This window comes from Helianthus annuus, chromosome 1 (assembly GCF_002127325.2).
Source record: "Helianthus annuus cultivar XRQ/B chromosome 1, HanXRQr2.0-SUNRISE, whole genome shotgun sequence".
NCBI lineage: Eukaryota > Viridiplantae > Streptophyta > Magnoliopsida > Asterales > Asteraceae > Helianthus > Helianthus annuus.
Window position 1 is genome coordinate 58,411,602 of NC_035433.2, and position 72,089 is coordinate 58,483,690.

The 72,089-nt window shown below is 37.1% G+C and overlaps 1 non-coding gene across 1 annotated transcript; it reads left to right on the top strand.

Annotated features, from left to right (window-relative positions):
• Positions 1–26,349: 26,349 nt before the first annotated feature.
• On the top strand, positions 26,350–26,456 carry LOC118482932. Its single transcript, XR_004869264.1, has one exon. It is a non-coding gene; the product is annotated as a small nucleolar RNA R71 (small nucleolar RNA).
• The last annotated feature ends 45,633 nt before the right edge of the window (positions 26,457–72,089 follow it).

Below are 72,089 nucleotides of genomic sequence, written 5' to 3' on the forward strand. Positions count from 1 at the left end.
ATCGATTGTTGGTACGAGGTAGGTTAGAAAAGCCTATATTCATCTAATCTATGTTTATTTTGTGAGGTAGGTGGTAGTGGTGGTGGGGTAGGGGTCTAAGGGTAATGATATCAATTTTCATGGATAGTGCCTGATGTTTTTACCTACCATCAACGTTCTTTCAAAACACATGTAAGTTGAACGATACTTTGTTTCAAGTTAGAATTATGCAATTACTTATCCTCATTATCGCAGGTATATTGACACTTTGAATCTAATAAGTGTTAAGCATAAGATTTTAGGTGTAGGTGTCAAAATTTGTGACCTTGTCAAAATTTGTGACCTTGTCACTTATTGGAACAGTGCCGATATTTGCAATGTACCCGCGCCGCAACTCAGGCGGGTCTAATTACTAGTTTCACAAAAGTCTAAGGATGTGGTTGCGCAATGAGTGTTCATAGATTGCTCAACATCCAATACCTAGCTACGTGGCTTTTTCTATAGTTCTTCACCGTGCGTTATGGGTATTCTAATCAACTTGAGCACAAAAATATTCATGGTGAAGTTTATTACTAGAAACTAATTTTTTGTGTGAACAACAATAACATACCTAAATTATTCCATTTTTTGATTAGTGGTTGATAATTTTTAAATTTTGTGTTTCTTAATTTTAAAAATAAAACAATTGTTGTGCTTACTCTAATACACCAATAATCCTAAACTATTCCTGTTTGCCCATATTTGAATCTAGGACCTACCACTAAGAGGCATATGCCTATACTAAGTACAAATGCATATGTTTATGTTCATAAAAAACAAATACATATATATGTGTACATTATAAACATTTTATTTCTGTCATTTCCTTTTATTTCAAAACTGTAAGATTGAAAAAAATGAATAATTCATTTTTTTTTGAGTTCTTGCAATATTTAGCATTCTATCTAGATATCTCCCCTACATTGATATCTCACTTGATATATATGAATGTGAGCCCTTGATCAAACACAAATCTGAATGCTTTGAGTTGTATGTCATTTACTTTTGAATAGAATAATAACTATGGGTACAAAAGGCATATTAAGTTAATTTTCACACCCCCATCCTTTTTCTGCCAAATGCACACACCATCAAAATCAATTGTTCACCTTCTCTCCTCAGTGTGAAATCTATTTTGTGTGTGTTTTGGGAGCTTGAAAATTTACCAGAGGAAAGCTTTTTGGGCACATGAATGTAAATTTTTGTACATAATGGGTAACTATTTACATAAAAGCTAACGATTTTTTTACACGGATGGGTACTTTTTTATTTGGAACTTTTATTTTATTTTTTAAAGTTGTGTGTTTTGAAACATTTACAGTGGGCTAAAAAAAAACATCACTATAAAAAAAGAGGCACTGGTGTACGCTGTACCATTTCTGTAGTTGCATAAAAACCATCAATTTAATCAAATAACCCATGAAGCAATTGCAAATGAGTCTTTAAATTAATTAACACTGCATGTAACAATGTATTTACATTGACGTAAATATTTACTCAGACAATGTAAAAGATATATACATATGTAACAAAAACAAATAACGCTAGGTCATCCTTCATTTCATGTGATAGTTTGCACCTTCAACGTCAAGTCGTCCACCGACACCTATGTTAGGTAAGTATCATTTACGGCAATGTAAAAACACCACCCAACCCCCTACAAAAAAAATCATGAACTATCATTCTACAAACAACATAACTATCATTTACACCAAACATAAACTTAGACAAACCTACAAAAATAAACAAATACCATAAGGGACATTTTTACATTGTTCATTTACACCTAATGTAAGTATCATCTACACTAAACGTAAACCTAGACAAACCCACAAAAATAAACAAATACTGTAAGGAACATGTTTACGTTGTTCATTTACACTAAATGTAAGTATCATCTACACCAAACGTAAACTTAGACAAACCCATAAAATAAACAAATACTGTAAGGAACATTTTTACATTGTTCATTTACACTAAATGTAAGTATCATCTACACCAAACGTAAACTTACACAAACCCACAAAACAAAAGAAAACAAATAATGTAAGAAACATTTTTACATTGTTCATTTACACCAAATGTAAGTATCATCTACAACAAACGTAAACTTAGACACACCCACAAAACTAAACTAATACTGTAAGGAACATTTTTACATTGTTCATTTACACCAGATGTAAGTATCATCGGCCAATTTTTTATTTTTTATTTTGTGTATTCATTTGTTTACCTTTTTTGATTCAAAATTTGTGAAAAGCATATTTTATAATCGATGAAGTAATAATGAAAGATCTAACACATGATTCGTACACTTCAACTAGAAAAACAAAATCTGCTTCTTTTACAAAGAATCCATGTACCACTTGGACGATAACCTCTATATATGCACATCTCTTTATCACGTAATTGAAATGTGAAGTTATTTTATTTTAAAAATGAAGTCTTGTAAATCAAGATATTGTATGAAACTAAAAAAAAAAAACAAGATAAAAGTGCTTGTACATGACATTCCAAAAGTATTTCAAGTTAACAACATGACTCTAAATCAAAATATAGTTTTTCTTCTTTTTTGTGAAATCAAGGTTTTGACTCCTATATTCCCACACGAGGGCGGTATATAAAAGGCAAATCCTTCAAAGGAGACATTGTATCCTTGCTTCCTTGTTTCCTTGGCTTTCCATCATGCAATTCTTACTTTCCTATAATACATGTTAAGTTTAAAAAGTCAACAATAATGTTGGTGAGTTCACGTGTTTTATTTTGTCACAAATAAATCTTTGAAACATTGGATAAACCTTGTATGTAAAACCGGTATGCATAGTGTCAATGAAATTCATGGATCAATTGATGTTTAGCTAGGACAGTATTGTAGATGCTGACATAAGTAAGCAACCAAACCTTGATAATGTATTCTGCCGACCGAATCATTAAAACCTAGTGATGCGCGACTACGCCGGACAAAACAAAAAACACATTTCAGGGTCTCAAGAATGGAGCTCGCCCACACTCAGTAGATCTATCACTTTTGTTACTCGGTCTTGTATTGTGACTAATGGTTACTCAAGTTTCTCGCCTTATGCGCACATGATCTAAGGGGATTTCATTCCATAACTATCATACCATTTTTGTGTAACATGTATCTCCTCGAAATTTTGAAAACAAAATATATTTAAAAGAGGGGACATGAACTCACAGTTCGCATTCCGTGCTTCATTAGCAATCAAACATTCCTTTGATTTATACTCGACCTACAAGGGTCCTAATCCAGGTCTCTTTGTTTGATCATATACAAGTTTCTCATCATTAACCTTGTTTTGTTTGTTTGAAACTCTTGGTTGGTTTAGACACGTTGGTAGTTTGATTATCCATATAAATGTTTATTTATATATTATCTATATATATTTGTGTCCTTGTTTGCATGTGAACGGCGCCTAGCCCCTTGTGTATCTTCGTGTCTGTAACACTCTAAATTAAAATGCCCAATATTTATACCGACTAGATAAGAAAGGTCATAGTCATTTAAAACATTTAGTACATAAGTGTTTGGAAACTACCACTAAACTTAAAGGACACATAGGTAATCCTTTCATTACAAAAATTATCACAAATGAACTTCTAAGACAAAAGTGAAGATCATCTTCTTGAGTGTGTTCGGTTCATAAGTCTTGTGTTGATCACCATCCGCTTGATTGACTTACTTGAAAGCTGGAAATTTAACAAAACAATAATGTTAGGATCCTTCAAATTTCACATAAATAAGTGTGTGTTCAAAACGAATTCGTTATACGCAGTTTTGCAAAACCAGACAATTTTGGCAGGGCTCCACCGTAAGACAGTAGAGAATTGCCGTAAGGATTTACCCTCCACCGTAAATTACGATGGTACCGTAATTTACGGTGGCTTCTGCATATTCTTCCTGTTTGCTGTTTTGACCCGTTTATACCAATTCCTGCACTTTTCGGCCATCAAAGCGCAGCACGGGGCATTCCTTTACAACAAGCACGACCCGTTTTGGATCCCTTGTTTCAATACACACGCTCCCATTACCGGTTTGCGTGATACTAATATTCTTCCCATTACCCGACACACGGGTTTATGGTCTACGGATGAGGTACTTCCGTTACCCGGTTTGTACCCATCATATTTAACTCGTTTGGGGTTGCCATTATGAAGTCCCTCATTTTAGACAACCAAACCAACACGATTCTAATTTGTTCAAACTAGCAACTCATTAATATGAAAACTAAATCATCAATATTATAGTAGCGTTAACTACGTACCTTAGAGCTTTCCCTTTTGGCGAGCGTCCGCACCGGCTTGACTTCCCGACGTCTCACTCGTGTTGCCTAAAACATACAAGCCAATTATCATTAGAACCATTCGGCTCATGATTAAGCTTGTTACTTTACCAACACCACATTTGTGTCGATCAATGTCTTTTAGGCATTTTGTCAAGCATCTTGTGTGCATAATTTCTTACAATTTGTAACTAAGTTTAACATTCATCATTTAGCCATGGCAAACATTAATTTAAGCAATTTCGCTAGATTTTTACATCAATAATTTCTGAATCTTGTTCATAAAGCTTGAATTACTCTAGGATACATCATAATCCTAATGTCTCATACTTTTCTACAAAAACCCACATATCACCTCTAATGGTGATCATGAACTTCACAAGAATTAAACCAAATTTCAACAAGAAATCTACTAGGGTTCATCCCTATACCCTATTTCAATTAAAACAAACATCATGCATGCTCGGATTTGAACCTCATGATTTTATCTAAAATCTAAGGTAGAACCAAATCATGAAATTTTGCATACCTTACGATCCCTTAGTCAAGGTGATCACAAATCTATATTCAGATTTCAATTCGGACTCGATTTGAACCTTCAATTGATGGATTTTGTGAACATTAGGGTTTGAGGGGAAATCCCCTTTGTTGCCTGCGTTCTGATCGATCAAACACACACTCAGGTGTGTGTTTGGTGTGTTATTTTTACTAATGATAAATTAAGTTCCAGAATTGACAAGTTTAGTCCCTCAATTATACATGGGCTATAGAACAAGGGTTTTTAATTATACTTTGTCATATTATGTTAAGATTTCTACTAACTAGGTTATCTTTCCTAGTCTTTTATCTTAACTTACTACTGGTATTTAGTTTAAAATGTAACATTAATATTTTCGGGGTGTTACAGTGTCCCACATGATTGCCTCATCCTTGTGCGTGTAACCTCCAGGCCTCGCCCCCTTGTATGTCATCGTGTCCCACGTGATTGTTTTTATTTATATAAACAATATATTTTATTATCTAAAATATATTCTTGTTGTCATAAAGCTTTAACTAAGTCCAAGTATATATATATATATATATATATATATATATATATATATATCCTTATATGTATATATACTTGTTTGTATACTTGTTCAATCTATGTAGTTGTTATGTATTTTGTATGTATACGTGTTCCCATGTGTATATACTTGCTTATATACTTTTAAATTAGGTACTTTTGTCTTATTTGTTTGTATACGTACATACACGTATAATACTTGCAACCTTGTATTTTCACTAAGTGTGCACATAGGCATATATTTGTACATATAAGTATATATACATTTTATATGTATATGTGTATTTAGTGATTAAATTCACCTTTAGTAAGATATATATCTTGATATTCCTTAAAAATAATTTTTTTTAAGATCGGCTTGTAAAATATATATTTCTTGGTTAATGATAATCTATCTATCTATATATATATATAGGGTCAGGATTTAGAGAAAACGGTGGAAAGTGTGAGAAAGTAAGAATGCTTATGAATCGTCCGATCAAAACAATCTATAGACTAGATTGGCGCGGTGACGTTTTCATAAATAACATCAATTTTATTACGTGGACGCGCTTCATTAAGGGTAAAAAAGTCTTTTAACTTCTCCACACAAAACGCCACCTCATGAAATAAAACGCCAAACAAATAGCACATACCATTCTAACTAAAAACGTCATTAGATATAAAACGCCAAACTTAATTATAATAAAATCCCGCCTAAAATCCTATATATACAACATCTCAGACCTTCAATTAAAAACACACACAAAATCCTAAACGCCATATTTAGTATATACCATTTGTCTTAGAAACACCAAAAAACCCAAACATCAAATATCTTCTAAACCAAAACGTTTATTTGAAATTCAGTTTGGTTGTCTGTAAGGTTTCACTCAATGTAATGGACAAAAATCCTTAAGTGAGGATATTGTCCATTTCATTGAGTAAAATCTTATTGACTATATTCTCAACTTCCATCCAATTTATAACGCCAAAACATACAAAAACATTATTGAGGTTTGTTGTCAATAAAGTTTAGCTGTATGGGGTGGACAACATTGTCAAATATCTTTCTTAACCGAGGATTAACAATGTTGTCCATCTCATACTGCAAAACATTATTGATTTTAGCATGATCAAATTTTGAGGTTTAAGGTGCTTTTATATAGTGGCGTTTCTTTTTATCGGTAAAACGCCAAAACTAAAAAATCAAACATTATTCATTGGAAAATTCAAAATTGTTGGCTGAAGAGTGTAAACTCAATAACATTTTGCTGCATGAGATGGACAAATCTTCAAGAAAAAGATGCTGATGTCAGACTTTGTGCTTCTAAACGGCGACAAGAAAAACTACTTGAGAAACAAAAAAAACAAAATGAACCATACGAAAGTCGAACCAGCCAGTTAAGTTAAGATGATTCAAAAAAGAAGAAAAAAGACTGGTGACAGTGAAGATTTGAAAGATCAATTGTTTATATATTCTTTTTCTTTTTCAGTTGATTGTTATATAATAAAAACGTCATATATAATAAATATGCCAGACAGCCAAATGCTTGTTAAAACGCTATCATGCCGTAAAACGCCCCCAAAACTCCCAAACTATAATAAAATTACTTTGGAAAAGTATTATAAAAAACCTAAAAAATAAAAAAAATAAAAACCAAACTTGAAAATGTAACTAGAAACAGTAACTACAAAACAATAAAAATGAAGAGACAGAAAATTTATTATATTAGAATCTAAAATGCCAAACTTGAAAGACGTGACGTGTTACAGACTTCAAAGATAAAAGCTTATCAAAAACAATAATTACAAACAGTAACTGAAACGACGAATAGTTTATTATAATAATGCACCGCCTAACCTACGCCGCTAAAAGAAATCCTATAAAATAATATCTCTCAGCAACTTCCATTTAATCAAACAAAAAAAAAAACAAACGCCAATACTACTAAATACCACTCACTATAAAACACCAAAAAATTAAAAAAAAATCAAAGATAGCTAATATGCTTTCTTGGATATTTAGTATTGTTCTTCGTGAAGTTTCACCGAATAGATTGTTAGGAGAGGGGAGTAACTCAGTAAGATTTTGCTACATGAGATGGACAAATCCTCAAGAAAAAGACACTGATGACAATCGAATGTCATTTTCTGTTCTTTGTTCTTGAATAAGGCTTGGATGAGCAGAATCAATGACACTGAAGAGTGAAATGATTATAAAGATGAAGATCAAGATAGAGAAAAAGCGAAAAACCCACCCAAACGTCATAGATCTATGTCCCCAAACATCCACAAAAAGTCACTTCAACATACAAGCAGGCAAAAAATTCAAACCGATGGGTTTGTTAAGTTTTACATAAAACGCCATATATTTGGTGACAGTTCTTGTACTATTAAAGAAGAGAGAGACCGATAACAGTGAAGATTGTAAAGAGAGATCCGATTAGGATTTTTAATTTATTTTCTTCGCTTCTATTTTTTTCCCTGTGGTTGTAATATAATTTTACAATTGTAAAACGCCAAGATACTACAAACGCCAAAATGTAAATAAAAAATAATAGAACAATGGGCCATCTTGTTTAAAACGCCTTGAAAAACGCAATTCAGATAGATTTCCTGACCCCCCTGGGGTTCCAATGGCATACGATTTGAAAAACGCCATAAACGCCATAATGCCAAAATGTTAATACAATTAAACCATTAAACGCCATTAGTTATTGAATTTGGTTAACGCCAAAAATCTTAAACCCCAAAAATAAAACAATATTGTGAAAAGCGGAACTGGAAAAACAGGAGATAAAATGACAAAAAAGCCCATACGCCCTAATTATATCGCGCGCCACGTGTTGTCCATGTATCCTTTTAGAGATATGTATATGTGTTTGTGTTTGTGTTTATGTTATGTATTTACTTTGTCATGTTTTTGTCCCTTAATTTTGTAGGGTATTGTTTGTACTTGGTATTTAGTTAGACAACTTTCCTATATTCTTCTCCTAAATACACATAAGACACATAATATATACAAATACTCATTCTCACATGATTGACTAAATATATATATTTTTCTCAAAAAAAAAAATTTATTAATATCCATTTTAGATTTATGAAACTCTAACTATTTTAACTTTCATTTTTCCACCAACACTTTGTATAAACATGTTTATGGGCACTAGTCCATTTTTAACTTTGTAAATCCTTGTTTAATCATGATTAATCATAATTATATTTTTTTGAAAATTTTGCCATAGTTTCCCCTAAAATATCATGTTTTCCATGTTTAACATCTTCATATAAATTTTCAAAACTCAACATAAACACATATAAACATCAACAACATAACTTTTATAAATTTTCAACCAACTACCTCATGAACTTGTTATAGAACACTAGATCTTTCAAGAAACAACTTTTCATATTCATACACTTTCTTAAACAAGTTTATACTTACATAATCTTTTATATTCTTTCAAGATCAAAATCATGAACATGGTGTTTATGAAAAGATATAAACTATATAATACTTTAAAACCCATGTAGAGTCCATTTAACAAATTCATGATTATTTTGTTGATGTATTTTAGTAGATCTACACATACAATTTGTTAGATCTATTTTTAAGCATCATTTTGCAAGTTTATCATGTTCACATCTTCATCACATCAAAGATTAAAATAGAAACAACTAGTATTGTTTAGATTATAGTGTTTTCTTTAGGGTTTTCATGTATTTTTAAGATGGGTTTCTTGATGATCAACTTGTACTTTATGGATCTACGTATGATGAGGAGCATAATGAGATGTATTATGAACTTACTACTAGTACTATGGTTAAGGATGATCTTGATAAAGAAAATACGAAGATGCAAGCTCCTGGAATTGTAAGAACAAGCCCCTTGAGGATCTTCAAGTCTTCATACCACCTGGGATCTTCATGTTCATCATCTTAGGGTTGTTAAATCAAGTGATTGATGTTTGAAAAGAAGAGAGAGAGTAGAGAGAGGGAGCCGAATTCTAGAGAGAGGGAGGAGAGGTTTTTATGTGTGTTTTTGAAAAGTGAAAGTTATGTTAAAATATGGTGTGTTGTGACCTTCCTTTCCTTATAATCATCAATACTTTTAGCCAAGATCATGATCTTCCTTGGCCATACTTCTTATCCATACAACATCATCACAACGGGAAGGCATGTGGGGCCCTCCCATGACTGTCAACATGAGGGGGAGGGGTCATGGGTGTTGTTATTTGTTTATTCATTTGGCACATGAGTGAAATTGTTAAGTATATACAATTAGGTTCTTAACAGTCATATAAGTTGTTTAGGACGTTTAGTGAGTTTATACTAGCATTAGAATGTTAAATAATGTCTAACTAGTTCATTAGACATGTCTAGTTAATGTTTACATTTTAAGCTGACACTTGATACGCTTTCGGATAAATTAACGGTCACTTACGTAACATTACTTGGTAATTAAAGTTTGTATATCCTAATGATATATATGAGGCCCTTGATATTATTTGTGATCATTAACATTGTCCAGTGATCATATAATGTTCCATTGATAATGTAATTATAACCGGGTTATTGAAAAATGTAACTTTTATGGCTCGAATTCGGATAATTTATAACTTGTACATTTTCCGAAAACTTATCTTATGCCCTCTTGTTTCCCCACTTAGGGTTTCATATATGTATTGCTTTCGACATGATTTCATGTCCTATACTTGACGTTTCAGGGAGTACTGGAACTTTCCTGGCATAAAGAGTGTGTTTGGATAATCTACCAACGGTTTTTGTATTAGTTTTTATCACATCGTGACACGGCGAATACGAATATGTAGTATGCAATATTATGCATTTCTTGAAGATTACTAGACTTATGTGACTCAATCATAACATAATTAAGTCTAATTCACGTAATTGTATATTAAAGAGTGATTAAGTTGTACAAAATTTCCAGATATTTTTGTCGTTTGTCACATACTCCCCCCCCCCCAGTTAAAAAGAATTTCATCTTGAAATTCAAGTCGAGCCCTCCTGAACAGGAGTCTTCTCAAATAGGTGGGGGTACATTTCCTTTATTTGATCTTCGCATGCCCATGTAAACTCGGGTCCACACTTTAAGTTCCAATGAACCTTGACTAGTTTGATGCGACTCCTCCTTAGTTTTTGGACCTTCAAGTCTGTAACCTCGACGGGTTCTTCAATGAAATGGAGTTTGTCGCCAATACAAATCTCGTCTGCAAGAATGATAAGTGTTTCGTCCGCTAAACACTCCTTGAGGTTTGACACATGGAATGTGCCATGAACACTACTAAGTTCTTCCGGCAATTTTAACTTGTATGCAACGGTACCAACCTTTGCCAAAATTTTGAACGGTCCAACGTATCTCAGGTATAGCTTTCCACGCTTCGCGAATCTAGCTACGCCGTTCCAAGGCGAGACTTTTAACAAGACTTTGTCTCCAACCTCGAAAGATAATGGTTTGCATCATTTATCCGTGTAGCTTTCTATCGATCCTGAGCCGCCTTGACGCGGTCTCGAATTTGGAATTTTTTATTTGTAGTCTCGTGTACTAACTCTGGACCAATTAATTGCTTGTCACCGACTTCTGCCCAACACAACGGAGATCGGCATTTTCATCCATACAAAGCCTCGAATAAAGCGGCTTTTATGCTAGTGTGATAACTATTATTGTATGAGAACTCCACTAGGGGTAAGTGGTATACCAATTTCCACCTAAATCTATCACATAGGCATGAAGCATATCCTCCAAAGTTTGGATGGTTCGCTCACTTTGGCCATCAGTTTGCGGATGAAAGGTCGTGCTTGGATCCAAACAAGATCCAAAGGCCTTTTGAAAGGATTGCTAAATTCTTGATACGAAACGACCATCACGATTAGAGATGATTGAAACAGGCACTCCATGATGTGCCACTATCTCCATAAGATGTAATTCAGCTAGTTTCTCTATGCTAATCTTTTCTCGAATTGGTATGAAATGTGCGGACTTGCTAGTCGATCGCCAATTACCCATATCATGTCATGACCTTTAAAAGTCCGGGGTAATTTTGTTGTAAAATCCATTGATATTTATTCCCATTTCCATACGGGAATTTCTGGTTGTTGTAACTAGCCAGACGGCTTTTGGTATTCGGCCTTAACCTTCACGCATGTCAAAATTTCCCAACATAAGTTGCGATATTACCCTTATGGTTTGGATACCAATAAAATTCTTTTAATACATGGTACATCTTATCCGCACCCGGATGAAATGAGTGCTTAGACTTGTGAGCTTCATCTAAAACCAAGTCTCTTAGACCGCCAAAAAGTGGAACCTAAATTCGACCCATAAAGTATAATGTTCCATCTTCTTTGACTTCATTTGGTTTTCCATGCTGCGTAGAATAAAGATAACGACGCCAAATTTTTAATGCAAATACCACCGCGCCTAGTTCAAATTCATGGGTGGTATAATTCTTTTCGTTGATTTTTAATTGGCGTGACACGTATGCGACGATCGTTTCTCATTGCATTACCACACAACTTAGCGCTTGATGCGATGCATCACAATACACCACAAAGTCATCTGTAATGTCGGGAAGTGAAAAGATCAGGGTGTCACATAATTTATCATTGAATAGTTGTAATGCCGCTTCTTGCTTTTCTCCCCAATCAAACTTTTTATCCTTTTGAGTTAGAGAGGCTAGGGGTTGAGTGATCTTTGAAAAATTCTCAGGGGCTGTTTGTTTAGCTCTTAATGAGGCTCTTAATGGTTCTCACCTCTTACTAGTTTAGCACTTAATGGTTCAAATTGTTTCTTTCACGAGCAGATGTCTGAATGGTTAAGACATTTGCCTCTGAATGGTTAAGCAATATATAGAATCTGAATGGTTAAGACCTCTAATCTGAATTGGTCAGACATCTGCCTTTGAACAATTAAACATTATACTGACTCTTAATTAGGGCTGGCAAATCGTGTCTTATCGGGTTTAATAGATCTCTAATGACGCGTATAATACACGTATTAAATATGAATACAACTCGTTTAACTACTTGATATCTCATGTCTATAACACAGTTTTGTGTTTTATGTACTAAGAAAAAGAAATGATGGATCCTAACTGTAACACCCCGTGTTACGAAAGTCAAAGTACAAGTCAAAGTCAAAGTCAAAGGAAGAAAAGATTGCTAATTGCGATTTGTCACTCCTTGCTTAACTATTGATTCTACGTCATTGACTTGTAATCGAATATTTTTATGTAATCGCTTTAGTTGTATTATGTGGAGTACCTGTTAATAAATCGAGACTGTTCGCTAATTTATCGCTTTATCGCTAATCGCATCGCAATCGCATTCGCGCCTTGAATTATAGATTCTGAATATTGTTTTACGTGTGTGTGCTATTTATGTGTTATTTGTGCATGTGTATTTTATGTTTGTGGTGATTAATCGAAACGCAATCGCAACTCTATCGCAACGCAATTCAATCGCAAACGCTAAACGCAAGTTAATTATGATGATTATATGTTAGATATAGTATTTGTGTTGTTATTGTTAACCTATCGCATCACTCAATCTACACTCGCTTAAACGCATCGCAACGCTCAACACATGAAACACCGAAAACCAACCCGCCGGAGCCACTCGATCGAATGACCACTCGATCGAATGGTCATCCGATCGAATTGCCATCCGATCGGAGTGCCATCCGATCGGTGAGCCATCCGACACTTGCACTCCTCTTTCCTTTTTTGGCAACCTATAAATACCCCCTGTCACATCACAACAGCTGTCCCTCAGTCGGCCAGTACGCTCAAGGCCTTCTTTCTCTCGATTTCTCGCGATTCTTGTAAGTTTTCAACTCAAATCTTGTACTTCTATGATATACACACACTTCTTCATCATTTTCACCTTTGAATCTTAACTTTTAACCGTGAAATCAGCGGATTTGATATGTTCTAGGGTGATGTCATCATGGAGTTCTTATGAACTTCAAACCTTGACCTCATTCCACCAAGAACAGCTCGGATCTATAGGATTTCCACATGATTTCACAACGATTTTGCATAGATCTAAACATTTTCTAAGTTAAAAGGATTGAAAGAAGCCTTTCCAACCTTCTTTGAACTCTTTTATGCTCAATGCACTCAAAACCGATAGAATCGGAGCTCGTTCAGGTCTTCTACTCATTTCTTAGTGAAGCATCGGTCTGAGATCTGGTTTCTATCAAAGAGACAACCGATTTCGGGTTAAACATGAACGACCGTTATCGAACCGGTAAACTGATCGGATTTGGGTGATTCCTGTTCGATCGGACGACTTGGGACTTGACGAGGTTTCCGTTGTTTAGTACGTTGTCATACCGTCTCGAGCAAACCGCAAAACTTTTCAAAATTTCAAAATAATCAAGTTCAAGACGATCAGATTCGTTGGGACGGATTCCCATTTGATCGGATTGCCATCCGATCGTACTGCAATCCGATCGGATTGCACTTGGTTCCACACTTTAACATTTTTCAAACTTTCAAAGATCTGAATGTCGAACGGATTGCCGTCCGATCGGATTGCCATCCGATCGAACGACAATCCGATCGGTTGACACTTGGATCTTCAACACCTAACCATTTTCGCAATTTTCAAAGATTATCGGTTCTAACGGATTGCTATCCGATCGGAAGACCATCCGATTGGATGACCATCCTGCTGTGAACTTGTTCTCACTAGAAATGTCTCGCCAATCGGATCGCTATCCGATCGAACGACTGTTCGATCGATCGACCTTAAGGGTAGAGATACTTATCTGTTTTCAAAAATGCTACAACGAAAACTTCAAAGCCATCATACACAAACACATCCTTCTCAAACGAATGCCAATCCAACCGAATGGCCATCCGATCGGATGACCATCCGAACGGATGGACATCCGATCGGATGACCATCCCATCAGATTGCCATCCGTTCGGATTACCACTCGACACTTGTTCACTTCACACCGTTTAACGCACCGTTCTTCGCTTATGCTATCGTTAACTGTTAAGGCTAATCTCTCAACGCTCCCTTCAATCCAAGACAGTGTTTATTAACTTAAACGTTATCTGTGAGTATACTCGAACCCTTTTTGCTTTATGCACTTTTGGGTGTTACATACGTTACTTATTCAAATCACAATCGACACACAACGTAAACACTATTTATACGCTGACCATTATTGCATGCTACGTGTTCTTCGATGAATGCTTGTATGTTATGTTAACACAGTGATTGTTGCCTGACACATTAGCAACGATAGTACTATAGTTTGGACTCAGCACCTGTCGTGGACAGGGGTTGTTAAGGGCTTTACTTCACATGTCCCAGTGGGGATATGTGTTGCGCATTCTACAACTCACAGTCACGTCTTTGCATATTTCTCTGTCGATAGCCTACTAGCCTTCACTTTGTTACGTGTTACATGTTACATGCTGGTTACGCGTAAATGATTTCGAACTTTATTATACTATTAAACTTGTATGCTCACCTTTACACTATGTGTATTGACCTTTATTTTAATGTATGTGACAGGTGCTTGAATGATAGGAATGTTGTGCTTTGGTGAATCAAGCTAGGGGTCTAGTTATGTCACGCCTAAATCTGAGTTGTCGGAACAGTGTTTGTTTTTGAGACAATTATTTGTAATAACTGCTTTATTTAGATATGTTATGGTATGGGACATGACGTTTAAATATCTAGTCATTAATAGTTGTTATGGATACTCATGGACAATCTGTTTCGCTCAGTGCCATGCCCCGATGTTTTCGCCATCGGTTGGGGTGTGACACTAACCTCATAATTTTATACATTTTTAAAAAAGTAAAAAATCACAGTGTATACTTTTCAGTAAACAAGTCTAATTGTGTCTTATAAACATATCTATTACCAGCCCTACTCTTAATGGTTCAGACCTCTTACTGGTTCAACACTTAATGATTCAGACCTCTTATTGGTTCAGCACTTAACCATTCAGAAGTTTCCAAACAACTCCTCAATTAATCTTCTATAATATCCCGCTAATCCTAGAAATTGTCGTACCTCGGTCGGAGTCTTTGGTGCTTCCCAGTTTTTAATCGCTTCAGTCTTTGACGCGTTAACGTGTATACCTTTCACGTTCAACACGTCTCCGAGAATTAAATGTCGCGAATCCAACACTCACAATTTGAAAATTTTGCATATAGTTTGTCCTTCTTTAACAAATCAAGAATGGTTCTCAAATGTTGCTTGTCCTCCTTCTTGGTTCGTGGATATATTAATATATCATCAATAAATACGATCATAAACTTGTCTAGATACAGTTTGCACACGCGATTCATCAAGTCCATAAATACCGCCGGTTCATTTGTTAAACACGAAGGCATAACAAGAAACTCGTAATGTCCATAACGAGTTCGGAACACCGTTTTTTTAATGCTTTCTTCTTGAATTCGTAGTTGATGATATCCAAATCTTAAATCCAATTTTGAGTAGAAACAAGTACCTTGCAATTGGTTAAACAAGTCATCAATCCTTGGTAAGGGGTACCAATTCTTTTTGGTGAGTTTGTTCAACTCTCTATAATCGATACACATCTAGAAACTTCAGTCCTTCTTCTTTACAAATAATATCGGAGCTCCCCAAGGCGAGAAGCTCCGCCTTATGAAACCATTGTGTAATAATTCTTGAAGTTGGGTGGATAATTCTCACATCTCCGATGGAGCTAAACGATCAGGAGACTTTGCCACATGTGCGGCTCCGGGAACTTATTCGATGTGAAACTTGACTTGTCATTATGTCGGTAATCTTAGCAGGTCCTCAGGAAAGACTTCGGGGAATTCCTTCACAGCGGGGATCTCCCCAAGCTTAGGCTCCTTGGCCTTCTTATCCACCACGTGTGCAAGAAAAGCTATGCAACCCTTACTAAGTATCTTTGTACCTTCATACAATTGATGATTTGCTACAGCGTTTCATGCTTCTCTCCATGGACTAAAATGGTTTCTTCGTTAGGCGGGAGAATGCGAATTATTTTATCGTGACAAACTTACTCGGCTTGGTTATCGGACAACCAATCTATGCCGACGACTACATCAAAACTACCTAACTGGATGGGTAGCAGATCGATACTAAATTTTCGTTCCCCAAATTCCAATGTGCACCCTTTAATAATTTCTCCCGTCTCAATTAACTTCACATTTGCTAACTTTATAGAATATGGAATGTCTAGCTTACTTGACTCTAAACCAAGTATACTTTTAAATTCCATGGAAATAAAGCTAAAATCGGCACTGGTATCGAAAGTATGGATGTGTAATGGTTATTGATAGGCTTAAATCGGCACCGGTATCAAAAGTATGGATACGTAATGGTTATTGATAGGAAATGTACCGGTGACCACATTAGGGTCTTGGTGTGCATCGTGGTCTCCAATTACTGCTGATCCAGGAACCGACGAGTTTGACGGAGCCTCGGTCCCGATACGACGTGTTTGGTGCGTTATTATTACTAAGAAAGGAGTAGAAGATAGATACGGCACCGAGCAGTCACCTATAATCTGGTCTCTATTGAAATCTTGACAGTTATAGCACCGTGAGACCAGTTGGACAGCATGTTCCCTTTGGGAACCAAAAGTTTGTCCAAATGGGAACCCCACATCCCTATTTATAGGCAACAACCTATTATCCGAATGACCCTATGTCCATCCGTTCGGATGGTCATCCGACCGGATGGACTATTACATTGCATAACCTTCAACTGGATGGGGTTTGGACTTTATATTGTCCATCCGTCCGGATGGACCTTTACAATATTAACACCGTGTCCAACTGATCCTATTCTATACAATATTCAACACACGCTATATCTAACTATTCACACAGTGGCAGGCGTACGAAATATGCACCAACAATGACAAAAGGTTTTCCCTAGCTTGGTTCTCCTTGGGGAAATCTTTCTTAAAGTGGCCCTTATCTCCACATCCAATACAACCTTGACCCTTTAGTTTTGTGTCCCATCTTCCCACACTTCTTGCACTTGGGACCTCCACATATGCCATGATGATGGTAACTACACTTACCACATTTCAGTAACAGTCTAGCATACCTTTTCTCGCTCGTATCATTCGTAGTCAAATACGCCTTTGCTTCCCTTGCTTTACCGGTCTCCTTGAATTTGTTATTCGCCCTCGTTCTTTTCTTGAAGTTTGAAAATTTCCTCCTTCCCTTCACTAGTCGTTTGCACATAAGACTCTTTCTTTTCTGCGCCTTTCATTGACAACTTTCCCATTCTCACCACGCCTTTGGCGAGACTAACAGCTAGGCTTACTGCTTGGGTAATCATAGTAGGGTGAGAAAACGTGACCATGCTTTGGATCTTGGGGGCTAAACCCCAAATGTAGCGTTTAGTTCGTTTGAACTCCGGTGATACCAATTAATGGACCACGTGATATAAATCATGGAAACGTCGGGTGTATCCCGTAACATCGGCTCAAATCATAGAAAATTTCCAAAACTCAGTGTCTAGCTTTTGAATCTCAGCTCTCGAACAATACTTTTCTCTCATCAACTCCTTTAACTCTTCCCATGACAAACCGTAGGACACCTCGTCACCTAGAGTTTGCACTTGTATGTTCCACCACATGAGCACTTCATCAACGAAGAGGCCGGTAGTTTACATAACCCTTTTTTGGGGGAACACTTGCTCATACGGATAATCGAGTCTGTCTTTTCAGTCCAACGGGCGAAAGCCACTGCACCTCCGATGCCATCATAATTTAGTGGCTTGTAATCGAGAAATTGCTTATAAGAGCAGCCTGAAATATTTGCTTTCACGTATTATCAAAAAAATATTATAACAAATAAATATTAATGATAATTCCCTTGTATTGCTATATGTAACCAACCATTTCTGGTGGGTCCTTGCAAGGCCTCTAGCTCTGCATGCATTGTGGGAAAAGCGTTCGGTGGGTTCTGCCATGTGTTTCTCCGCTTAGGTGCCTTGTCAACCATGCACTAAATATATACACATCGATCATAGAATCACAAACCAATAACATAACCACATAACCACAAAACCATGAGCATAAGAATAAATGAATCAATATAATAAGCATGCCAACTTATTCACATAATCAATCACCAAGCCATGACAAATAATAATAATAATAATAATAATAATAATAATAATAATAATAATAATAATAATAATAATAATAATAATAATAATAATAATAATAACAATAACAACGACTACATAATAACCACGATATCAAGAAAACCACAACGAGATATAAGAACAATGTGTCAAGAAAATACCATGATTTTTGTATATATATCATTCGCAACATGTTACATAAGTTTTTGTGAACGAAACAAAAAGGGATCGGGGCTATATCCCCCTGGCCGTACAAGTCTAGAAAATACATAAAAGGTAAAATTTTCTTCCACATTAGATCTTCTTGGGTACAAGCTGTCTTCGAGTCTTCAAAAGGGTCTTCATCAAAAGTTGTCTTTCTTCAAAAGATGGTATTTTCTTCAAAACATCCTCTAATACATAACTACTGAGCTGGCGGTATTGGCGGTGCATGTAACACCCTAACCCACGACGGATTATCGATTGGAGCACCTAGATCGTTCAAAGCTCATGACATTGTAATAATTTATTAATCCAAATTAAAGTTTCAATGTTACACATACAAGTAGTTTCAAGAAAAACATAATACAATTGACGTGCTCAAAGTGGTCTAATTAAACTAACTAAGATTAAACCTAAACTAGACACGCTAAGTTTTAAATTTATAAACTAAGACTCTTTAAAACCAAGACCACACAACTGGCAAGTGTACCGATCAATGCAGTACAACTAAAGTAAGTCCGAGTATCGAACCCACGAGACTCTCCAACTATGATTAATAGACTCGACTAATTAACTACTAGACTGACTCGACTAATTATTTTGTTGTTTGGGGGGTTTCTAACAAACTACTAAAATTAACTAAATTGACTAAAACCGACAAAGACACAAATTAACTGAAGATGTGATCAGATGATGGAAAACACACTACCTAGGTCTGAATCGTATACACATGGTTGACATGTTCTAATGGTTTTGGAACTAATGTGGAAACCGGGGTCTTAAGATGCTAAACTTACAAATTAACCTATATACCCTCGACCATTCTCGAGAAGAAACCTATGGCTATCTAATAAGGTGATGATTTTCTGGTTTATAGAACTCCCTCACAGGCTATCCTATTCTATTAATGAAATACCCTTAGGCACTCTACCTCACATTGGGAAAGTCTAGGGAAACTAATGTGTATGATCAAACTAAGCTAGCAGACAAAGACTGTGAACTAGGGAATCTATCTAAGCTAGAAACCTAATCACTTGAGACTAACCGACAACCTCTCACCTCACAACCGCTATTGAAATTTGTAGAACACTTAAACCTAGTCATATTCCACATTTAGCAAGGATCATGTGGAGTAGTTTAATATCAATGCACAAGTCTATGCATGCAAAGGCATAAGATCATGAAAAACCAAAGTTATTACTTCATAATTAAATCCACAAACATGTCCAAGAACCTGAAGAACAAAATTAAACAAGTGTAACATCTTTAACCTAAGTAGTGCATAAGAAGTTTAGCCTAGCATAGCATTAAAAAGATAAACAAGGTTCAATTCACTAGTAACAAACACGATCGAAGTCAAATAAACTTAGGAACGAAAAAACCCGAATTGAAAAACAAAGATCTTCGATCCAACCACTTAAAGTCTTCAACTTTATGTGTATTCACCTTCAAAATAACCTTCTCTACTATTCATTTTGTCTAGGATTTCTGGTCTCTTGGATGATCAAAATTCATTTTTTATATTATATTCTATCAAACCCGCAACCCTAATCTGTTTCAGTGCAAAATTTGACCCTGTCGTGCCACATGACGGGTTAACCATTACTCTCCACCTAGCACGATGTCACACCCAGATTTCCCGGTGGGCCCGGACTTGGGGTTTATGCGTGACGATTGATATAGATATTCACATTTAACACAGTGGAAGTTTTTGGAGTATAAAATAATTATTACAAAGTACAAATGTTCGATAGTTCAAAATAATATACAGACCGAAAGTGTACTAAAAGATCCACAGGCGGATTGGAATAACAATACATAAAGACTACTAGGCTTTTTTACTTGGAGTCGCAAATTCCAATGAGCAATTACCAAGAAGCTCCAGCCTAATCCGTACTTGCTAACCTGCGCTTAGTCATTTGAAAATATGTCAGTTTTCACTGGAAAATACAATTAACCGACACGTTTTGAAAATATTTTCAAAACCATTTTATATACCATTTCGTATATCATTTTCATAAATAACTTGGGACAAACTATATCTCTTGTTACTAGTATTATATGCTAGTCAGTACATATGGGGCCTGGAACTAAACTCCGATACATGATTAACCGACACACTACTTTTATCCCCATATTTGGTAAGAAAATATTTTATGATAGCATTAGCATCTGTCAGGTGTATGCGCGTACACCCCGTGCTTAAGTCATGGCCACTTGCAATTAAGTGAGCCGTGGATATCTAGGACACGGTCGCACTAAGCCCCAACATTTAAGTTATCAAGTATAATGGATTAAAACGGGTTATTGGGATTTTGAACACATTGGTCATTGATCCCATACCCGACCAAGCGGTAATTATTTACCGTATCCTAAGCCCATATGGGGAAAACAGATTAAGAGTATTTACCTGAGCTTTATCTTTACAATCCAAAGATATATTTAAGCACAGCCGGTAAATCAAAATAACTAACACGGTTACAATTTACTGGAGGCCCTTAGAATGGTAAGGTTCTGATGTGCGTGTAGTGTAATATATTTTTGATGTATATTTAAGCCCCTTTTTACACTTTTAGCCAAGTTTTAAATTTATAAAACACGATATTTACTAATACTAAACACACATATGGGCAAGTGCACCCATCGTGGACGTAGTATAGTGTTGGTAAGATACCGAGGTCGTCCAAGGACACAAGAGCTTTTAATACCGGTTTATCCTCAACGTCTAATCAAATCAAAAAGTGAAAAAAAAAATGTTTTAATCTAAGAAAATAAAAACTAACTAAATGCTGAAAAATAAAATAAAAACAGATAGACAAGATGAATCACTTGGATCCGACACGTGTATTAGTATAACCTTTGATTATTTTCGCACTTTTGCACTTGTTTAAGAGATTATCTTAGTTATTGTAGTAGGCCCCTCTTTTGAAGGCGACGTTACCCTCAACCCAGTAGTTTGAGTCAGCAAGGATACAATCCTAAAGGGTTGGATTATTGAAAGATAATGAATTAAGTTATTAATGCAAATTGTGGTAGGCCCCGCTTTCGGCGGTGACGTTACCCTCGGCTAAGTAGTCTGAGTCAGCAGGGATACAGTCCTAAATAGCCGGGTTATAGTATTAATAGTAGTTAACTTATGAGGGGGTCAAAGAGTTTGGATCCCCGCCATCCAATACCTATGGGCATTGAAGGAGATCCTACTAAATTTGACCCAGGTCCCAAGCAGGACCTCTAAACGCTGAACAAGGGCAAGACCCTTACCAAACCGTTCCCTTAACCCCCGACCAGGTAGCCAACATACCTCCATATAGACCGTGGAGATATGAATGGTGAAAATCTTTTATTTTATATAGACAGTAAAATAACGCCAAGACACCACGGCCAAACGATAAGGAAAGATCACCTTCAACATAAGTAACTAGTTATTAAAGTCATTAATACAAAACCAAATAAAAAGTGCAAAAGATTAAAAATAAAAAGTATTATACTAAACACTTGTCTTCACCAAGTGATGTAAGAGACTTAGGCAAACATGACCTTGATTGTCAAGAACTCTTACGGTCAATCTTGGATCCCGAGACGACTCACACACTCTACGATGGACAATGGATGATGGTGGTGGATGATGGTATTATGGTGGTGGTGGGTGGTGGATGAAGTGTGAGAGAGGTGGTGTGCCAAGGGATGAGATGGAATGAAACCAAGCACTCCTATTTATAGGCTGAACAGAAGGCTGGGCACGGCCCCGTGTCCGCTGGACACGCCCCGTGCCCGTCTGACACTCTCTCTCCTCATTAATTGTAATTCGCAATTACAATTAATGCGCCTGCTGTACTTATACCACGCCCCCATGCCCGCTGGACACGGCCCCGTGGTGGGCAATGGAAGCTTCTATAGGTTTGTCTTTTATGCTGCTTCTTGGGCACGGCCCCGTGTCCGCTGGACACGGGGCGTGTTCAGTCTTCTGCTTTCTCTTCTTTGCCTTGGAGGATGCCGTTGAGGGTCCGGGCAGTCTACTTTTATTCCTTTTCTTGTATTTATGCTAGAATTAGTTGTCTTTTTGCTTCTTTTGTGAATTTGAGCTCATTTCATCCTGAAAATACAAAAGAAAGACAAAAACACTCTTTTTCCAACATTAGTACTTAAAAAGGGTTAGTTTTATGCCTTAATTGATGTGATTTATATGTTGCATTTTACACACATCAAATACCCCCACACTTGAACTTTTGCTTGTCCTCAAGCAAAACTCTTTAAATGTGGCTTACACTCCCAAATGGAATGGGTAGAAGAGAAAGTTTTTGGCTTGTCCTAGAGTGTCGGGAATCCAAGATCTTTGTAAGTTTTATTTTTATTTATTTACAATCCTATTCGTTATGATTTATTTAGAACGTTTCATAAGATAAATTATTTATTCGGGCATAGCATGCCTTATTAAAATTCCATTTATATACAAGTTCACATACCTCACGGGAGATCACTCAACACTCGGCCGAAGGTGTAATTTTTTAGTGAATCACTCGAGAGCGGCATGGAACTTACGCCTTCCATAGGCTTGCCAAGCAATCAATCCTCCTCCTTTTTAACTTTTTACCTTTGTAAATATCAAGAGGACTTTTTGGGTGAAGGGTTAGGCTTGGGTTAAAGGTGGGTGGTTGGGTTAGTGGTTAGTAAAAGGGCGAAAATCGTAAAAAGCGTCGGTTTTCGTGACACACCTTGTTTTTAGTGACTTTTTATTTTGAAGTATTTCTACAAACAAGCTTTTATATGGCTTTTGTTTGTTTTTGACTTCATCAAATTTTTTTTTTTTTATAGAGTCACATAAAATAGCGAGCTTACGAAAAACCGAGCTTGTTACTAAAATAAAGGTTGAAAAATGAAAAGGTTTTTGGTGGGTGAAAAGGTTTTAGGGTAATGAAATGAAAGGTTTAGGCTCAAAGGGGCTAACTAGGGGGATTTTGGGTCGGTGGTAAAAAAAATGAAAAATAATGGTGTAGAAAGAAAAATATGGTTAGTCCTAATGCCTCCATCACTTACTTACTTGGGTTTAAGTTGGTAAGGACCGGGAATGTATCGTCGTGGCAAGTTTTAGAGTTGTAAGAACCAAGCGGCTATTCACACAAGAAACGAAAAATGAGCATTTAGTCTAAAGATGTATATTTGTATGCCCAATAAAGGCTCAAAACTCACTTTTGTGGGAATGGGTTTTTAATGTGATCAAGTATATATAATCGAATTTTTAACTAGACTTGTTATGCCGTTTCATAATTTTCTTATGTTGGTTCTTTGTTATCACGACGCTATCGGTTGTAAATTTGTAAAAATATAACCTTTTTAGAACTTGTTATTCCCAAATTAAACCAAGACAAGCAAATAAAAAAAACGAAAAGTTTTTGAAAAAAATTTGGGGTGTTTAGCGGTTCCAATAGAGTTTTGTGTAAGGCTTGTATTTAGGATTTGCAAAATTCAAGGTTTTAGCATCCCCCCCACACTTAAATTACACATTGTCCTCAATGTGTCCCAAGAATAATATTTTCGGTTGATTAGAATGTGTAAAAGTGGGTTAAAAAGCAAAGATTTATGTTACTAGCATCCTGGACACGGCCCCGTGGTGACCGGGCACGGCCCCGTGGTCAGGTGCCAGTAACAGAAATTAAAGAATTAAGACAGAAGCCTGGACACGGGGGCGTGTCCGCTGAACACGGCCCGTGTCCAGTTACCTGAACTGGGTGTTTTTCTGCAGGTGGCTCAGCACGGGGTCGTGTTGGTTGGGCACGGCCCGTGTTGAGCCTTCTGTGATGGAGATTTGTGTCGGGTTGCTCTGTTCTTCGTGCATGGGTCCATTTTTCTCGTTCCCTTTTTCATCCATTACCACCATGAGTGTCTTTTATTCTGCAAATTAAAACTAAAAGATTAAACTAACTAAGGATAGTTCCGCGGAATGCCTCCGTGGCGCGCCACGTTTATAAGGGTCCTTGGCTAGACCCAATGCGAGGTTATATGTTTTCTGAGTGGGATGTCTGGCGTCCCATGTTACACCGTCGGAGAGCAGCATCCAAGCTCGAATCAATAACCTTCATGTAATTGACCGGGTCGTCGTCCTCAATTCTCTTCCCAACCCCGAACTTCACTTCATCATCCCCGTACCTCAAGGTGAGTGTTCCGTCATTCATATCTACCACTGCTTGGGCGGTGGCAAGGAAGGGTCTCCCTAGTATAAGAGGGACCTCGGTGTCTTCCTCCATATCGAGTATGACAAAGTTAGCTGGATAAACGAATCTGCTTACCTTTACCAAGACATTCTCGATGACACCTTGTGGGAATTTGACGGATCGATCGGCGAGTTGTATGCTCATTTTTGTAGGGCTTGTGGTTCCTAAGCCGAGTCTTTTGAACATTGATGAGGGCATGAGGTTAATGCTAGCCCCAAGGTCGGCTAAGGCATTACGAACGGGTGATTCCCCTATTGAGCAAGGGATCGTGAAGCTTCCGGGATCGATTTTCTTTTGGGGAAGTTTATTGAGTACGAGGGCAGAGCATTCTTCGCCTAAATTGACTAATTGCAAACTTTCAATTTTCTTTTTATGCGTAAGGAAGTCCCTCATGAATTTAGAGTACTTGGGCATTTGGGTTAGGACTTCGATAAAAGGAATATTGACATGCAATTGTTTTAACAGACTTTCGAATTTCGCGAATTGCTCATTGGTCTTTTGACGAATTAACCTACCGGGGTATGGAACTCGAGGAGCCTTGGTAGGCTCTGGTGACGGAGGGGAGTTCTTTTCCTGCAGAGGTGTGGGTATTGTTTCCTCCGTTGGTGGCAGCACTTCTGCAGGCCCTACGGTGCGGTTCCGTAGTGTGATGAGGTGAACTTGCGCTTTTGGGTTCGTTTCGGTATTGCTAGGTAATGCGCCTTGTGGTCTCTCGGAAAAATTTTGAGCTATTTGATTTAATTGTTTTTCTATGTTTTGAATACTAGCTTGTTGATTTCTAAAATTTGATTCTAATTGTAGAAACCTTTCCGAGTTTTTCTTATCAGTGTCGGAGATGAGGCGAGATACAGTATCTTCGAGCCTTTCTCGTCCACTTTGTTGTTGAGTGAAATTTTGTGACTCATTTCTTGGTTGCTGAAAGTTTGTTCGTTGGGTTTGTTGGTTACTACTATTGCCGGGTTCCCTCCAACCTAGGTTTGGGTGGTTTCGCCATCCTTGGTTGTAAGTTCCCGTTGGGGGACCCGACGGCCTAGGTCTATTATCAATGTAGTTTACCATTTCTTGTTGATCGTCTGTTTCTTTCATGCAACTCCAATTTTCATGTGACCCACCACACCCTTCACAAGCCATAACCGAGACTGTTTTTGTCATTTCCAATTTTTTTATCTTTGAAGAAAGGGCCTCGATTTGGGCTTGTAAAGAAGTGCTTTCATCGACCTTATGGGCGCCCGGGGCGATAGACTTATTTCCCCGGGGGGTGTGCCATTGAAAATTGGTTTGAGCAATTTTCTCAATTTGATTATATATTTCGTGTGGGCGTCGATTACCTAAAAGTCCCCCGGAGCTAGAATCAAGTGTATGCCTAGTGTGTGGCAACAATCCATTATAGAAAGTGGATACTTGTTGCCATATTGCGAGGCCGTGATGGGGACACTTGCGTAATAGCTCCTTGAACCTTTCCCAAGTTTCATATAAGGATTCCCCGTCCTCTTGTGAATATGTATTAATTTCAGTCATTAATTTAGCAGTTTTAGCGGGAGGGAAATACTTATATAGAAATTTTTGGGCTAGTTCATCCCAGGTGTTTACCGATCCAGCTGGGAGGGCGTTGAGCCAAGCTTTCGCTCGGTCTTTTAGTGAGAAGGGAAACATACGGAGGCGGATGGCGTCGTTTGATGCTCCATTGATCCGAAAGGTATCACATATTTCCAAGAAATTAGTTATATGTAGATGAGGATCCTCGTCCGCAAGCCCATGGAAGGTTGCGGAGTTTTGGAGCATTTGTATCAAATGCGGCCGAAGTTCAAAGTTATTAGCTTCGACATTCGGAGCATTGATAGCGGCGCCTAGATTACCTACGGTGGGTCGTAGATAATCCATGAGGGTACGTTGGTCCGCCATTGGAGGTGGATCACCCGAAACCTTCTCTTGGTTTTTGGCTTTTAACCTTTTTCTGAGAAAGCGTTCGGGTTCTTCTAGGGGTTCTTTTATGTCTTTATTGGAACTGGAGCTCATACACTACGCAAGGTTGGCGTCGGGTTCCAAGTCCTGCAATAAAAACAGAAAATAATGTTGGTCAGAAGGTTCACCACGGCCCCGTGTTGAGCGAACACGGCCCGTGGTCGGAGTTTCAGTGATTGTTTTCCAAATCCCCAGTTACTGGAAGTTGGACACGGCCCTGTGTTGCACCGGCACGGCCCCGTGGTCAGCCTTCTGTAACTTGGAAAACAAAAACTGCCAGTAACAATGCTGGGCACGGCCCGTGTCCGACCAGGCACGGCCCCGTGCTGAGCTCTGCAGAAGCTGAAAAACTAAGAAAAATCTTAAAAATTAAAAAGAAAAACAAAAATATGATTAGGCCGTTGATTCCTAACTTCCTTAAAATCCTTGTGTCCCCGGCAGCGGCGCCAAAAACTTGATGTGCGTGTAGTGTAATATATTTTTGATGTATATTTAAGCCCCTTTTTACACTTTTAGCCAAGTTTTAAATTTATAAAACACGATATTTACTAACACTAAACACACATATGGGCAAGTGCACCCATCGTGGACGTAGTATAGTGTTGGTAAGATACCGAGGTCGTCCAAGGACACAAGAGCTTTTAATACCGGTTTATCCTCAACGTCTAATCAAATCAAAAAGTGAAAAAAAATGTTTTAATCTAAGAAAATAAAAACTAACTAAATGCTGAAAAATAAAATAAAAAAAGATAGACAAGATGAATCACTTGGATCCGACACGTGTATTAGTATAACCTTTGATTATTTTCGCACTTTTGCACTTGTTTAAGAGATTATCTTAGTTATTGTAGTAGGCCCTCTTTTGAAGGCGACGTTACCCTCAACCCAGTAGTTTGAGTCAGCAAGGATACAATCCTAAAGGGTTGGATTATTGAAAGATAATGAATTAAGTTATTAATGCAAATTGTGGCAGGTCCCGCTTTCGGCGGTGACGTTACCCTCGGCTAAGTAGTCTGAGTCTGCAGGGATACAGTCCTAAATAGCCGGGTTATAGTATTAATAGTAGTTAACTTATGAGGGGGTCAAAGAGTTTGGATCCCCGCCATCCAATACCTATGGGCATTGAAGGAGATCCTACTAAATTTGACCCAGGTCCCAAGCAGGACCTCTAAACGCTGAACAAGGGCAAGACCCTTACCAAACCGTTCCCTTAACCCCCGACCAGGTAGCCAACATACCTCCATATAGACCGTGGAGATATGAATGGTGAAAATCTTTTATTTTATATAGACAGTAAAATAACGCCAAGACACCACGGACAAACGATAAGGAAAGATCACCTTCAACATAAGTAACTAGTTATTAAAGTCATTAATACAAAACCAAATAAAAAGTGCAAAAGATTAAAAATAAAAAGTATTATACTAAACACTTGTCTTCACCAAGTGATGTAAGAGACTTAGGCAAACATGGCCTTGATTGTCAAGAACTCTTACGATCAATCTTGGATCCCGAGACGACTCACACACTCTACGATGGACAATGGATGATGGTGGTGGATGATGGTATTATGGTGGTGGTGGGTGGTGGATGAAGTGTGAGAGAGGTGGTGTGCCAAGGGATGAGATGGAATGAAACCAAGCACTCCTATTTATAGGCTGAACAGAAGGCTGGGCACGGCCCCGTGTCCGCTGGACACGCCCCCGTGCCCGTCTGACACTCTCTCTCCTCATTAATTGTAATTCGCAATTACAATTAATGCGCCTGCTCTACTTTCACCACGCCCCCGTGCCCGCTGGACACGGCCCCGTGGTGGGCAATGGAAGCTTCTATAGGTTTGTCTTTTATGCTGCTTCTTGGGCACGGCCCCGTGTCCGCTGGACACGGGGCGTGTTCAGTCTTCTGCTTTCTCTTCTTTGTCTTGGAGGATGCCGTTGAGGGTCCGGGCAGTCTACTTTTATTCCTTTTCTTGTATTTATGCTAGAATTAGTTGTCTTTTTGCTTCTTTTGTGAATTTGAGCTCATTTCATCCTGAAAATACAAAAGAAAGACAAAAACACTCTTTTTCCAACATTAGTACTTAAAAAGGGTTAGTTTTATGCCTTAATTGATGTGATTTATATGTTGCATTTTACACACATCAGGTTCCCTATATATAGGGATATATTTAAGTCATAAAATGTCAAGTCCATTTTGCCAAAACATGTTTAATATGATGTTATATCAGTTTCAAACTCAGATTATATGTTAATATGTTTCAAAACCATTCTATGCACAAAAATCACATTTTAGTAATTAATTAGGCATATTACATGGGAATAACCCTCTAAGATTATACCTTATGGTCATGTCGTTTGGTCAACCTTAGTATCTGAGTTTGACTTCTTCTTTGACTTTCGAATCAGACTCGTTTGGTCAACCTTAGGATCTGACCAAGACCATTTATATGACCATAGTAATATAGGGAATAACCCTCTAAGGTTATACCTTATGGTCATGTCATTTGGTTAGTCAAATGGCGAGTCAACTTTAAATACTTTTAAAATGTCTAAAATACCCTTTTTCATATAAAATAGTTTTAAACATACATGATCATTGTTTTTTACTTATAAATTGATCATACAACATTAGTAAACATGTTTTGACATATCGGACTCGTCATAGGACTCATTCGACCATCCGAATATGACCTGTTAAAGTGGCGTAAACCACTTTAACAAGTCATAACGGGTCAAAACACCTTTAGACGTCTTCTAATCAGAGCGTAAGGTATTATGAACCATATTAAATGAGAACCTTCACTTGTTTGGTAAATAAACCTCATTCTATATGTTCTTCCGCTTAAGTCACGTTATACACTAACAAATAACAATCGGATACATTAGGAAACACTTGAGCGTTGCATACATGACTGAACAAGACATCTACGCAATCGAAGTGAGTACATAGTTCCCCTCTTATACGTTTTCAAAATGTTTTGGGGTGATTCATATGTGCTAAACTATTTTCAAGATTTCAAAACAAGTTATATGGTTTATATATATAACAGTATACTTTTCAATAATGTGTGAAACTTGGTGGGCGTTATCCATAACACGAGTACATTCATTAACTTCGGCCAAGCCGACTAGTAGTATGTTATGGTACCATAGGACTGACAATCTCGTTACTAAATTTCCCGGGGTTTGTGGGGAAGTTTGGGGAACGACAGAAACTGTGAAACACAATTTGACAAACCCTTTGGTGGTTTGTTAGTCGAGTCAACACAGGCTTGAATGTATTCATAACACGACCACACTTGTTTACACAAAAACGAACTATACAAAGACGATTGGATTATACATAACAGGGACGATTGGTTTATACATAACATGAACGATTGGTTTATACAAAACAAAGACAAATGGTTTACACATAACAAAAACAGTTGGTTTAGACAAGTCACAAATGGTTTTTCAATTAAAGATATATAAACCATACAAAGTTTTCTTTTAAATCGATTTCTTAAACGGTTTTACAAAATAAACACTTTTGTCGAGATTCATGGCTACAAGGTTTTCTTATTCATACCAACTTTTATAGTTGGTTAATCATATTGCAATACCAAACACATTTAATACAAGTTTGGTTACAAGGTTTTCACTCATCGACTCTCGTAGTTGGACGAGGTATTGCAATAACAAAAACAAAGCCATGAATTTGACTCACAAAACCTATGTTACTCACCATCATTCATTGTTGACCATCTTTTTCACATATGTTTCAGGTGCAAATGTGACTATGAAAGCATGCTACACGTAGGATGGACTCGGGCCTTGGTTTACTTTAAAACCTAAAGACAATTATTTTTGTTTTGTTTGTTTTTTCAAAGACAATGTAATTCAAATTAATTTAATAAATCAAAACTTTAAGTACTATGTGTTATGAAACAATTTGTAACGTGACCCCCGATGTTTCTGCCGCGAGTTGTTTTATACGCTGTTGGGGTGTTACGGATTGGTATCAGAGCCATGGTTAAAGGGAATTGGGTTATTAGAAATGCTTTTGACCTAGACTATAACCTTCTCAGGACCCAACGTGAGGTAGCTCACATATAGATTCTTAATACAATATCATCACCTATCCTTAGGTGATTACCAAAACAATACAAAGCATAAATCATTCTTAAAAGTCAAAGTTTCCAAAATTTTACAAGAAACCATCATCTATCCTTAGATGATTTGATTAGGCTTTAAGCCTTACAAGTTTTCAAAATCTCGTCAAAGTTTGGGTTTTAATAATGTGAACATGTGCAATCTGGAATGGTGGATGCTTGTACCCTGAGTTTTATGTCTAAGGCTAGAGTGTTCATACAAATCCACTTAATCAGACTAGTCACTCTTACCTGGGAACTCTTGGGGTGAGTGTCCACTTATAGGCTAAAGCATATCTTCGCGATACATTGTAAAGTCCCATTTACTTTGACTGGTCACTGTGTCGTTTGTTCGTTTTCAGTAACAAATAAATGACCACAATCCTTATGTTTCGTCGATTTTTTTAACATTTCTTTTTTACTATCCTGTATCAATCTCACTCGTTTTCCCTCATGATTCCTTTCTCTTTTAGAATGCCTCCTCGTCGCAACACTACCCACGACGCCGAAATGGCAGCTATGATCGCTCAAAAATGGTAGCGATACTTCCAAACTTTGTGACCCAACTCAATCAAGCCAACAATAACAATAACAACAACAAAGTACCCCCACCGTGTAATTTCAAACAGTTCAATTCTGCTAAACCACTCAAGTTCTATGGGTCTGAGGGAGCTACTGGGCTCCTACAATGGTTTGAAAGCATCGAGAGCACTTTCCGCCATTGTCAGTGTTCTAATGAGCGCAAGGTAGAGTTTGCTTCGAGTGTTTTCCAAAAGAGATCACTCACGTGGTGGAATGGGATTATGAGAGATCGAGGTGCGGATGTAGCCATGGCACAAACTTGGGAGGAACTTAGAGCTCTTATAATGAAAGATTTATGTCCACACAATGAGATAAGGGCACTCGAGAACGAATTCCATGATCTTAAGCAGGATAGTGGGGAAAATCATGCGTATACCGATCGATACGAGAAGTTAAGCTTACTATGTCCGACCATGGTCATGCCTTTGGATAAGCCCATTTAGATATACATTGATGGTTTACCTGATTCGGCTCAAGACATAGTCACCGGTAGTAAGCCAGCTACCGTTAGGGAGGCTATCGAACTAGCAGCTACCCTAACCGACTCCCACGTAAAGAAAGGGAAACTTTTTTTCGTAAAGGTGAGAAGAAACAATATGCTAAGACTACTCAGGATAAACCAAAGGAAACAAAAGCCGAACCCTCTAGAAATTCAAGGAAGCGTAAGGCTTCAAGGAATTTTGCAGTGGTTGGTCAAACCAATCAAGCTACTCCCAACCATACAGCTCAACCTCCTACTAGGAAACCATACGCTAGTATTCCACCTTTGTGCAACCGATACAATGGTCACCTCCGGAATCAATTACCCTGTTGTCAATGTACCTCATGTGGATGACTCGGTCATTTGGCCAATGTTTTTCGATCAGTTCCAAATCAAGCTATTCCAAATCTTGTTCAACTCCAAGGAAATCCTGCTCGACCTCACTTTCCACCTAGGTCTTGTTACAATTGTGGTGAGATGGGCCACTTCAAGAATAACTGCCCAAAACTTGTTAATACTAATCCAGCACATAGACGTGCATTTAACATCAAAGATAATGAGGCGCGTGCCAATAAAGATGTGGTTAACGGTACGTTCCTTATCAATAATCACCCTGCTTCTATTCTTCTTTATTCTGGTGCCGATAGAAGTTTTGTATCCTTAGATTTTGAGCCTTATCTTTCAATACCACGAACTAAGCTAGGAAAACCTTTAACGGTAGAGATAGCCAGTGGGAAACCTCTTGTACTCGATTCTGTCATTTGTAATTGCAACTAAACCTTAATGACCATCTTTTTCCCATCAACCTCACGCCAATGCAACTGGGAAGCTTTGATTTCATAGTAGGCATGGACTGGTTAACCAACAATCATGCTGAAGTTATTTGTTTTGATAAGATTCTTTGCGTACGTTTTCCATTTGGCGAAATCTTAGAAGTTCGTGGAGAGAAACCTTCTAGTAGCCTCAAACTCATGACTTGCACCCAAGCCCAGAAATATCTACGAAAGAAATATGTAGCCTTCTTGGCACATATCGTACAGGAGAAAGGCAAGAGTAAGAGTATTCAAGACATCCCCAGTGTTCGAGATTTTCCTGAGGTGTTTCCAGAAGAACTACCTGGCTTACCCCCGGTATGCCAAGTGGAATTTTGCACAGGCCTTGTACCTGGTGCTAACCCAATTATCAAATCCCCTTACCGTCTTGCACAACTTGAGATGCAAGAATTGTCGAAACAACTCTAAGATCATTCGGACAAAGGATTTATCCTTCCAAGTTTCTCGCCCTGGGGTGCTCCCGTGCTATTTGTGAAAAAGAAGGATGGATCCTTTCATATGTGCATCAATTATCGTGAACTCAAGAAACTCACGATTAAAAATCGATATCCCCTACCTCGTATTGATGATCTTTTTGATCAACTACAAGGCGCTACCTGTTTTTCAAAGATCGATCTCTGTTCTGGGTATCATCAACTTCGGGTACTCGAAGAAGATATTCCCAAAACTGCTTTTCGCACTCGATACAGCCATTACAAGTTCACTGTCTTGCTTTTTGGCTAGACTAATGCTCCTGCCATTTTCATGGACTTAATGAATAGGGTTTGTAAACTTTATTTAGGCAAGTTCATCATTGTTTTCATCGATGATATCTTGATTTATTCAAAATCTCGAGCTGACCACGAATGTCATCTCTGTCTAACGATGAAACTTCTAAAGAAGGAACAACTTTATGCCAAATTCTCCAAGTGTGAATTTTGGCGGAAGGAAATTCAATTCTTGGGTCATATTGTCAATGAACAAGGTATACATGTGGATCCCGCTAAAATCACTGTGATTAAGGATTGGAGTACACCTACTACTCCTACCGAAGTTCGTTCTTTTCTTGGACTCGCCGGCTATTACCACCGCTTCATCGCAAACTTCTCCAAGATCGTGGTTCCCCTTATTTCTTTGACTCAAAAGAATAAACCATTTGCGTAGGGACCTAAACAAGAAGAAGCTTTCCAAACATTGAAACAAAAGCTTTGTAATGCACCTATTCTATCCTTATCGGATGCAAACGACAATTTTGTTGTGTACTACGACGCCTCAAATCTTGGCCTTGGCTGTGTTCTCATGCAAAGAGACAAAGTCATAGCCTATGCATCAAGACAATTGAAAATCCACAAAAAGAACTACACAACTCATGATCTTAAGTTAGGTGCTGGTGTTTTCGCTCTTAAAATTTGGAGACATTATCTCTATGTTACAATATGTGTGGTTTTCACAGACCACAAAAGTCTCCAATATATATTTAATGAGAAAGAATTGAACATGAGACAACGACGTTGGGTCGAACTTCTGAACGACTACAACTGCGAGATTCGCTACCATCCTGGTAAGGCGAATGTCGTAGCCGATGCACATAGTCATAAAGAACGTGTCAAACTTCATTGTGTTCGAGTTCAATTAGATATCCAAACACGTATTTTCCAATCCCAACGTACTTGCGTAACCTAAGGCTTGTTGAATAACGAACTATCGCATAATCTTGAGCTTCAGCTTGAAACCAAGGATGATGGGTTGCTCTATTTCTTGTATCGTTTGTGGATTCCAAACCATGCCGATCTTTGTACTTTATTGATGAACGAAGCCCGTAGGACTCGTTACTCTATCCATCCTAGTGCAGACAAAATGTACATGGACCTTAATACCCAGTATTGGTGGCCGGGTATGAATAAGGATATAACCTTGTACATATCTAAATGCCTTACTTGTCTTAAAGTCAAGGCAGAACATCAACGTCCCTCCGGTTTGATGGAACAACCGGAAGTACTGGTATGGAAGTGGGAGAACATTGCTATGGATCTCATCACTAAATTACCACGTACTTCTAGAGTTCATTATGCCATTTGAGTAACCATTGACCGTCTGACTAAGTCAGCAAACTTGGTGGGGCGTTATCCATAACACGAGTACGTTCATTAACTTTGGCCAAGCTGACCGGTAGTATGTTATGGTACCATAGGACTGACAATCCCGTTACTAAATTTCCCGGGGTTTGTGGGGAAGTTTAGGGAACAATAAAAACTACGAAACACAATTTAACAAACTCTTTGTTGGTTTGTTAGTCGAGTCAACACAGGCTTAAATGTATTCACCACACGACCACACTTGTTTACACAAAAACGATTAAAACAAGGACGATTGGTTTATACATAACACATACGATTGGTTTATACATAACACGGATGATTGGTTTATACATAACACAGACGATTGGTTTATACATAACGCGGACAATTGGTTTATACATAACACGGACAATTGGTTTATACAAAACAAAGACAAATGGTTTAAACATAACAAAAATTATTGGTTTAGACAAGTCACAAACGGTTTTTCAATTAAAAATATATAAACCAAACATAGTTTTCTTTTAAATCGATTTCTTCCAAAGTTTTACAAAAGAAACATTTTTCTCAAGATTCATGGCTACAAGATTTTCTTACTCATATCTAATTTTATAGTTGGTTAAACGTATTGCAATACCAAACACATTTAATACAAGTTTTACATGGTTTTCACTCATCGACTCTCGTAGTCGGACGAGGTATTGCAATTACAAATACAAAGCCATGAATTTGACTCACAAAACCTATGTTACTCACAAACATTCATTGTTGACCGTCTTTTTCACATATGTTTTAGGTACAAAATTGTGACAATAAAAGCATGATACATGTAAGATAGACTTGGGCCTTAGTTTACTTTAAAACCTAAAGACAATTATTTGTGTTTTGTTCGTGTTTTCAAAGACAATGTAATTTGAATTTAATTCAATAAAACAAAACTTTAAGTAGCATGTGTTATGAAACAATTTGTAACGTGACCCCCCGACGTTTCCACCGCGAGTTGTTTTATACGTTAAAATAAAAATGTAACGTTAAAATACAAATTTAACAAAATAATATATAACTAATACTCTGATATTTTTAGAAAATATATAATTTATGGAAATTCTTATAATAAAAAATTTGTAATGATTAATAATATATTTGGAACAACAGGATTTAAGCAACATAAAACCTTAATTATTTTTGTTACAAATTAAATTGTTTTTACAAGATCATTATAATTATAAAGTCATTAGATGGACTATTGTTAATGTAATTAGATTTGACATTGTTACAAAATATAAGGCATCATAGATATTCTATTGTTAGTATTTTCAATGTCATTATGTTTAAATAGAAACTAGTTGTACACCCCACGCGCATTGCGGCATGCTAAACCAATTCATTCTCGATTTGACAACATAACATGATGTGCAAAAATAAAAACATCAGGAGTAGATCATAACGTGTAAACAATATTGTTACACCTTCAATGCAGATTTACTAAATAATGCCATGAATCTAAAAAATATATCGAGTCATTATGATCTCCTCCTCATGTAATGTGAACGTTCATCACTTTAATCCCAGCCATAGATAAGATAATTAGTCCATCTTAATCTACAACTCTTCTCGCTACGTTGCAAACGTGTCAGTCAATGAGAATACCTAATGATTAACCAACCAACAAAAATAGATGTTAACTGCATTTAACTTACCAGCATGAATGAGGACAAAACTCCAGCAGCTAACACCATAGTTCAGAATGTAGTCTCTGAGCTTTTGATCCCAAGTAGTCCATCTCCATCATTGCATATGGCAATATAGAAAGAAAAGAGGTTAGTATATACCTAATGATTTCAACATATTAAATGGTGAAGGTGGCAGGCCAAATATTTGTAGTATAGGCAATTACATGTGTGTATATAATACTTCATCAGCTAAGGTAACAATTAACGACACAAACGACGATCCAAGTTTTTAAAAGAGTTTAGCTAGTTAATATTGTCAACTCAACTACCCTTAGAAGCAGTTAAGGAGTTAGGAGTATGTACCTATGAGGAAGGTTGTGTTGTTCAGACCTGAAGCCGAGGTACGCATCGTCCTTTAACTTCAACTTCGTCAGCCGAACTTTTGATCCCACATGTCATTGAGCGTTTGATTCAGTTTCATCAGATTTCTAAAAATAGAAGGCCAAACAACTGTATTATATACTTTTTTAATGAGGTATTAAGCTTTTATTGTAATATTCTTAATTTAGTAACATGTTCGATTATACAGTTTACGATATTTTTTATAGAATGCAGAGCCTTTCTTGAAACAAACTCATCTGGAACAACCTATCTCCACGCTGCTTCTTTCTAAATCAACAATGGGGTTTTGGCACACTCTAGTATGCATGGTTTTAAAAAACAGCTGAGGCGTGCGCCTCGAGGCGAAAAGGCCAAAAAAACGATTCTGGCCTCAGGGGTTTTGATATCTGTTTTTGACTTTTTGTGTCAATTTCAAGCAATTTATCTCTTTTTATGTGTTTTTTTGATGATTTTGATGGTATTATTATTCTTATAAGATATATAATTTTTATATCTATTTTTTTGTTCCGCATCGGGCTTACGCCTCGTGAGGCGTAGGGAAAACGGCTCGAACCTCATTTCCGTTCTTTTAAACCTTGCTAGTATGAGACAATGATGGAAACTACAAACAACCACTCATGCTTTCTCTAAATAAAGGGTGAGCTTATTTTGATCATGAAATGTAACAAACTCACATTTAATATCTCAGCTATTGATACTAAGTTTTGTAATTGCACAGACCACTTTTAGTAATGAGAGGAAACACTAATCTGGCTAACTCCCAACCCAAACCTAGCCCATGTAATTGAGATTCAATAATAAACCCCTCTAACACAGTTAACATCTTTAGTTTCTCCATAAATTTGAAAAAAAACTTGGAAGATGACAACTCATTTCAAGTTACCGACATTTGGCAAGAGTATCACTTCGACATTCAGTTACAACTATTCACGACAGTTAACACAAAGCCTTAAAACCGAGCAGCAAAAAAGGAATCTCAAGCTCAAAACGAAAATTGAAGACCATCATCCGGTTTAATCTTCATAAAATACAATACAGATTAAGTACTCATGTTTTTTCCTAAACATACAATATGTTAATATTTAAGACCACATATCTAATATGATATGCTCATTAATTTATTCCAAATGCTCTAATACTCCCATCTATTATCTTTTATTAGAAAGAATTTTCGAAACTTCTATTTATATAAAAATAATTATACATCAAATCTATGTTATTTAAAAGTAAAAGCATGTAGATTTCTTCAATAACATTTTTTCTGTCACAACATGTAGACCTCTAACATCGATTTAAAAGTCGTCATACAAAATCATTGTTTCAGAAGTTACCTTAATTTGTTCCATTGAGCCGTGTTAGTCGAACATCCATCTACTGGAGCACATTATGGTGGTCCATATGCTTTTGAGTATGGCTCAGTGGCACCAAATAGACATCTTAGAGACACGATTCTCACCCTTACACATTGTGTTATGTGGATACGACAGGTCCTCAATTCTATTGGTTTCAACTTTCAACCCATACCTATATCAAAATTCAAAAACCAGATGTCTCAAAAACACATCATAATATTCATAAAAATAGAGGAGGTTACCCACTGCAAGATGGTGACCATGGTGGTGTTCACCCTCTGGTCACCACAGTCACGACCCCCAACCCCATCCTGGACGGAATCGGGAGCCGCGAGCAGCCAAGTTTAGAAAACACTGGATTTTATTTATTAAATAGATGAGATAAAACCATGTTTTGAAAGGTAGCTTTAATATAGAATAAATCCGATTGCATAAAACAACTTTTCTTAATTTAATTTAATTGATAAAATGAGCCACTTCTATAAGCCTTGTTGGTGCCGCATCATCACCCTTATTCCAATCTACAGTAATTACCTGAAACGCGTTTTAAAAAGATTTGGTCAGCAGGAAATACTGGTGAGTTCATTCATTTTTGTTCAAAAACACATTTGTTATAATTCACAGTATTAAGGGCGATTACAATGTTTATATATCAACCAATTACCCAACGGTATTTGTCAACTGAGGAAGACTTAGAATCAACAAGCTCGAATGAAATGAAAATGATTTGTCAACTGAGAAAAAGCAATGGGTTGACATTTATCGAATTACAAGGATACACCGATATATAACAGAGTTTAGTGTATCATTGTCTTAACACATAGTTGTATTAAGACCATTTTTAAGGATGAGTCAAACGAAAGGTATATATAGATTAACTCAAGCTACAAGTCTATACTGACGCCACAAGGTGTTGTAGTGATCGAAATAATAATAACAGTGACCGGACGAGTTCACCGTGTTTGAAATTAAATGAAAGTTCAACAAAGTAAGTTCGAATGTTTGTTTCAATCAAATATAGTAGGATTTTCGATTGAAATTGAAACAATTGAATAATGTTTTTCGATTGAAGATGATAAAGCAATAAATATTACAAAATGCTTGATTGATGCTGTAAGAACCATTTAAGAGATACACTGAAATATGACATGAATCTGTGTATTATTATCTTAGCACACGATTGTGTTAAGATTGCTTTTATAGGATAAATCAACAAAGCAGATTCAATATAAATAAATAATTAAATCCGTATATGATGTGTGCAAACAAGATTAGCGCAAGCTTCAAATTTGGGAAAACGTCACCACAAGGTGATCGTGATCAAAGAAACGATTCAATGAAGTTGAAGACCAAACAAGCATGTTATGGTTCAAAACAAATGAAGTGCTTGTTTTGAAGATGATGGCTTTAAAAGCGAGCAAGTTCAAACAATTGAACTTGGTTTAAACAAAACGAGTTTTTGTATTAATAAGAAAGTTCGGACATGGTCACAACAAAAACCATGTATGCCAAAGGAAATTGAGTTTTTCAAGAAATTCATTGACTCGATATTAAAGAGTCATCGTTTTGCAATAATGCGGTTCACAGTGCAAAAATCAAGTATAGCGAAATGATATTTGAGTTTGGATAAAATAACAAATTGGAATGAAGCCCTCCAGTGGTCTTCATAAATCAAACGAACCACATGCGCAACAAACAGTGCATGTGTAACGTGTGGATTTACCAAGAAATGAAATAGATCAATAATTGATACTATGAAAGAAATCCTCATGGTATGATGACCATTAGGAGGAGTAGCAATGCAAAAGTCTATTCACAGAGGTCAGAATTTTAACAAAAGAAATTTAAGAATTTTATCTGGAAATTTTGGGTGATAACCGTTGTTAAGTGACATTACCAGGGAATGTCGAGTAAAATGAAATAGGGAATTGCAAAGGTATGTTACTCCTTTTGCAGCGTCAAAAATTGGATTAGACTATGCACCGATTGTTGTGAAATCTTGTTCTATCGTACCTCAGCAAGATTCATGTTGTTTGTAGGATCACGTGGCCAGGTGCTGCTTTTTGATTAGTAATTCTTCCACTGACGGGATTCGCATTGGTGTCGTCATGGCCAATTATATTTTCAAAAGGCCTTGCCTTGAAAGTCGTGTGTGATATACTTCGACGTATGTGGACGTATAATTTAAGTTTCATGTGTTTTCTTGTGCACTAGCACAACTTTACATGCTTCTTACTTGCGTTAATAGTTTATGGTAACGCATTGGAAATTCTTTATACTTTTGATGGCGTCCCAACTTAAAGGGTTTCCATTGTTTATATTGTCGCACGAGTTACAAGGCAGATGATCAAAGAAATAATGTTTGATATCAGAATTATAGATATATGCAAGAGATTCCTGATAAAGAAATCTAGATTTATTATTGACACATATGCTTATACTTTATTCTTAATTGACTTTTGGAATTCCTTATAGATATACATATCTATATAATCATATATTTCACATGCTGTAATATACATACCCTTGATAAGGTCAATGTACTTAACAGATTCTTATTTCCAAAAACAAGTCAGATATCAGGTCATGACACTATTTAGGGAAATCTTGTCACTTGTTTGACATATTATATACCCCGTCTTATCCGGTTCTCGCCGAAGAGGTAATCCCATTATATTATATCTGGACAAGCTGGAGAGTCTGCGACACCATACCCAGTCTTGCCGGAGAAGAAATTTATATTTCCCATAAATAGTATTTTTCTTAAATCATGATTTGGAAAGTGCATTATGACTTTCAGCAAAGAAGCAGGAAATTAGTATTTACCTGACGGATCATATTCTAGAACAAAATTGTACCAATAAATAAGAAATAACAGCGGTCAAGTGTTATTGCTTATTTATTATACTTGCAACGTCCTAGTTATCATCCTCACGGCATACCAAAACCCCTCACACTTTATTTATACAAGTATTTAGCTTATCTCGGAGCTTATACGAAGACATCTTTTCTTAAGTTCAAGTCTAAATGCTATCATGTGTCCTACCAGTTAATAGTAATTTCCTAACTCTTTTATTTAAGCTTAGGTATTATTATCACAACACCTATTGGCTTAAATCAGTGGCTCTGATACCACCTTCTGTCACGACCCCCGACCCCACCGTGGACGGAATCGGGAGCCGCGAGCAGCCAAGTGGTACCGGTGGTTTATTTAGAAAAGTAGTGCAGCGGAAATTTCATCAGGACCGTGAGTTAGGAAAATATCAAAGTTTAGAAAACACCGGATTTTATTTATTAAATAGATGGGATAAAACCATGTTTTGAAAGGTAGCTTTAATATAGAATAAATCCGATTGCATAAAACAACTTTTCTTAATTTAATTTAATTGATAAAATGAGTCACTTCTATAAGCCTTGTTGGTGTCGCATCATCACCCTTATTCCAATCTACAGTAATTACCTGAAACGCGTTTTAAAAAGATTTAGTTAGCAGGAAATACTGGTGAGTTCATTCATTTTTGTACAAAAACACATTTGTTATAATTCACAGTATTAAGGGCGATTACAATGTTTATATATCAACCAATTACCCAATAGTATTTGTCACTCGACTCGTTTCTGTGACTATGGCCATATCACCCATTGGCTAATCCATTGTCCAATGGTGATGGTTATCAAGTAACGTATACAAAACCCCACATACCGGCTGTAATTGAAGACTACAAAGACTTAATCCCTGTAATTATAGCTTTGAAACCAAACATGATTTTGAAAGCAATTTTGGTAAAAAGAGAATGACTCACCTCATAAGCATGCAGTATTGATTTAACAAGCTTCTTAATTCTACTCCTTCTGATAATTAAGCATATACTTTATGGTTTTGAACCTTCTGATGATTAAGCATATACTTTACGGTTTTGAACCTTCTGATGATTAAGCATCCATTTTGATTGTAAGAGTATGGTGTAGAGTTTTGGGTAGTTAAACATGCAGTATTGATTTAACAAGCTTCTTAATTCTACTCCTTCTGATAATTAAGCATATACTTTATGGTTTTGAACCTTCTGATGATTAAGCATATACTTTATGGTTTTGAACCTTCTGATGATTAAGCATCCATTTTGATTGTAAGAGTATGGTGTAGAGTTTTGGGTAGTTAAACATTTAGTTTAACAGAATGGAATACGTATTAGTGTAAAACCACATCAAACCTAACGATGGTCACGAGATTCGAACCTTAACGAATTTCACAAAGTATAGTCTTATTAGACAGCACTTTGGCATCCATTTAACAAACTCACAAAGTATAGCACTTTGGCATCCATTAGTTGGTTCCTGAATCGATCGGACAGAATATCGCATCGGTGATTATTGGTTAGAACACCAACATATAGAGAGAAGAAGAAAAGAAATGAGCAAAGGAAATGAATTCCTAGGCTTCCTATTTATAGGTAAGAAGTATGAAATTTCTAGGAAGTTTCCTATGGCTTTTCTAGGAAGTTACCTATTGTGACAACCCTCACCAAATCAGGTATCCGTACGAATTAATTAATATTTAATTACTGCTTAATTACTGTGCTTGCTTACAGTTGTGAATAAACTGCTACATGATTTCTGAAATATATATAACCATGCATCATACTTTAATTTGCTGTCACTCCATTTACTTACACAAGAACTATAGTGACAAACTTGATGCACAAAAGCACAGTAGCACAATGAACAGATAACCCAGTAAACGTGCTGACATAGCCAACACCAGGCAGACACTACCTCTAAGGCCGGTATGAGCCAGGAATAGTTTACTACACTAGTAGAGAGTGTAGGGAAATGAGGGTTGTAGAACTGCGTCACTAGGTGATAGTTATAGTGACCGGATGTGCCTAAAATATGATTTAAACACAAAAATTCTGCACATTAATATAAAATTCAGCATTAAGCTAACTAGTATAGTGCAAAAACATGGGAAAATAATACTAGACACTTTCCAAAGTATCGGAAATTCTTTGTGTCACTAAAAATAATAATAAAGACACCTTAAAGCTTTGTTAAGCACTTTAACGGATCAGCATCCAACCGAACAACCGGACTTAACCCGGAACGTAAAAATACTGTCATTGACACTGTTTTCCTTTTTCTGAGCCAGTTAGGGTCCCCGAATACCCTAACACCCAATACAAAACACTACATACTAGTAAATGGTTTAACCCTCTAATTAATCTTAACTAGCTACTAACTAACTAGTAGAAATCGAACCGATTACCCCCCCCCCTTGTAACCAATTCGGTCCCATGAGGGGACAACCTCTTACCAACTTTTGATTATAATAATCTCAATGCTTGATATCTTGACTACACAATATACATTGGGTAATTAGAATGGATGGATTATAAATGTGTCCATAAGATCACTTCATTCACTTAAACAACAATACTTCAAAAATTCATCTCTTCCTCTCCCTCTCATTGAGTTCGGCCGAAACCCCCTAGCACCACCTCACCATTTTCCGACTTTGATCTTGCAATTCCAAGCACACTCAAAGGTGAAGGATCACGCATAAGGAGCCTCGGTGCTTACGGATTGCCAAGGACCTCACCACAACACTATTAACCACCCATTTTTCGTTTAGTTTCTTCTCTAGCCTTGAGCTAGTTGTAAGTTCTTCTAAACACCTTCTTGATCTTGTCTAAAGTGGTTAATAAGAGATTTGTCAGATAAAAATCATGAACATATAAGATAAAAGTTTAAAGTCTACTAACAATGATGAACATGGTGGTTAATGAGTAAATATTAGTGTAAAACTCTTGGATCTTGTTTTGTTATGATTCTTTTTTGTTGTTTGATGCTAATAGTTGTTCGGATCGTCATCTAACCCGGCTAAGTTATGTTCATGGAACATGAACTAGTGTATGTTAAAGTATGAAAGTGGTTAGATGATGAACACTACCACTTATGAACATGAACTTGTGTAAAAGTGGTTTTTCTTATAAAATATAGTTCTAAACTAGTAGATCTAAAGATCTAAAAGTGGTATTTTAGAAGAACCAAGTGTAAAATGAAATCATGTTTAGAAGCCGGATCTTTCATAAACAAAGGTGTCTTTTTGAACAAACAAGTGTGTAAACACTTGTGTAACAAAAGGTTTTACCAAAATAAGATTTTCAAGAAACCGATTTCATTTATAAAAATAGAGAGATCTACTAAAAGTATTGGAAGGTTACTACGTACTTTTACACAACCTACAAGTTCATGTGTTTGCGATTTATGTATATTTTTGACTAGTTGATGTTGGAATATTGTTTGTTGATGTTAAGAAAATTGTTAATTGAATTTTGAAAAGAAAATGATACGCTAGAAAGCGTGGCCACCTCCAGTTACAGAGGAAACTCTAGCGAAATTTCTCCAGAAATATAACACTTGGAAAATATTTTTACAAGTGTTATGAATATATTTTTAACTTGTTTTCCAAATAAATTTCGCCATGGTTTTGTTACAAGATTACCAAGTGTCGGAGGTGGGTTTTCATAAATAAAACTTGCTAAAATATATATTTAGAATACATATTTTTCATAATAGCACTTGTGTGAATTTTAATGATTATTTTGTGAACTATACAAATATTATTTTTAGAGTAAAAATAATATAACTCGTATACACTGAAAGGTAATGACTCCAAAATAATACCAACGCCTTCACACTAAATATTTAAGTTACACCGGTATTATTATTATTACCACCCGAGCTTTAACTGTAACTTACGTATTTCAGAAAATACTCTTAAACGCGTATTTTGATAAAAGTAATATTTTGGGAAAATCATATGGAATAAAATATAATATTTTTGGGAAAAATATTTATATTTTGGAGATAGAATTAAAATATATTTTTAAGTGTGACTTAATAATATATTTTTGGAATTACAAGAAAACGCACATGTATTAAAACCCCCCATCCTTGGGAAGGAATAAAATTACTAAATAATTACGAAGTGTAAACACGAAGTACTTGTCTCACTATTTCCCAAAAAAAAAACTTAAACCTTAAGCTAAGGCATGGCCGTCCGTCTAATAGAAGTTAGTATGTGTAGGTCGTCGCACAGCAGGTTGACTGGGAGATTTCTAGTAGAGACGCACTACGGTGAGTTCATATCCCCCCTTTTCTCTTAACTGTTTTCAGTTTTCTAAACTGCGGGGGTGAAATACATGTTACTATGATTACGAGTACTTTTACACATGGTATGATTAGCGTAAGGAGGGTTACTACTTAGATCATATGAGTGGGTAGGCGGGAACTGAAGGCCATTAATCCTCAGTATAGGACCGAGGTACAGTAGCGGTAGATCTATCTGGGTGTAGCGAGCCCAGCCCCAGGCCCATCAGAACAGACCTCGGGGTGACTTTGTACCCAACGCAAAAATCTGCTAGGTTTGAGTCTTCCTACTGCACATCACACATATCAATGGCCTTGCAAACCATTGGTGATCTCTTTATTTCCTTATTTGCTACATACCGGGGATTTTTATACTTACAAAGGTTTTAAATACTCACTACACATAAACTCGCTCAACAATTTTTGTTGATTTTTCCAACTTACATGTATTTCCTGGAACTAAGGATCTGGCACGGTATGCTACGTTTCCACGCTGCGTTAGAGTTATGGGATCATCCTCGTTTAGGGATTGCGACTTTTACCTGGACGAGTCGCAAGTCTTAAACGGTGTTTAATTTATGTTGTGGTTGCGTCTTAAGAACAATGTTTTTATTTTGTAGTGTTGTAAACTCGATGCATGTGTCTGCATTTTAAAACAATGTCATGGTATATTGTTTTTAAGACTTTAATCAATGAATGATCTACATGGTTTTACTTTCATATAGCTTTGTTGTGATTAAGCTATGGTATTAAGAAGTCACACCAAATTAACCCATTCCGCAAAGCCAGGGTGTGACAGCTTGGTATCAGAGCTCTGATCATATCGAACTAGGATTCCTTCTCGAGTCTAGACTATGATCACTAGGGCTCTCACGAAAACATTTTTACATTGCATACCACTTAAGTCCAGATCCAGGTCACAAAACGTTTTTACAAACAAAAGTTGAGCACATTTTATTTGTTAGTTATGGCTCAGTCTGGGAGGCTGAGGGAGTTGTCTTGTGGGACTAGGGAGTCAGTCTGGGAGGCTGGGAGAATTGTCTAGTGGGACTAGGGAGTCAGTCTGGGAGGCTAGGAGAATTGTCTAGTGGGACTAGGGAGTCAGTCTGGGAGGCTGGGAGAATTGTCTAGTGGGACTAGGGAGTTAGTCTGGGAGGCTGGGAGAGTTGACTAGTGGGACTAGGGAGTCAGTCTGGGAGGCTGGGAGGCTAGTGGGACTAGGAGGACTATTTGATTGCTTATTGTTGATTAACGTGCTTATATGACTATATGATTGATTATTTGTGCATATATGTGTTTGTACTACAGACGACATGCCTTCATCCGGCACCGGAGAGTCGGACAACACAGACCCTATGCCCATAGTATCGGACGACAGAGTGTCATCAGAGCACGAGGTGCATACTTCGGACACCACTAGCACGGACGACGATGATTTCCAGACATTTGCGCTGCCTGATGTTGTTGCTGAGCCCGCTGATGGCCCTATCGCCGGGGATTTGCCGCTCGCGGTGATCCCTGCCCCTGTACCCCTTGTTGCGTATCCTGTTGTTGACATGCCCCTTGACGTAGTCGCTGACGAAGACGTCGACTTGTTTGACGAGGATCCACTAGAGGATGATTTTGAGGGCGAGGCCCACATAGCTGTTGGCGGTCTCTTACTACTCGCGGATGCTCCTGCAGAGGAGGCACCCATCCATTCACCCGTCCCAGACTCCTTTGAGTCTGTGGCATCGGCACCATCACACGCGCAGGGAGTGCAGCACTATTCGCATGATACAGACCCTGATAGAGCGTCATCCCCTGCACCTGCCCCTAGTTTTGCGATCGATCATGACATTGATGACGATACGGATCCTGTTTTCCCACCGTGCTTTGATCCCGATCATGACATAGAGTTTATTCATTTAGATTAGCCCATGGAGGATCCCGTAGCCCCTGTTGACCCTATGTTTGCTGATCCCACTGATTTTGAGATGGAGTTTGACGATCCGGAGCCTGCTGTGGCCCCCGAGCCAGTAGTTGCTCCAGACCCCGCATTCGAGCATGACCCTATTCATGCTGATGTACCCGCTGTTGATCCTTTGATTGCTGATATACCTGTTGATGATCATCCTATTGTTGCTCCACTGTTGGAGGATGATCATGCTGTTGATGCTCAAATTGATGCCCCTCACATTGCTGACATTCCGGCTGATCCTGTTATTGCCCCTCTTCCTGACCCAGTGCCTGTGGAGCCCGATCATGCACTTTTTGCAACCCATGTTGACCCCCGATATGCGCACACCTGAAATGGGTGGATAGACGATGATGATGACTACCCACCTTTTGTGGTACCCGTTACACCTGCTTTAGCACCTGCTACAGCTCCTATTGGTGCACCTTTGTTTCCTGCCCACGTCACTGATGCGCATCGCGCAGACCTTCCTATTACATTTCTCCAGGACATACCCCCACCACGTCCTGGAGAGGGGTCATCTCGTCAGCCTTTTGGCCATGCACCTTTCATGCCTGGAGGAAATCAGTTTGTACCACAGATCTCTCATTATACTGCGGTTCCCCCTGTTGCACCGTTTGCGGTACCATCCTTTGCTTCATCTAGTGAGCCTTTTCTTTGGACTTCGCCACCCATCATGCCGCCATCTGATCCATATCATCCTTATCACATGGGTTACTCCACAGAGGATATTCTTAGATCTTTTATGATTCAGCAGGAAGTGTTGACTCGTCGCGTGCATGAGCTTGAGAGAGCTCAGCGACCATCATGCCAGTGCCAGGGGCAGCCTCACCCTACGATATCACACCCTCCTCGTCCATTATCTCCTGATTCCGCTACTCGTTTTTGGACTCAGGAGCAGCATATAGCATATCTGTTGTGTTCTCAGCGAGCCATGGAGGAGGATTGGCTTCACATGAGACGTTTGCTCTTTTCTCATTTTCCCCCTCCTCCACCGCCATCAGCGTAGGGCTATTTTGTACAACACGGGTGAACTTTTGTTGAGAAGACGACGATTGCACAGCTTTTGGGAGACTGCATACTGATCCTGACTTTTGTTGTTATATATATTGGATATTGTTGACACTGATTTGATATTTTGGACTGTGGTGATGTAGCCCTTAGTCGTTGATGTTGTATGATACAGTTATGTACTTGTAAACTATACATTGTGGTCTCGATTTATGGCAATGCAATCGCAGTATTCTCATCATATGTGATGTTTGATTGATTATTTATGTTCTATAACATGAGATGTTATGTGGTTGAATTATTTGTAACATGGGATGTTATGTGTTTGGTTTATTTTAACATGAGATGTTATGTATTATTAATGTCGTTATATACGTACACTTTACCTACTATGACCTGACCTACCAACGAGGCAGAACTTCAGCAGGTCATCGCTGCCGCCATTGCGCAGTACGCAGCCTCATAAGGAGGAACTAGTGGGAGTAATTCAAACAACAATGGCAATAACAATCCGCCTCATGGTAATGTTAAGTCATTAAGGCATACCATGATACCATTGGATATCTCTAGCAAGTTTGCTAATGCCATTTTATATTCTAACGTATGTGCAGGGTGCACTTACAAGCAGTTCCTAGACTGCAAACCTGTAAACTTTGACGGCACCGGAGGTGCTATTGCTTTTGTTCGATGGGCCGAGAAGACGGAATCTGTTCTCCGGATGAGCAAGTGCGCTCCAGAGCAACAAGTGACCTACATTTCTGGGCTATTCTTGGACGGAGCCCTGTCTTGGTGGAACTTACAAGTTCAATCCCTTGGAGAAGCCGCAGCCTACGCAATGACTTGGAATGAGCTGAAAGAGCTCATGCGAAGGAAGTATTGTTCACGCGCTAAAATTCAAAACTTGGAAACTGAGTTTTAGCATCTGAAGATGGAAGGTCCGAAAATTGTGGAATATGTTTAGAGGTTTCACGACTTATCTCATGTGGTACCCTATATGGTTACACCAGAATTTAAGCGAATTGAGCGCTTCATTTGGGGTTTAGCTCCTCAAATCATAAGTATGGTGACCTCTTCAAAGCCGGCAACAATCACAGAGGCAATCGATCTGAGCGTGGCTCTTACTGAGGAGGCTATCCGCCTAAACAAGTTTTCTGATGTTGAGCAAAAGAAGAAGGAGACTCACGTAGAGTCGTCCGGGGGTAATAAAAGGAAATTCTCGAACTTCAAACAAGGCACAAGCAGTGATGGCAGGAAAGGAGAACCAAGCGCACCAGTCCAAGCTACAACTGGTACTGGAAAGAAAGGAAAGGGATATATGGGTACCCATCCTAAGTGTAACACCTGCCAACGTCACCATTTTGGCCGGTGTGGGTCAAAAGTATGTGAAGCATGTGGAAAGGTTGGTCACTCGAAGGATACTTGCTGGGCCACTGTTGGCCGGGGAGACCAAGGAGGTTTTGGAAATAGAAACAATAACCGGGGTGGAAATGGAAATCATGCACAAGGAAATAATGGAGGAAATGGAAATCGAGGCAACAACGTGAATCAGGCTGGTACTGTGAATCGAAATCAAAACAACAACCAAGTTGGGAATGGAGGTGGAAACGGGCAAAGACCGGGTTGTTTTAACTGTGGTGACATTGGGCATTATAAGAGAAACTGCCCAGAATTAAACCAAGCATGGGGAAGGGTCTTCAATATCGAAGCGAGGGAAGCGCGCCAGGATCCCAATGTTGTTACTGGTACGTTCCCTATAAACCAACGCTTTGCATCCGTTTTATTTGATACTGGTGCCGATTATAGCTTCGTGTCATTAGAGTTCAAGAATATGCTTGGGTTAGCTGCTAGTAAATTAGATATCCCGTACTCTATCGAATTGGCTAATGGAAAGTTAGTAGAAGCCAATGAAGTGGTCAGAGGTTGTGTAATCGAGTTAGGAGAGCATGAATTTGCTTTGGATCTACTGCCAGTCAAGTTGGGAAGCTTCGACGTGGTAGTAGGGATGGATTGGTTATCGAGTAACAAGGCAGAGATAGTTTGTCACGGAAAGGTCGTACGCATCCCAATCGAAGGTGGTGAAACAATTGTGGTTCATGGGGAGAAGCGTGATACGCCTTTAAAAATCATCAGCTGCCTGAAAGCCCGTAAGTGTTTACAGAAAGGATGTGTTGCCTTCCTGGCACACATCGTGGATAAGAAAGCTGCAGAACCGAAGATCGAAGACATCCCTGTCGTAAGGGAATATCCTGAAGTCTTTCCAGAGGACTTGCCAGGATTGCCACCCCAGAGGCAAGTGGAGTTCCGCATCGACTTAGTTCCAGGCGCCTTGCCTGTGGCGAAGGCACCCTACAGACTTGCACCTTCAGAAATGCAAGAATTGTCGACACAACTTCAAGAATTGCTAGACAAAAGGATTCATCAGACCAAGCTTCTCACCTTGGGGAGCTCCAGTTCTGTTTGTCAAGAAGAAGGACGGTAGTTTTCGAATGTGTATCGACTACCGGGAGTTGAATAAGTTGACTATCAAGAATAGGTATCCTCTGCCAAGGATCGATGATCTATTTGACCAGTTGCAAGGTTCAAGCTTTTACTCGAAGATCGATCTGCGATCAGGTTCCCATCAGCTAAGGATACAAGAGGAAAGTATCCCGAAGACAGCCTTTTGGACTCGTTATGGGCACTACGAGTTCCTAGTTATGCCGTTTGGTTTGACAAACGCACCTGCAGTCTTTATGGATTTGATGAGTAGAGTTTGCAAGCCGTACTTGGATAAGTTCGTGATTGTGTTTATCGATGATATTTGGTTTTATTCGAAGACAAAGGCTGAGCACGAACAACATCTAAGAGCTATTTTGGAGCTGCTGAAAAAGGAACAGTTGTATGCCAAATTCTCTAAGTGCGAGTTTTGGTTACGTGAAGTCCAATTCCTTGGACATGTGGTAAATGGGGATGGAATTCATGTGGACCCCACAAAAACTGAGGCGATAAAGAATTGGGAAACTCCCAAGACGCCAACCGAGATTCGACAATTCTTGGGTTTGGCTGGGTACTATCGAAGGTTCATCGAGGATTTTTCAAAAATCGCTCAACCACTGACACTCCTCACACAAAAGGATAAGAAGTTTGATTGGGGAATCAAACAGGAAGAAGCGTTTCAGCTGTTAAAAGACAAGCTCTGCAATGCGCCAATTTTAGCACTACCAGAGGGTACAGATGATTTTTTGGTATATTGTGACGCTTCGCGTCAAGGATTGGGTTGCGTGTTGATGCAACGCCAGAAAGTTATAGCTTATGCTTCGCGCCAATTGAAAGTGCATGAAAAGAACTATACCACACATGATTTGGAGCTAGGCGAAGTGATATTTGCATTAAAGATCTGGAGACATTACCTATATGGTACGAAAAGTACAATTTTCACAGATCATAAAAGTCTGCAACACATATTCGACCAGAAAGAGCTGAATATGAGATAAGACGTTGGGTCGAGTTGTTGAACGATTACGACTGCGAGATAAAGTATCATCCAGGGAAGGCGAATGTGGTCTCTGATGCCCTAACTCGAAAAGTGAGGATCAAGCCCATGAGGGTTAGGGCCTTAGAGATGATTATCCAAACAGATCTTTCCTTGCGCATTCGTGCCGCGCAGAAAGAAGCACTTAAGGAAAGAAACATTGAAGCAAAATATCTCCGTGGGATGGAGAAGCAGTTAATACCAAACGAGGAAGGGACGTTATGTTTTATGAAAAGGATTTGGGTTCCTCTGTTTGGTGGTTTGAGAAAAGTTATTTTTGATGAAGCTCACAAATCACGGTACTCTATACATCCAGGAGCGGATAAGATGTACCAAGATCTTAAAGAATACTATTGGTGGCCTAGGATGAAAGGCGACGTTGTTGTTTATGTGAGCAAATGTTTGACGTGCGCCAAGGTTAAAGCTGAATACCAGAAGCCTTTAGGACTTCTGCAAAAACCTGAGATTCCCAAGTGGAAATGGTAACAAATTTCAATGGATTTTGTAACGAAGTTGCCAAGAACGCCAAAGGGTCGTGACACTATTTGGGTAATAGTGGACCGGCTAACGAAGTCTGCGCACTTCTTACCTATCAGAGAGAAAGATAACACGAGCAAATTGTCTGAAATTTACATGAGAGAAATCGTTGCACGTCATGGAGTGCCCCTTTCAATCATCTCTGATAGAGACGGAAGGTTTGTGTCAAGGATTTGGCAATCCTTCCAAGAAGCTTTTGGCTCGCAATTGAATCTGAGCACTGCATTTCACCCACAGACCGATGGACAAAGTGAACGAACCATACAGACGTTGGAAGATATGCTGAGAGCATGCGTTATGGATTTGGGCGGTAGCTGGGATAAGCATTTAGCATTGTTCGAGTTTTCATACAATAATAGCTACCACACCAGTATTGGTGTTGCGCCATTTAAAGCTTTATATGGCCGCAAGTGCAGATCACCGCTTTGTTGGTCTGATGCAGGTGATAAACAATTGGTTGGTCCTGATGTGGTCCAGGAAACCACAGATAAGATTGCACAGATCCGGGATCGCATCAAGGCGGCCCGCGATCGTCAGAAATGTTATGCGGACTGAAGAAGGAAACCTCTAGAGTTTGAGGTAGGCGATATGGTATTGTTAAATGTATCACCCTGGAAGGGTGTGGCACCCTTCGGGAAGCGTGGAAAGTTGAATCCGCGGTATATTGGTCCATTCAGAATTCTAGAAAGAATTGGGTTAGTAGCATACAAGCTGGACTTACCTGCCGAACTAAACGGTGTTCACGATACATTTCATGTATCAAATTTGAAGAAAAGTCCAACGCAAGATACTGTTATCATTCCTGCAGACGATATTCATATTGACAACACGCTCCATTTTGTTGAAGAACCCGTTGAGGTTACAGATTGGAAGGTAAATAAAACCCGCCGGAGCGGTGTCAAACTCGTCAAGGTTCGTTGGAACGCAAGACATGGTCCAGAATACACCTGGGAACGTGAGGACCGAATGAAAGAAAAGTACCCCCACTTATTTCCCAAGACCCCTGCAACTAGAAGCAGAACTTAAAATTTCGGGACGAAATTTTTCTAACGGGGGGAGAATGTGACAACCCTCACCAAATCAGGTATCCGTACGAATTAATTTATATTTAATTACTGCTTAATTACTGTGCTTGCTTACAGTTGTGAATAAACTGCTACATGATTTCTGAAATATATATAACCATGCATCATACTTTAATTTGCTGTCACTCCATTTACTTACACAAGAACTATAGTGACAAACTTGATGCACAAAAGCACAGTAGCACAATGAACGGATAACCCAGTAAACGTGCTGACAGAGCCAGCACCAGGTAGACACTACCTCTAAGGCCGGTATGAGCCAGGAATAGTTTACTACACTAGTAGAGAGTGTAGGGAAATGAGGGTTGTAGAACTACGTCACTAGGTGATAGTTATAGTGACCGGATGTGCCTAAAATATGATTTAAACACAAAATTCTGCACATTAATATAAAATTCAGCATTAAGCTAACTAGTATAGTGCAAAAACATGGGAAAATAATACTAGACACTTTCCAAAGTATCGGAAATTCTTTGTGTCACTAAAAATAATAATAAAGACACCTTAAAGCTTTGTTAAGCACTTTAACGGATCAGTATCCAACCGAACAACCGGACTTAACCCGGAACGTAAAAATACTGTCATTGACACTGTTTTCCTTTTTCTGAGCCAGTTAGGGTCCCCGAATACCCATTACAAAACACTACACACTAGTAAATGGTTTAACCCTCTAATTAATCTTAACTAGCTACTAACTAACTAGTAGAAATCGAACCGATTACCCCCCCCCCCCTTGTAACCAATTCGGTCCCATGAGGGGACAACCTCTTACCAACTTTTGATTATAATAATCTCAATGCTTGATATCTTGACTACACAATATACATTGGGTAATTAGAATGGATGGATTATAAATGTGTCCATAAGATCACTTCATTCACTTAAACAACAACACTTCAAAAATTCATCTCTTCCTCTCCCTCTCATTGAGTTCGGCCGAAACCCCCTAGCACCACCTCACCATTTTCCGACTTTGATCTTGCAATTCCAAGCACACTCAAAGGTGAAGGATCACGCATAAGGAGTCTCGGTGCTTACGGATTGCCAAGGACCTCACCACAACGCTATTAACCACCCATTTTTCGTCTAGTTTCTTCCCTAGCCTTGAGCTAGTTGTAAGTGCTTCTAAACACCTTCTTGATCTTGTCTAAAGTGGTTAATAAGAGATTTGTCGGATAAAAATCATGAACATATAAGATCAAAGTTTAAAGTCTACTAAAAATGATGAACATGGTAGTTAATGAGTAAATATTAGTGTAAAACTCTTGGATCTTGTTTTGTTATGATTCTTTTATGTTGTTTGATGCTAATAGTAGTTCGGATCGTCATCTAACCCGGCTAAGTTATGTTCATGGAACATGAACTAGTGTATGTTAAAGTATGAAAGTGGTTAGATGATGAACACTACCACTTATGAACATGAACTTGTGTAAAAGTGGTTTTTCTTATAAAATAGAGTTCTAAACTAGTAGATCTAAAGATCTACAAGTGGTATTTTCGAAGAACCAAGTGTAAAATGAAATCATGTTTAGAAGCCGGATCTTTCCTAAACAAAGGTGTCTTTGTGAACAAACAAGTGTGTAAACACTTGTGTAACAAAAGGTTTTACCAAAGAAATATGTTCGTAACTTTTGACCAAGAAGTTGTAAACTTACACTTTCTTTAAAAATAAGATTTTCAAGAAACCGATTTCATTTATAAATATAAAGAGATCTACTAAAAGTATTGGAAGGTTACTACGTACTTTTACACAACCTACAAGTTCATGTGTTTGTCATTTATGTATATTTTTGACTAGTTGATGTTGGAATATTGTTTGTTGATGTTAAGAAAATTGTTGATTGAATTTTGAAAATAAAATGATACGCTAGAAAGCGTGGCCACCTCCAGTTACAGAGGAAACTCTGGCGAAATTTCTCCAGAAATATAACACTTGGAAAATATTTTTACAATAAGTGTTATGAATATATTTTTAACTTGTTTTCCAAATAAATTTCGCCATGGTTTTGTTACAAGATTACCAAGTGTCGGATGTGGGTTTTCATAAATAAAACTTGCTAAAATATATATTTAGAATATATATTTTTCATAATAGCACTTGTGTGAATTTTTATGATTATTTTGTGAACTATACAAATATTATTTTTAGAGTAAAAATAATATAACTCGTATACACTGAAAGGTAACGACTCCAAAATAATACCAACGCCTTCACAATAAATATTTAAGTTACACCGGTATTATTATTATTACCACCCGAACTTTAACTGTAACTTACGTATTTCAAAAAATACTCTTTAACGCGTATTTTGATAAAAGTATTATTTTGGGAAAATCATATGGAATAAAATATAATACTTTTGGGAAAAATATTTATATTTTGGAGATAGAATTAAAATATATTTTTAAGTGTGACTTAATAATATATTTTTGGAATTACAAGAAAACGCACATGTATTAAAACCCCCCATCCTTGAGAAGGAATAAAATTACTAAATAATTACGAAGTGTAAACACGAAGTAGTTGTCTAACTATTTCCCAAAAAAACTTAAACCTTAAGCTAAGGCACGGCCGTCCGTCTAATAGAAGTTAGTACGTGTAGGTCGTCGCACAGCAGGTTGACTGGGAGATTTCTAGTAGAGACGCACTACGGTGAGTTCATGTCCCCCCTTTTCTCTTAACTGTTTTCAGTTTTCTAAACTGCGGGGGTGAAATACATGTTACTATGATTACGAGTCCTTTTACACATGGTATGATTAGCGTAAGGAGGGTTACTACTTAGATCATGTGAGTGGGTAGGCGGGAACTGAAGGCCATTAATCCTCAGTATAGGACCGAGGGACAGTAGCGGTAGATCTATCTGGGTGTAGCGAGCCCAGCCCCAGGCCCATCAGAACGGACCTCGGGTTGACTTTGTACCCAACGCAAAAATCTGCTAGGTTTGAGTCTTCCTACTGCACATCACACATATCAATGGCCTTGCAAACCATTGGTGATCTCTTTATTTCCTTATTTGCTACATACCAGGGATTTTTATACTTACAAAGGTTTTACATACTCACTACACATGAACTCGCTCAACAATTTTTGTTGATTTTTCCAACTTACATGTATTTCAGGGAACTAAGGATCTGGCACGGTATGCTACGTTTCCACGCTGTGTTAGAGTTATGGGATCATCCTCGTTTAGGGATTGCGACTTTTACCTGGACGAGTCGCAAGTCTTAAACGGTGTTTAAGTTATGTTGTGGTTGCGTCTTAAGAACAATGTTTTTCTTTTGTAGTGTTATAAACTCGATGCATGTGTCTGCATTTTAAAACAACGTTGTGGTATTTTATTTTTAAGACTTTAATCAATGGATGATCTGTATGGTTTTACTTTCATATAGCTTTGTTGTGATTAAGCTATGGTATTAAGAAGTCACACCAAATTAACCCCCGCTTCCGCAAAGCCAGGGTGTGACACCTATACATTTTCTAGGAAGCTTTCTACCTACATATATATCCTCTTACACCTTCCTAGCACCTTCCTTTGATATTATCTATCTCATATATATTTATTGGGTGTTGCTAAATGCACTCCTGTTTTTTTTTTAAATTTTACTGATTGCACTCCCCTTGAACTTTGTAAATAAATACAATCAACCCTTGTATTTTCTATTTTTGTGAAAAATTGCATTAGGATATATCCCTATTTTTATAGGGAATCTACATGCCATAATTTGAATATTGAGATATACGTGCCAATACATATGAATGATTCTATGGGGATTTTTTTTTTTTTTTTTTTTGCACTACTTGAAAGGAGCTTAAGAGAGAGCTTGAAAAAACAATTTTATTCAACTTTGATTTTCATCTTCTTCGATGATATAATTCTTTTAAAAAAATAGATTGATCAGTTATAAGAAAAAAATGAATGCTTGAATAAAATATTAACGACATATAGGAAAAAATGGAATGCTCATAAAATAGAAAAGAACGACTGTTCTTCATCACTGTTGTTAGAGACCACTTTTTTGTATGGATTCTTTCTGTTCTTTTTTAGTTTTGTAACAAAGGAAGTATCAGCCCTTAAAATTAGTATCAGCCATTAAAATTGATTCTATATCAAATGGCTCACTATTAATAAGCCGAAGGAGTATTAATGTCAATTGGGCTTTTGGGGTGGGTATCCAAAAGACTGGGATTAGTAGACTTTTGTATTACAAGATTCTTAGGATAGGAGTTCCATACATTATGTCGACAAAGAAAAGAAATAAGATTGTTTATAGTATCAAATGATTCAGATTGTATCGAATTAATAAGGGTCAGAATTCAGCAAGCAAGTGTTGCAGCAAGTAATGAAAATTATTGATGGGATCAATTATATTAAAATATTTTTAAAGGGGTGGAATTTGAAAATTTTTAAAAATAATATTTTTGGAAATGGAGGTATGAAAAGTAAAAATGGGGGTGCATTTAGCCACACCCATATTTATTTTCATGTATATCTATTTAGGTGTTTAATTTACTTACTTAATTAATTTTACTTAGTTTAATTAATCCCGCTTAGCTTAATTAATCTCGCTTAGCTTAATTAATCTTGCTTAACTGATTAATAAATCTTAATTAATCTTAATTAACTTTTCTTAACTTAATTAATTAATTAACTATTAACTAATTAATTTATCTTAACTCATATAATTTGCTTAGTTGATTACTTAACTTAATTAGCAGATTAATTAATCTACTCAACTAGCTTAACTGCTAAGTTTCCTTAACAACTAAGTGTACGTAATTGGTAAGTTTACTAAGTTTATTTAACTACTAAGTTTACTTAGTTGCTAAGTATTCTAGCAGTTCCCTGATTACGAGTTCTAATTTCTAGACACAATGGAACTCGTATTAGTGTAGTAACTCAATTCAACTTTAACGATAATCACGAGATCGAAACCCTCACGATGAATGACAAAGTATAGCCGTATATCGGCAGCACTTAAACATCCATCGAATTCATGACGAATGACAAAGTATAGTACTTAAACATCCATCGGATTGGTTTCAATCGATCGGATAAAGTATCGTACTAGTGACTAGAGTTATTACTCTAATAACGGGCAGAGTTTCGGGATTTAGTGTATAATACTCGAGCTACTATTTACTATAATAAAAGCTGAAGGAAAGAAAAGAATTGAGCAGTTTGAAATGTAGCAATGATCGAGCTATTACCCTGTTATCGCGGCAGAATTCCGTTTTGTGTGTGTTTTGTAGTAAATAGACGATATCTCAGTGTACGAAGCGAGTTTTTACGTCGAACCAACGCCGAATTTCAAGTGCCAAACTCCCCTATTTATACTAGAAAAACAGCTCCCTCGCGTGGCGCGAGGGGCTGTCGCGTGGCGCGAGGGGTACCCCCTAGCATAGGGTAGCCCCGTGTCTCAGTAGCTTGGGTGAGTCGACAGAACGATAAAATTCGATTTCTATGAAAAACTGTGTTGATAATATCAGCTAGGGTTTACCCCCCCCCCCTGAGTTTTAGGGGACCTGATCCTGATTCCAACTGTTCTGAAAATTTTAGGGGTCATGCAATACTACTTGGGGGTTTCAATTAGGGTTTCCTATTAGACATAATAGAATAAGAAATAGTAATTTTAGATGAGAGTTGTTACAACCACCCCTCATATCTCCCTTTTTCCTTTCTCTCTATTCCCGCTCTCTCTCATCTGAAGCAAAACCCTTACCCCTCAAGAGGGGGGTATGCTGTAAACCTGAAAGACACCTGTTTCAAGGGAGGATGGCCGTCCAAATAGATCAATGGAAAGAACACACGTTCATAAACACTATTCATTTGCATTGTCTAATTAACAGATATTAATAATTCGTAAAATCATAAATCATTTTGTGAATATATACATACATAACGTTCTTCATATAAAATGGTTATCATCATCTAGTGATTAAATTAATTAGTGAGCTAAACAATATTACTTGTATTTAATATATACTAAAAGGGACATGGTAATGTAAATATATTTACGTTATTATTAGCTAGGCAAATTACATCAAATGCATATTGTTTCACTTTATTTTGAATTGTTATGGATTTATGGAACTAGTAATTTGAGCATAATAGTAATATTGTTGGATATCCATCACTATCAAAGTACAAGTTGTGCCAAAATATTAATAAAAAAATATCATTACTAATCAAAGTTATTCTTTTATTAAAAGTATGAAATTTATAAAAATGTTAATGTTAATATAAATAATATTATCGCTAATCACGGTTATTTTTATTAAAATATATACATTGTAAATATATATATACTTTTGGACTAGGACAACTATGCCTTTACCCTAAAGTTCTCAAATCAAGAACCCAAATCGTTAGTATTGTTATATATTCTATTTCATATATTTAGAATATTGTTATATATATTTTAGGGAAATTTGGTCATTAAGTTACACTTCCTCGTGCGGTATTATTTTCACTTCGTGGGATCGCTTCACAAACAAGGACTAATGTTACTCCCCTTTTTACATTAAACTTTTTTGGGGTGTATCATGTGTCACGAACTTTTATTCATTGTTCTCAATTATCAAAGCATGCAAATCATATTGTGGTTATGTGTTATTTGGCTTAATTATTTATTCAATTCACATGCAATGGTTATTCAATTTGTAAGTATCTCACTTATTCATAGGCTCACATACACATGGTTAATCTTCTCTCGTAACTTATGGGATGTGGGTATTGTCTCACTTATTCATAGGTTGACCCTTTTCGTCATGATATGGGATGTAGGTATCATCTCACTTATTCGTAGACTGTCCTTCTCCTCATGACTATGGGATGAAGGCACCGTTGTCATTTTGTCACGCCCCTTTTGGGTTTGACACTCAAGTATTTGTTATTTTGTTTATCGTGGTGGTGTTTGTTGTGATTGGGTATGTGTTGTGATCATTGGTTGGGATTGTCTCAATAACACATTATTTGCATGTTTACTCTTAATAATAAGTAAATTTTTACTTTTAAAAACTGTTTACTTTAAAAAACAAATAAATGTTTTTTTTTTAAATAAATTAATTTTTATTCAACTTTGATTTACTCACTAGTTCATTGTAGTTGATTCAAAAACTTTTTTACACGTGATACAGGAAATGAGAATTGAAGGAATGCTTGTATCAAGATCGCATAGGAATTACCTTTAGAAGTTAATAAAGTGATTTTTGCTATGGCATTTCTTTTGATTAATGTTGGATTATTTGAACTACTTGTGATGTGTGACAATTTAAAATTTGAAACATGTTTAATTATGAAATATTTAATAGTTTCATACGCTTTGAATAATCATCATGCCTCGACCGACAATCCGCCACTGGTTAGGGCGTGACATCTAAGACGTCTGCAGGTGTTAACAAGGTGGCCATATCTCCCACAGTTGGTGTAGTAACGACAAGGATAGACGACTCAATAGTAAAACTTACATGTGTTGCATAACGAATAGCTAGGGTCCATTATAAGGCTTTTTATTGGGTTAAGGATTAGGGGCAACTTGGTTTAACAGAATGACTGGTATGACATAGTTTTGGTTGGTTCTCCTCTTCTTGCGATTGTTGTTGTGAGAGGGGGATTCAGCTTTAACATCCTTAAGTTGCTTCATGGAGGCCTTACCGTTGAGTGAGTGCCTGTTGAACTTGAATGACAATATTGGGAATGGTTGCGGCCATCAGCTCCTCTATGAAAGCTGCCATTCTACGGTCAGAATCTCTCTTGTGACGACGATGATTAGTAGACATCCATAAGGAACAAACGCAGGTAGAGTGTGAGACTCAAAATAAGGATGGACTGATAGATTAAAGTAAGTATAAATAAATGAAATCATGAAGTCATGGAACTTAGGATAACCACTAATTTATGAATATCATTCACATGAAAATCATAAGACATCATAGATTATAAAAAAATAGCAAAGTTCTAACCCGTTGACAAAACGTGAGAAGATAGAATAAATCACATAAAAATCATAAAACATCATGGAATATTAAAGAATGACAAAGATTTATCCCGATGATAAAACATGAAACGATAAAATAACCACGTTAGAGGAGATAAAATGATAATTTTTGGATGGTGTCAATTAATTAAAACGAACACGTTTGACTTATCAGATTATATTATTTCACGTGACATTTGGTGTTTCATGCTCTTGCTTAAGAGGTTATATATGGTACTCTCAAGGATAGTCCCCGGATCAGCATTCGGATCCCTCGGCTAATTCGCATTTATACGAATGCCTTTCTAGATAGGATGTCACTACTATCTGTACCTCACTCTTCCAGTTACCACATATCCGTCACTAAAACTCACTTTGACGAGAGTGAAAACCAAAACGAATAATGAAATCTCATAATGGAGTCTTAAATGAGAATTAAGAATGAACTCCAATGTAGGGGTGTTCAAAATTCGTTTCGAATTCGCATAGGCATAATAGTAAAAAAAAAACCCGCAACAATCACTTGTTTAAGTATCTGGGTGGTTTTCGTGTTATGTTGGAAAGCTAGAAACGAGCGGTTGTTCGAGAATACAGTTTGCAAGGTGGTAGATGGTTGTGGATGTCATGGCGCTCACTTTCCTTTGGTTTAGTAATAGGCATAATAGTAAAAAAAAAAAAAAGGATTGGAAGTCATGGTGTAACTTGTGTCTGATGTAATGTTGTTTGTGGCCCCTCCTCTCCGACTCGGAGAGTAGGTGGTTTTCGCATGTTATCTAATGAAGTTGACTTTTCAAAAAAAAAAAAAAAGGCACATAAATAATTAACATGAGTAGCAATTAAAACTGCTAACATGAGTATGTGTGTGTTACATGAAAAATTTAAAGCATGTGAATTTATCTAGGCATAAATATAAACAATATGCAAGTGGCACATAAGGCATGCAATGCACGAGATAACTCGTGCTGGGATATCTAAATAGTTGTAAGAGCTATAGTCGAGGTCGTTAACCTAATTTCCTATAGCCATGGCTCTAATATCAATTTGTAACACCTCAACCCGCGGCGAATTATCGATTGGGACGCCTAGAACGTTCATAGCTCATGACACCATTAATGTTGTAATAATCTATTAATCCAAATTAAAGTTTCAATGTCACACATACAATACAAGTACTTTCATGAAAAAACATAATACAATAAACATTTGATATTGATTTCACTTGTCAAGCTAAGTCCATAGTGATCCGATGTGACTTCATATCTTCCTAGCTTCATCAAACTTTGTCACCTGTATCATGTGAAAAATAAAGGGTCTAGCTGGTGAGTAAACTTAGGTTTTGATTGATTGTAAAATAGTTTGAAAAATATCATGCAAATCATGTGTAAATTGAATAATCTGGACAATGAAAATAACGGATAAAATAAACCAATATCCGTCCTTAACCCTTTCAGGTTAAGCTATGCATAATCAAGATGACCAGCTCGTGTCCCTAACCCTGCATGGTTAGACTCTGATTGTGTCCCTAACTCCGAAGAGTTAGACTAAAATTGCGGTTTCAATCACCCATAGCCATGGGTGGATGGTCAATCAATAGATCAATTATCATTACCATTCGGCTTGAATAAGTTAATGATTAACATACTGAATCAATATCGATCAAAACCGGGTTTCCGTCGCATTGCAGGGGGGGGGGGGGGTTGTAAGCCAATTATTTATTTATTTATTTATTTAAATTACAATTACCAACTTGCGTGAATAGTACTTTGACTTTTTATATACTTTTACCCATCAACTTCACCATTGACACTTATAACCTCTTAACTTTTTAAAACTTTGTTTTATGTACGTGTTAGTATAAATTCAAGTTGATTTACATTTTATCATCAATTTTGTCTTGTCGGAAACCAATTGAGTCAAATATAATACGTTCTGATTAGATAGTATAAATTCGATGTACTTTATGTTTTAACGTCGCGACAACGTGCGGGGCAACTTATTAGTATATATAATTATCAACTTTTGTGAATAGTGACATTGACTTTTTTATTTTCTTAATTCTAGTTTCAATCACCTCATACTATAAATAATATATATTTTTAACCCTATATTTTTTTTGTATAACTCTTGTTCGTTCGTTTTTTTATAAAGACTCAATATGCAGTTGCGTTAATTTTTTTCTTCACTTCAATTTTGAAATATTTATATTATTGTTAGAGTCTTTAGAGCTTTTCATCTATGATATATATTAGAGATATAATTTGGATTTTCTCTTTTGGTTGTTTTTTCGAGTGTCGTCACGATACCGAAACGAAAAGAGACCGACTGAATCCCCACCGTGTAACACGGGAGAATTTTGCTAGTTGAGTTATATAATTTAATACCTCAAAGGACCTGGAGCGCAAGATCTCCAAGGGTTGGAACTAGCTATTAGGATTATTAGACGGATATTAGTATTAAGCTAGATCTTATTATTATAAGTTCTTATTCGATATAATATAGGTTATATTATGCTCCTTTTACTATTATTATTATATCCTAAGTTAGGGCAGTTATCATAAACCCTCAAACCCTCAGATGTATATATGAAACCGGGCATGTATCATTTATGTTCACCAATTCAATTAAGAACACCATCGAAACATTCTGATCTCGCTTATCAGATTCATTCCAATAAAGTGGTATCAGAGCCACCGATCCGAAATCAAGTTTCCATTTCAACGATTCACAAACCACACAATGACATCAGATGTCGGCAAATATGGCCTCCAATGGTGGAATTCAAACCCAGACTCCAAAATTACTGGGACAAAATTACTATCACTGGCATATACAGATGAAAGTTTTACTGGAATCGCAAGACTTGTGGACGATTGTGGAGGAAGGATATACAGAAATTGCAACAGGGGCACCAGAGAATGAACAGAATGTTTACAAGGAAAAAGTAAAAAAAGGGACAAGAAGGTACTGCATATTATATTTCAGGCAGTGAACGAAACGGTGTTTGAATGCATTGCAACATGTAGAACATCCAAAGACACGTGGGAAGTTCTACATAAAGCCTACAGGGGCGAAAATCGGGTTAAAACGGTAAGGCTTTAAACCCTAAGATGTGAATTTGATAGTTTAAGAATGAAGGAAACTGAAACCATAGAAGATTATGTTAACCGAATTACAATAATAGTCAACCAATTACGTATGAATGAAGAACGAATAGAAGAACAACGCGTCGTTGAAAAGATTCTCAGAAGTCTGACTAGGAAGTATGAATCGGTTGTGGTGGCGATTGAAGAGTCGAAGGATTTAAATGCAATTTCCACCGAGGAGTTGCTAGGCATCCTTCAATCGCATGAATTAAGGTTAAAGCAATATGATGATGATGCGTCAGTAGAACAGGCTTTCCAAGTCCAAGGGAATGGTTATGATAAATCTAGATCATCTAGATTTGATAATTCCGAAAAGGGACGAGGGAAAGGAAAGGGTAAATTCAACAGGATGATCTGATGTTATAATTGCCAAAGATTAGGGCACACGACAAGGTTTTGTAATAAACGTGAAGAAGGTGATCGGTCAAATAATGCACTGTTGCACAAAGATGATATAGAAGATGATACCGAAGACACAATGTTTATGATTTTTAATATGGAAGAAGTAGTTAAGAATGATTGTTGGTATCTTGATAGTGGATGCAGTAATCATATGACGGGTAACAAAAGTTTATTTATAAATCTGAATGATTCAGAAAGACGGGTGGTTCGAACCGGCGATGACAAAAGATTAGAAGTTCTCGGATGTGGTGATGTCAATGTTAAAATCAAAGGTCACGAGAAGCGAATTCCAAATGTATTCTATGTGGCAGGTTTGAAACACAATCTTTTAAGTGTTGGACAACTAGTACAAAAGGGCTATGATGTGCGGTTTAATGACAAAGGATGTATTATTAATGACCCGTCTGGAAGTTGCATTGGTGTTGTAAAGATGACAGGGAACAAAATGTATCCGCTGAATCTAAAACATGATGTAGTTCCTAGAGTATATAATATGACTACACAAGACAATTCGACCTTATGGCATAGAAGATATGGGCACTTAAATTTTGAAACCTTGCACGATATGGGGGCAAATGAAATAGTGAATGGGCTGCCAAAGATTACCAAATCGGAACACATATGTGAGGGATGTATTTTTGGCAAACATGCCAGAAAACCATTCTCTAAGAAGGCTAAATGGCGAGCAAGTGAACCATTGCAACTGGTTCACTCCGATATATGTGGACCTATGAAAACACAATCGATTGGAGGCTGCAAGTACTTTATTACGTTTATAGATGACTTCTCAAGAAAGACCTGGGTATACTTCTTGAAACTCAAATCTGAAGCACTATGTTATTTCAAGAATTTCAAACGACTAGTAGAAAACCAGATAGAACGCAAAATAAAAGGCATAAGGACAGATAGAGGAGGAGAATACTGTGGACATGAATTTCAAAACTTTCTTAAGAATAATGGAATACATCATCAACTTACGGCAAGTTACACGCCTCAACAGAACGGAGTGGCCGAAAGGAAAAATAGAACTTTAATAGAATTAAGCAGGAGTATGTTGAAGATGAAAGAATTACCAAATGCTTATTGGGCTGAAGCAGTGGCCTGTGCCACCTACCTGTTGAACCGTGCAACTACCAAGAGTGTGTCAAAGTTAACACCTCAAGAAGCATGGAGTGGAAGAAAGCCAAATGTAGATCATCTCCGGGTGTTTGGCTGCATTGCTTATGTACATGTTCCCAAGCAAAATCGCTCCAAGTTAGACGATAAGACTGAGCGGGTTATATTTGTCGGATATAGTGAAAATAGCAAGGCATACAAATTATATAACCCAATAACGAACAAGATGATCATAAGTAGGGATGTGATTTTCAGTGAAAATCAACATTGGGCAACCAATAAAGGAAGTGATGGTGGGCTTAGGATAGAAATAAGTAATACAAGTGAAGTTGACAGAAACGTAGCAGCGGAAGATCAGATTAATCTACCAGTGACAAATGATGAAAATAATGTGCAGCCCAGTAATATAGAAGCCGAAATACCTAAGACTTACAATGAAGGTACTGGAGATAGCGAAGAAGCAAGAAACAATGAAGGCACTGGCTCTTCATCAGACTCCGAAAATGAAGTTATTAGAACTAAGCCGATAACTCAAGTATATCAAGACACAGCAGAATTAACTGAAGCACAAGTAAAAGAACTTTATAAGAAAAGTCAAGGAAACACGAGTGGGGTGGTAAATTGTTTTGTATGCGGATACTGATCCAACAACCTATGTTGAAGCAAGCAAAGAAGCGATATGGCAAGAAGCCATGGATAAAGAAATGGAATCAATTATAAAGAATGACACATGGGAATTAGTGGATCCACCTCCGAATCAAACGCCAATCGGCGTTAAATGGATATATAAGACTAAGTACGATGAACATGGGGGAATAAGCAAACACAAAGCAAGGTTGGTCGTGAAAGGTTACAATCAAAAATATGGAATAGACTATCAAGACGTTTTTGCACCTGTCATCAGGTTTGATACAGTTCGACTTGTACTTGCATTAGCAGCATATCATGGTTGGCACTTGCATCAAATGGACGTAAAAACAGCCTTCTTAAATGGATATTTAAAAGAACATGTTTTTATCGAACAACCGGAAGGATATGTTGTAAAGGGAAAGGAAAGAAAGGTGTGCAAGTTGAAAAAGGCTTTATATGGTTTAAAACAAGCCCCGAGAGCATGGTATAGTAGGATAGAAGGATATTTTTCCACTCACGGATTCAAAAAGTGTGCTTATGAGCATACTCTATTCACCAAAATATCAAAAGAGGAGAAATTAATCATTTGTCTGTATGTAGACGATCTCATTATTGCAAGTGATTCATTATCTAGTATTGAATCTTTCAAGGAATTAATGAAAACCGAATTTGAAATGACCGATATGGGAATCCTACACTACTTTCTGGGCATGGAAGTTTCATTCGACAATGGGAATATCATTCTGTCCCAGCAGCAATATGCAAAGGGTTTACTAAGCAAGTTCAATATGATGAACTGCTCTGGGATTTCAACTCCGATGGAATATGGTTTACGTCTATCTAAACAAGATCCAGATGATGATGTAGATCCCAACTTATACAGGAGATTGGTTGGGAGTCTTATGTACTTAACCAATACCAGACCGGACATAATGTTTGCAGTAAACAAAATAAGTCAGTTCATGGAACAACCCAAGCGGAGTCACTGGGAAGCTGGGAAAAGGATACTTAGATATGTAAAGGGAACACTAAATCAAAGACTAGTATATTCGAAAGGAGGCAAAGGAACGCTAATCGGTTACAGTGACAGTGATTATGCAGGGAATGTTGATGACAGCAAGAGCACATCAGGGTATGTATTTCAATTGGGAACCGGAACGATAGCATGGCAATCAAAGAAACAAAAGGTAGTGGCGTTATCATCAACAGAAGCAGATTACATTGCTCTCTCCATGGCCGGTTGTCAAGCACTTTGGCTCAAAGGGATTTTAGACGAGCTCCAAGAAGGAGTTAATGGCCCAGTGATCATTTGTTGTGACAACAAATCCACAATATGCTTAGCCAAGGACCCTATGTTCCATGGCAAAAGCAAACATATAAGGATCAAGTATCATTTCATTCGAGACTTGATCAAGAATAACAATATTGAGGTTCGTTTCTGCTCCACAGGAAGTCAAGTTGCAGATGTGCTCACTAAGGCGCTGCAGTTCAAAGTGTTTTCACGTCTAAAGAATCTGTTGCAAGTCAGCGGCGAACATACCTTAAGAATCAGCAACAGCTTTGATCTAGCTTACGGGAGGGTATTAGACGGATATTAGTATTAAGCTAGATCTTATTATTATAAGTTCTTATTCGATATAATATAGGTTATATTATGTTCCTTTTATTATTAGTATTATTACATCCTAAGTTAGGGCAGTTATCATAAACCCTCTGATGTATATATGAAACCGGGCATGTATCATTTATGTTCACCAATTCAATTAAGAACAACATCGAAACATTCTGATCTCTCTTATCAGATTCATTCCAATAAGGATCGAGTCATGGCATAGTAGGCATCATGAATGGTCCCAAAGCTGAAGAGCTGGGCTAAATCAGGCTAATCAATGGGCGTGTCCATCTATTCAATTCAGTTGTGTCCAACCGTTATTTATAACCATGGTTCTCATAACTAGGGATGAGCAAATGGTATCAAATACTAGAATCGTACGGGTACCGTACAGTAGAGGTAACAAACCGTACAGTACCAGTACTAATTTGGTGCTTTTGGGATTGGTACTTTCGGTTCTGTACCGGTTCGGTATTGTACCGGCATTTTTGTTGGAAATTTAGTGAAAATGAGTTTTTCACTAAATATTTTGGACATGAATAATATTTATATATGTGTTGTATAAATAATTATTTATGGGTTTGTGTTCAAACTATGTCCAAATAGAGCTAAGATGAATGAGATATCGAAGCTTGAAGTTGTATGTTTGGAACAAACAAAGATGAGAAAAATGGATTGAGATTTGTCATCTTGTCCCACATAGGTGGATAGACAAAACTTAAAGTGGTATATAAGGAGGAGCACTCCTTGAAGGCAAACACTAGTGGGGACCAAAGGGTGCACCGCACCTGCACATATGCGCGCGTGATGTGGGTTATAAGCCCAATGTGGTGCGCTTTGAACTTCGCACACCGCCTTTGTATTTTTGTCCATGAGCGCGTGGTCAGATACATGGCGGGTCCGCTTATGGCGCACCCTTGGGTGGCGTAGGCGGATGCCTTGGCATGGCGCATGGCGCACGTCATTGGCTATGGCGAAGACTGCAAGTGGCACGCGAGTATGGATGGTGCATAACCAGGTGGCATCCTGGTGTGCATAGTGGCATCCAATTAGCGCGTGGCGCAAGAAGGTGTGTCTCCGCGGAAGCGTAGTGCAGGCTCAACTAAGGCGCGCCTGCATGCGCGTTCGACCGGTTAAACCAGTCTACTTACTAGAGAGTTAATGTTAGACGGTTTCCACTAGTGCCATAAGTTGAATGGCAGTTTCTTTTTACTACCACTTAATATCCATTAAGTTAGAGTTTAACCCTTTTTATTACAAGATTAATTATCTTGTTAATTACAAGATTAATGATCTTGTTAATTACAAGATTAATGATCTTGTTTATGTCACCATTAAGAGGGTTGAATGAGTCTATGCATCTAATTATAAAATGAATATGGTTTATTCATTTGTGTAGAAGAAGAAAAAATAGACACAAAAAATTGGTCTTTTGTTCCTTGAAAATTTAGAGAGGAGCACTCTCTAAATTATTCTTTTCTCAACTTCATATTTTCCTAATTGTGTGAACACCAAATTATACCCGGTGCTATCTCGGGCATGAGAGTCATCTTCGGCAGTACACATACTGTTCCGGTTGTTGTACCCTGGGAGACAGACCGTCTGAGAGGAGGCGCGGAATCTGTTTTAAGGGAAGCGTGTTGAACACGTGCCTCAACCAAAAACCGTCAACAATTTTGCTTGTCTTGTAGCGGAGTTTTGATCTCGTAGATGCGGTTGAAGTTTTCCAAAGACATTGGCTTTGAATCAAGATTGGTACAATTATATTGTATTTTATATTCGTTTATTTAATTTTTGTAACCGATATTGTACTAGTCGAATTTCCCACCAATAACGAGAGTCTCGTTATTATTTATTATTTATTTTATAATATATTTTAATAAAAAGTGAACCTAGTTCCTACAATCTTAAAACAGACTTTCGTGAAGATTGTTTCTACAATCTTTAATCCCTTCTCTACGAGGATTTAGGTTCACGAAAGTTAAAATATTTAATGGGATTTTTGTTAAAATCTTGAAAATATTTTTGGGAAATAGTTATTTAGTACAATGAGTCGGATTAATTTTATGATTGGAGTACAATCTTTAATCCGAATACCGGGTTGCAAAACGACTGTTTTGATTCAGGTTTTACTGTTCATGGGTTTTTGTTCGTGTTTAGATAAACCGAACGATATACAAAATAATATGTATTTCAATATGTTTTGAAATACTAAAATTTTCTAATGAGCGTATTAGAAAAATATATTTTGTAACCCCATACAAAAATGTTTGTAACATTTTATTTATTTATTACAAACATGTTATAAACTTTAATTGGTATATTAATATTGGTTTAAATGTCTTGAAACACATATAATTTCTAATGAGTGTATTAGAAAGTAATTTTTTTTTATAAAATTACAAGTTTTAAAACATTTATGTATTCTAACAAGCGTGTTAGAAATAATTATTTTGAATAATAATAAGTTTTAAAACATCTATATGTTCTAACGAGCGTGTTAGGAACAATGTTTTAAAGACGGTTGGATGTTCTAACGAGCGTGTTAGAAACAAAAGTTTAAAGACGTTTAGATTTTCTAACGGGCATGTTAGAAAAGATTATTATTACAAATAATTGTTAAACGAGCGCGTTTGAAACAATTATTTTGGATAATAAGAAATCTTGAAATGGTTTCGTATTTTTTTTATTTCTAATGAGCGTATTAGAAATAGTTTTTATAAACTTCAAAACAAAAATTGTAATAAGTTATTTCTAATGAGCGTGTTAGAAATGATTTAACGACTTTGGCAATTTTTAATATTTCTAACGAGCGGGTTAGAAAACGTTTATTTTATATATGCCAAAAACGGCTTATGGCAATAAATGATCGTTTAATTCTAACAAGTGTGTTAGAATTTTATAGAATAATAAGGTTTAATATCATCTATTATATCTAATGAGCGTGTTAGATACGATGATTTTGTAAACCGAACTACTTAAAAGACGATCAGATTTTCTAACGAGTGTGTTAGAAAAGACTTTTGTTGCAAATAAGTATTAACAAGTGAGTTGGAAACAATTTATGGATAATAATTAACCTTGTAACGGTTTCGTTTGAACCTTTAAATTTCTAACAAATAAGTTAGAAACGGTTTTTTACATAAATGTTAAAACGGTTTCGTATTTGTTTATTTCTAATGAGCGTATTAGAAATAGTTTATATTTTTATAAACTTCGAAACAAATTCTTTAATCGTTTAATTCTAACGAGCGTATTAGAAACCTTTTAACGATTTGCAATCGTTAATTTATAACGAGCAGGTTAGAACCGGGTTAACCATGATAAATTATTTAACATGATTTGTATCCGGTTTATATATTTTCTAACGAGCGTGTTAGAAAAGGTTTGTGTTTATTTCTAACGAGCGTGTTAGAAAATGTTCATTTAAATAAACCAAAATTGGCTTATGAGAATAAGTGTATCCGTTTTATTTCTAACAAGCGCGTTAGTAACGGTTTACTTTATAAAAAAAACCGAATATTTTGAATGTTTGATAAACATTTAAATTCTA